At 39.8% G+C, this 72089-nt stretch overlaps 1 protein-coding gene and 1 non-coding gene across 3 annotated transcripts; one reads left to right on the top strand and one right to left on the bottom strand.

Annotated features, from left to right (window-relative positions):
• Positions 1–14980: 14980 nt before the first annotated feature.
• Positions 14981–45089, top strand: SINHCAF (SIN3-HDAC complex associated factor). Of its 2 annotated transcripts, none has more exons than XM_067008965.1 (6): positions 14981–15193; positions 29970–30117; positions 31415–31514; positions 33132–33258; positions 38985–39135; positions 42964–45089. In XM_067008965.1, the coding sequence occupies exons 2-6, from the start codon at positions 29990–29992 to the stop codon at positions 43121–43123; spliced, it is 666 nt and encodes a 221-aa protein (XP_066865066.1). In that variant the 5' UTR covers positions 14981–15193; positions 29970–29989; the 3' UTR covers positions 43124–45089. The 2 variants fall into 2 exon arrangements, with proteins under 2 accessions (XP_066865066.1, XP_066865067.1); XM_067008966.1 differs by lacking the exon at positions 14981–15193 and adding an exon at positions 17039–17066 and having other exon boundaries at positions 42964–45056.
• Positions 45090–46129: 1040 nt separating this feature from the next.
• Positions 46130–46264, bottom strand: LOC131767505 (small nucleolar RNA SNORA70). Its single transcript, XR_009338715.1, has one exon. It is a non-coding gene; the product is annotated as a small nucleolar RNA SNORA70 (small nucleolar RNA).
• Positions 46265–72089: the final 25825 nt, after the last annotated feature.

Below are 72089 nucleotides of genomic sequence, written 5' to 3'. Positions count from 1 at the left end.
TGCTGTGATACCTTTAAGTCCCCTTCCCCATCCCAGATAAATTCATCTTTTTCAAAGCACTGCCAGAATGATCTAGTCCTCTTTTTTTTTTGCGGTACGTGGGCCTCCCACTGCTGTGGCCTCTCGCGTTGCGGAGCACAGGCTCCGGACGCGCAGGCTCAGCGGCCATGGCTCACGGGCCCAGCCGCTCCGCGGCACGTGGGATCTTCCCGGACCGGGGCACAAACCCGTGTCCCCTGCATCGGCAGGAGGATTCTCAACCACTGCGCCACCAGGGAAGCCCCTGGTGCTCTTTTGCTTTCTTACAATTTCAAGGGAATTTGGGAGAGTCAAGGCAAACTTTTTTTCTGTAAAAATATTTATTATTTCCACTTGGCCCACTGCTTGGGAGGGCGCTCCAGGGTGGTTAAAAAGCTGCTTAGTGCATGTGAAAAGACTCTCAACGTTGCTAATCATTAGAGAAATGCAAATCAAAACTATAGTGAGGTACCACCTCACACAGGTCAGAATGGCCATCATTTTAAAATCTACAAATAACAGATGCTGAGAGGGTGTGGAGAAGAACCCTCCTACACTGTTGGTAGGAATGTAAATTGGTGCAGCCACTATGGAAAACAGTATGGAGGTTCCTCAAAAAATTAAAGAGTTGCCATGTGATCCAGCAATCCCACTCCTGGGCATATATCCAGACAAAACTATAACTCGAAGAGATACATGCACCCCAATATTCATAGCAGCACTATTTATAATAGCCAAGACATGGAGAGAACCTAGATGTCCATCAACAGATGAATGGATAAAGAAGATGTGGTACATATATACAATGGAATACTACTCAGCCATTAAAAAGAATGAAATAATGCCATTTGCAGCAACATGGATGGACCTAGAGATTATCATACTAAGTGAAGTAAGTCAGAAAGAGAAAGACAAATACCATATGATATCACATATGTAAAATCTAAAATATGACACAAATGAACTTATCTGTGAAAAAGAAACAGACTCACAGACATAGAGAGCAGACTTGTGTTTGCCAAGGGGGAGGGGAGGTGGGGGAGGGAGAGATTAGAAATTTGGAGGTAGCAGATGCAAACTATTATATGTAGAATGGGTAAACAACAAGATCCTACTTTTATAGCATAGGAAACTATATTCAGTATCCTGTGATAAATCATAATGGAAAAGAATATGAAAAAGAATGTACATATATGTATAACTGAGTCACTTTGCTGTACAGCAGAAATTAACACAACATTGTAAATCTGCTGTACTTCAATAAAATAAAATTTTTTTAAAAAGTTGCCTAGTGGTTGCAGAGAGAGTCTTCAGGCCAAAGGCGTGACACAAAGCAGATGCCAGAGGGGCTCCTCACAGGCCACCAGGCTCTGTTCTGGAGGCTCCTAGATGTGCTTGAGGGTAAGCCCTTTTGAAGAGATCCTCGCCCAGCCCAGTGTGGGGGCCTGCAGCCTGTGGAGCTTAGTTAGATGGTGGCCGTTTCTTGATGAGTTTCACCTTTTCGTCTAGGAAGTGGCTCTCCAGGAAGTCACAGAGATGGGGGTCTGCATGGGCAGACCGTAGGGCACGCAGATCCCAAAAGGCTGGTTCATGAGATGGTGGCTTTCCTAGTGTCCTGGGTTTCCCCACTCATCTTGGGAGTGCTTCTGCTTGTCTTGGAAGAGGGCTCAGCCGCCGTGTAGGTTTTGCATTCTCAAGAGGTACTTACACTTCTGATGAATCTGGGAGTTCATGGTTGATCAGCAGTAAGGAGCTAAGCTCCGTACTGTTGGCTGGTCCCAGAGGTTGAGGATAGCTGAGTGGTTGATTCTGAAGGTTGTGACTGGAAAAGAGGTTGGAGGGTGATAGGAGGCTAGAAGAAAGGGCATCCCTGGGCCTTTTCTGTCCAAATACTGTTGAAGCAAGAGACAGATACGTGGGACCAGGAGAGCAATGAAGGCAAACTCTGTATTCTTCCAATATAGCATAAGCATTTTTATGCAAGTGTGATCTGGATAAAATAAGGATACCTTTCAAAGAACATAGCCATCATAAAAGGGCAGCATGTAGGCTGAAGGAATGACCTAAGAAGCCTGTTCTCCTTATTCCTTATGGCTATTTCCTTGTTAATACTTAAGGTGTGTTTGAGCACACCTTTGTGCACCAATTGTTTTACCTCTTAACCTCATTGTCCACTACCTCCCTAGAGCTTATGCCACTTGATACAGTGTTTGTATCACCCAATCACTTGGACTTTTCTTCCTATAGAGGTATCTCTGATTCTACATTTGAATTTACAAAAATTATTAATGATTATGAGTAGCTTAACAAATATTCTTAGGCAACTGCTTTTCACAAGGCAGTATGGAAATTCACAGACAAATCATTATGTGACAAATCAAATGTGGATGATCCTAGCAGTCCTTGACCCTTGGTATGCATCAGAATGACCTATGAAGGTTTTTTTTTTTTTTTAATATGCAGGCATCGACTGCAGAAATTCTGATTCCATTGGTTTGTGGCCTAATACATTTTAAAAGTTAACACTTCTGTTGATACCAAAATCAGAAAAAGACACTGAATGAAAAGAAAACTGCAGACCAACATTCCTTATGAATGTGGATGCAAAAATTCTCAACAAAATTCTAGCAAAACAAATTCAGTAGCATATTAAAAGTACATACCATGACCAAGTGGGATTTATTCCTGGAATGCAAGAATGGTGCAACATACCCCCCCCCCAAAAAAAAAAACAACGAAAAAACCAAACCACTTATATGATTATCTCAATTGATGCAGAAAAAGCATTTGGTAAAATTCAACACTCTTGTATGATTAAAAACACTCAACAAACTAGGAGTAGGAGGAAACTGCCTCAACATAATAAAATCCATGTGTGAAAAAACCCACAGTGAACATCATACTCAATGATGAAAGATTGAAAGCCTTCTCTCTAAGATTAGGAACAACACAAAAATGAGCACTTATGCCACTTCCATTCAACATAGCACTGGAGGTTCTATCCAGATCAAATAGGCAAGAAAACTAAATAAAAGACATCCAAATTGGAAAGGAAGAAGTAAAATTATCTCTGTTTGCAGATGTAAGGAAGGAAAAGATTTTCCTGAACACTTATCCCTGGCTGCGTCTGAAAAGTAAATGGACAAAGACAGATTAACAGGAGAGAAGCATACAGATTTATTTGTTTTACATGACATGAGAGTTTTCATAAGGAAATAAAGACCTGAAGAAACAGTTAAAACCTAAATATTTTTATTCCAGATTTGATAAAGTGTAGACAGTTGTGAAAAAAAATGATAGGTTGCAATATGAGGGAAGGGTAGTAAACTGAGGGAAACTTATCAAGGCCTGTTTGATTGGACTTTCCTTGGTGACCCTTTATTTTTGGAGATAAGGATGCTCCTTTTCTCTGGGTAGACGCAGGGCATCTCTCACATGAGATGAAACTTGTTGATGAAACAACAGGACTTGCTTTAGAGGAGAAGGGTTGGGGGGTAGGTCAAAATGATTTTCCTGTTTCTGCCATTTTCTCAAACTTCTTTAGCTTAAAATATCCAACCAACATATTAAGGTGCCATATTATGGCGTAGCATGTCTTGAATATCATCACAGATGATATGATCTTATATGATGAAAACCCTAAAGATTTCACAGAAAGAACTGTTAGTACTAATAAATGAATTCACCAAAGTAGCAGGATACAAAATTAACCCACAAAAATCAGCTGCATTTCTATACACTAACAATAAACAATCTGAAAAGGAAATTATGAAAATGATTCCATTTACAATAGCATCAAAAAGAATAAAATACTTAGGAATTAACCAGTGAAGGAAAACTTGTACAATGAAAACTGCAAAACATTGTTGAAAGAAATTAAAGAAGATATAAATAAATTGAAATGTATCCCATGTTTATGGATTGGAAGACTTAATATTGTTAAGATGTCAATTCTACCCAAAGTGATCTACAAATTCAATGCAATCCCTATAAAAATCCCAATGATTTTTTTTCTAAAGTAGAAAAATCCATCCCCAAATTTATGCGAAATCATAAAGGATCCTGAATAGCCAAATAATCTTGAAAAAGAACAAAGCTGGAGGACTCATACTTCTTGATTTCAGAACTTACTACAAAATACAGTAGTCAAAACAGTGTGGTACTGGCATAAAGAGAGACATATAGACCAATGAAATAGAACTGAGAGCCCAGAAATAAACCCATGCATATATGGTTAAATGACTTTTGACGAGAGTGCCAAGACCATTCAATAGGGAAAGGACAATCTTTGCAACAAATGGTGCTGGGAAAACTGCACCCACAGTTTTCCACAAGCAAAAGAATGAAGTTGGAACTTACGTAACACCATATACAAAAATTAACTCAAAAGGGATCAAAGACTGTAATATCTAAAATGTAATACCTAAAACTATAAAACTCTTAGATGAGAGAATTCCCTGGTGGTCCAGTGGTTAGGAATCGGCACTTTCACTGCCGTGGCCTGGGTTCAATACCTCGCTGGGGAACTAAGATCCTGCAAGGTGCATGCATCCCCCTAAAGAAAAATGGCCACGAAAAAAAACCTCTTAGATGAAACATGGGGCAAAAGCTTCATGACACTGGATTTAGCAGTGAATTCTTGGATAGGACACCAAAAGCACAGGCAACAAAAGAAAAAATAGCTAAATTGCACTTCATAAAAATTAAAACATTTTCTGCATCAAAAGACAATATCAACAAAATAAAAAGGCAACCCAAAGAATGGGAGAAAATACTTGCATACCATATATAAGGGATTAATATTCAGTATATAAAAAGAACTACTACAACTCAACACAACAAAACAACCTGATTCAAAAATGGGCGAAGAACTTAAATAGACATTTTTCCAAAGAAGATATACAAATGGTGTTTCCCTGGTGGCACAGTGGTTAAGAATCCGCCTGCCAATGCAGGAGACATGGGCTAGAGCCCTGGTCCAGGAAGATCCCACATGCTGCGGAGCAAGTAAGCTCATGCGCCACAACTACTGAGCCTGTGATCTGGAGCCCACATGCCACAACTACTGAAGCCTGCACACCTAGAGCCCTTGCTCTGCAACAAGAGAAGCCCCCGCTCGCCACAACTAGAGAAAGCCCATGTGCAGCAATGAAGAACCAACGCAGCCAATAATAAATAAATAAAATAAATAAATTTTTTTTTTTAAAAAAGATATACAAATGGCCAATAATCATATGAAAAGATGCTCAGCATCACCAATCTTCAGGGAAATGCAAATCAAAACTACAATGAGATACCACCTCAGACATGTTAGGATAGCTACTATCAAAAAGGCAGAAAATGGGCTTCCCTGGTGGCGCAGTGGTTGGGAGTCCGCCTGCCGATGCAGGGGACGCGGGTTCGTGCCCCGGTCCGGGAGGATCCCACGTGCCGCGGAGCGGCTGGGCCCGTGAGCCGTGGCCGCTGCGCCTGCGCGTCCGGAGCCTGTGCTCCGCAACGGGAGAGGCCACAACGGTGAGAGGCCCGCGTATCGAAAAAAAGAAAAAGGCAGAAAATAACAATTGTTGGTGAAGATGTGGAGAACCCTTGTGCACTGTTGGTGGGGATGCAAAATGGTTTAACTCCTGTGGAAGACGGTGTGATGTTTTCTAAAAGAAATTAAAAATAGAATTACCATATGATTCAACAATTCTACTCCTGGATATACACCCAGAAGAATTGGAAAGAGGGTCTTGAAGAGATATTTGTATGTACATGTTCATGGCAGCATGATTCACAATTGCTAAAGCATGGAAGCAACCCAAGTGCCCACTGATGGATGAATGGATAAGCAACATGTGGTATACACATATAATGGAATGTCATTCAGCCTTAAAAAGAATATTCTGACACACGCTACAACGTGAATGAAACTTAAGCACGTTATGCTAAGTGAAATAAGCCAGTCACAAAAAGACAAATACTGAATGATTCCACTTATATGAGATACTTACAGTAGTCAAAATCATACACAGGAAGTATATAGAATGGTGGTTGCCAGGAGCTGTGGGGAAGGAAGAATGGAGAGTTACTGTTCAAGGGGTATAGTTTTACTATACTTTCAGTTTTACAAGATGAAAAGAGTTATGGAGATGGATGGTGGTGATGGTTGCACATTATGGATGTATTTAATACCACTGAACTGTATATTTAAAATGGTTAAGATAATAAATTTTGTTATGTGTATTTTAGCACATTAAAAAAAATTGAAAAAAAAGTTCATTGGTGATTTTCATGCCCTCCACAGGTTGAAACTATTAGATTTAGCTCTCGTTGTCATATAGAGACATCAGAGTAACTGAAATATAAAGCAGAAATTGATGTGTGCCTTAAGATATACTGACAAAGTGCTAGAAGAGTTTAGAGGAGGAAAATAGTACTTGCTGTTTGAGGAATCAGGGCCAAGTCCATGGAGGACCAAAGTGGAATGAATCCAGAATTTGGACCTAAGAGACGTGGTTTCCTCTTTCACTTCCACCTCTTACCATGACACATGAGGCACCGAATAAGCCTCATAACTGTGAGAAAGACTCACATCTATGTCACAGAATTATTGTGAAGACTTTAAACAATGAAGAGAGATAAAAACACATGGAAGCACAGAGGGTAATGCTAGATCTAGAGCTGACAATCAATAAATGATAATTATGTCTGAACCTGAGCTGGCATTTGAGTCAGGGCTTGAAGGATAGATAAGATTTAAACATTCAGAGATGAGAGGGAAAGTAATTCTAGGTAGAAGAAAGAAAGAAGAGCTTTTATGGGCTGCATGGTTTTATGGCTATTTATATACATGTACCATAGAAAACATTTTTGGAACCTTTGAAGCCAAACCAATTATGGATCTTTGGTTCAAGAAGCTAACAGTTACCTTAGTAATTCATTCATTAAACTAATACAGACACTTTTTCTTTTGTAATGTTGCTTGTATTCTTAATGGGCTTCATGTGTTTTAACAGGTGTCTTTCTACTTTAAAATATTTTAGAAGTAATTGATGTTCATAAAATCTTGAAGAGGAAAAAATTATATAAAATAAAAATTACTCCTCCCACTTTCTTTCTCAATTCTATCTTCCTCAGAGATAACTGTGATTAACACTGTGGTATGTCTACTTAAAATCACTTTTTATGCACATACAACCACATTATATATATATTCCTTTGTGCCCCTCAAATGAAATCATAATTTACCTACTGTTCAGGAAACTGCTTTTTATCCACTTTAGAGTGCTAATATCTTCTTATGTCAGTATATATAAAGCAACCCCATTCTTTGAAATAGCAGCATTAGATTCCATTTTATGTATGTTTCAGCATTTCTTCAATCAGTTACCTATTGATGAGCATTTGCATTATTTCCATTATGAATAATGCTGGAATGAGTATCTTTGGATGGACCTGTGTGTTCTGTATAAATATATCTTAGGGGAAATTCCCAGAGTGGAACCAAACAAAATTTTCACATTTCAATAGATGTTAAATTGGTATCTGTGCTCCGGACGCGCAGGCTCGGCGGCCATGGCTCACGGGCCTAGCCGCTCCGCGGCATGTGGGATCTTCCCGGACCAGGGCACGAACCCGTGTCTCCTGCATTGGCAGGCGGACTCTCAACCACTGCGCCACCAGGGAAGCCCTTGGTATCTTAATGGAATGAATAATTTATGCTCCCAATAAAAGAATATGAGAGTTTCTGTTTTCCTGCATGTTCATCAACCCTGAATATTATCAAACAAATTTATTTATAATCAAATCTAGATAAAAGTGGTTGATTGGGCTTCCCTGGTGGTGCAGTGGTTGAGAGTCCGCCCGCCGATGCAGGGGACACGGGTTTGGGCCCCGATTTGGGAAGATCCCACATGCCGCGGAGCGGCTGGGCCCGTGAGCCATGGCCGCTGAGCCTGCGCATCCAGAGCCTGTGCTCCGCAACGGGAGAGGCCGCAACAGTGAGAGGCCCGCGTACCGAAAAAAAAAAAAAAAAAAAAAAGTGGTTGATTTTCCTTACGTTAAAATTATTAATAAAGTTATAAAATTTACAAATAAAAATCTTATTATAAGTATGACTGAAGTTCGGCATCTTTCCACATTTATTTCCATTTATATATTTTTGGGTGAATTAACTTTTTTATATTCTTACTCTATTAAGAAATTATCTTTATTTTGCAAGATTTTTTCAGTTTGACTTTTTTTCATTGATACTATCATATTTTTACCCATGTACAAATTTTTAACTTTTATGTAGTTAAATTTATTAATCTTTCAAGTCTTTTGAGTTTCCTCACTACAGGATTAAAAAATTATTTGATATACGTTTTAAATTCCAACATTTAATTGCAACATTTAAAAAAATAATATTCATGATATGACAAAAATAGGGAAAAGTTTATAAATTTTCTTTTGATTATATTGCATCAATTATGGTAAAAGTTAACAGGAATATGTTTTGTTTATATTCAGTTTTCCAAATCAAGAATTTGGACAAAAATACCCAATTATTTAAAATACGGAGGCTTCCTTGGTGGCGCAGTGGTTAAGAATTCGCCTGCCAATGCAGGGGACACGGGTTTGAGCCCTAATCCGGGAAGATCCCACATGCCATGGAGCAACTAAGCCTGTGCGCCACAACTACTGAGCCTGCGCTCTAGAGCCCATGGGCCACAACTACTGCGCCTGCGTGCCACAACTACTGAAGCTCTCGCACCTACAGCCCATGCTCCGCAACAAGAGAAGTCACCGCAATGAGAAGCCCTTGCAATGTAACGAAGAGTAGCCCCCCGCTCGCCGCAACTAGAGAAAGCCTGTGCACAGCAACGAAGACCCAACGCAGCCAAAAATAAATAAATATAAATAAATAAATTTATTTTAAAAATATGAAATTTATTCTAGTGCTGCTGGCAACTGTTCTGCTTTGAAGAAGTGTCAGAGGTAAAATTTTAAAGAATGCATTTTTTCAGAAGTAGTTTCAAAGATCTGGGATTCCCTTCCACAAAGTCTTATTTTGTAAATTATTAATCTAAGTATAGATTACATTATTGGCATTACAGTAGTGTTTTAGTTGTCAACAACTGAGTACTAACACCCTTTCCTATTTTCAACAAGCCTGAGGATATGTTTTAATTCTATTCCTGTAAAGAAATTTAAATTATACTCATATACTAGACCTTGCCTGCTAGCAAAACAGTATGCAATGTTTTACTCTCCTCTGATACCATCTTTTCTAACCATTGCCACAGATGCAATATGGTACATTGATTACCTCTTTTTCAACTGCTCTGGCTTGTATTTACATTTCTGGAACACTAAAGCACTGCCACATTAACAATATATCTAGACAAACTATTAATGCTTATATCATCTGAAACCTTGAAACCAATCTCTCTTATTTGTTGACCTAAGCTATGAGATTGCATTCTATTTTTAAAATTCAAGTACAAAAATTCAAATTCTTCAAAACATATATTTAAAAAGTTTAAAAAATTAACTGTGAGAAAATATTAAATTTTTCTAGATTCCTAGATATTTTATTCCCAACGTTCTTAGAAATGGCAACCCAGCATGTTTCTTTTACTTTTCTGTATTGTGTCTGCTTCTTCACTTGTTTGTCGGTTGGTGATGTACTATGCTTGCCTTCAGTAATGATTTGAATAATTAGAACAAGGGTTCTTCCAGGAAGTGGATTCTATGGCTGGGGGATCAATTTCTTATTGACATCTAGAAAAATAAATCTTTGCAGAAGAAATATACATTGATTATACCACTGTAATCTAATCATAAGGGTTTGTCTCTAGAGTCTCTGCACTTCTGTGGTGCAACTACTTCCAACTCAGTGTAGGTACCAAATCCAGAGGGCTTACATTCTGATTTCTCCTAGATTCCAGTATCTGACATGATCTTTTCACTCGAACAAGATTCATGTGTGATTTTTATTCAAAGTCATGATGCGTCTAGTCACGTCTTTCCCCACCACCCCAAGTACCTGGCTGTCTCTAAGAACTTTGTTCCTGAAGTTGCCGTTGGTTCAACAGTCTTTTCATCCTCCAATCCTTCATCTAATCCCGCTGATAATTCAACTTCACCTCTTCAAAGATGCTTTCTCTTACCTCCAGATTACATCAGATCCCCTTGGTTAGGCTCACAGTACTTTTTCCCTTTTATTTCTCACAGTGTGTAATTATATTTGTTTGGTTATTTGGAATGCCTGCTTACTGCATTCCATGAGAAACTGTTTCTGCATTGCTCCTCATTTTATTGTTAGAGCCTGGCAATTAGTAGATACTCAATAAGTATTTGTTGAATGAATGAATGAATAAATTCATGTCCAAACTCAAATCTCATACTCTCCAAAACAACATTCCTAACCTCTCCAACCACAGTGATAGACAAATCCCTTTCCTGAACTTAAGGTTCCTATTGTTTTTTGTTTTTAATATTTATTTATTTATTTTGGCTGTGCCGGGTCTTAGTTGTGGCATGTGGGAACTTCGTTGCGGCATGCAGGATCTTTAGTCGCGGCATGTGGACTCTTAGTTGCGGCACGCATGCGGGATCTAGTTCCCCAACCAGGGATTCAACCTGGGCCCCCTGCATTGGGAGCTCGGAGTCTTATCTATGGACCACCAGGGAAATTTCCTTAAGGCTCCTATTGTTGATACCACTCATTTATCCCACGGAATCATACTGATAGATTCATAGAATTCAATAGGAGTTTACAGATAGCAAGGTCTCTATTGTAAATAATGTAACTCATTGAAATAAAAGTCTTGGTTTTATTTTTGTGAATAATATCATTAATGATAGGGAGTTGCCTTCTTAAGTATCTTGAACCATCCTTGGACTATTCATATGTTTAGAAATATTTCTGGTATTTAGCAAGACATTCTTGTGATTTTCAAGACTAATTTGGTTCCTAAGTGTAAAAAAATAAGCCCATTGACTTTTTCCTTTTTCTCTGGCTGCGCTGAGTCTTTGTTGCTGCTCGTGGGCTTTTTCTAATTTCGGTGAGTGGGGGCTACTCTTCGATACGTCTCATTGCGGTGGCTTGTCTTGTTGCGGAGCACCGGCTCTAGGCACGCGGGCTTCAGTATGCGCGGGCTTCAGTAGTTGTGGCACACCGTCTCACTAGTTGTGGCTCTCAGGCTCTAGAGCGCAGACTCAGTAGTTGTGCCGCACAGGCTTACTTGCTCTGCGGCATGTGGGATCCTCCCTAACCAGGGCTCGAACCCGTGTCGGCTGCATTGGCAGGCAGATTCTCAACCACTGTGCCACCAGGGAAGTCCCTGGCTTTTCTAATGATGGTCCTTCAGATAGTCAAAGATTGCTCTCTTGCTCAGTCAAAACATAGCCCTTCCTTCAATTATTGCATTTATGCTGTGGTTTCCAGACTCTTTCATCATCCTGATTTCCTCGCCTGTGAACTCATTCTAGTTTGTCAATGTCCTTCTTAAAATTACTTTTGTTACCGGTAATTTTAGTTTTTAAAGTATGCTATTCAAATGTCATTAAGACTTAAAATTTCTATAAATTCAGAGGTTGCTCTTTCTAAGAGCAAATTCGTGACAATTCTTTAAGTCTTTAAGTTCAGAAATTTGAAAAGTTAATTTTGATTAAGTAATAGATACCTTTTTCTGGCAGCTGTCAACAGTTGCTGGAGGATTGCTTAGATCACATAACCAATTCTATACTTATAGTTTAAAATTATCTGACTTGCTCTGACCACTTGCTAGTTGAATTTCAAAAGGATTTAAAGAAATAAGTAACAAAATACTGTGCTTGTTTAGGCCTGCAGAAAACGTTTAGTCTTATAGCTATTACCTGCTAAGGAACCAAACCCAATGTTTACTAATAATAATCAGCTCTTTCCTGGGCTCAACAAAAATGTTTTGATGTGGTTTGTACCAGTCTCTGATGAGGGTATCAGCCTTCATTTAAAAAACAAGCATTAGTTTGAGCTGTCATTACAAACCTTACTAAATCGCTGATAATATCCTTCATTACCAAGCACGAATTGTCCTTTTCAGTCCTGCATATATAATTTTTCCTCCGTTCCAAGATTATAATAAATTGTAAAATTGCTGACAATAGTTAATCCTCAAAATAAGACAACAAAAGCTACAGAAGAAAAAGTAGCAAGTAAAATAAAATTATATAGAAATAAATTAGATGAGGTAAGAGGGGCTTGAGCCTCCCTACTTCTGAAATGGTTTTACTATCTGGCAGTGGTGATCATTAAATGTTTGCTAAATGAATGCAAACATTTGAGCAATAGGCATAATTCTACAGCGGGGACAACAAATTATAAGCAAGGTAGTTGGCTTAACCAGAGTATCTGGTAACTTATTTTCAATTTCAATTTTTACTACATTTTCAATTTCAATATTTTTGATAACTCAGTATGACTTCAAAATAGCACTATAATCATTAAAAATACTCTAATATTTTCCTAACACGGTGTAATTCAATCTCCTATAATCCAAATTTACATATTATAAATTCCTTCCTCCCTCCCTCCCTTCCTTCCTTATGAAAAAGTCACTTAGGCTATTCAGGAAAGAGTATTTTAAAGTAGCTCATAAATGAAGCTATTGGCCCTGGATAGAGCCAGATATAACAACACGCTCAAGCAATGAAATGAACAAAAGAACCTGTGGAATGCACCTGGTTGTTCAAAAATAGCAGGTACTTTTTTTTTTTTTTTTTTTAGACTCTAAGGAACTCAAATTTCTCTTTAATGATTTTGTTGCTACCTTTCCTACAAAAATTACCCAGATTGCTTCTTGACCCGTACTTTGAGAGTAGAGGAAGTCTTACTGTATGGTATTAGCTCAGTAGCATAGTATATCCAAAATATTGTAATTCCTGCATTCTTTGCACATTTGGACCTATTGCATCCCTGGATTACAATATATATTCTTTTTTTTGTGTATTGAGGTAAAGTTGATTTACAATATATTAATGTCAGGTGTGTAAGACAGTGATTCAATATTTTTATATTATATACTCTGTTTAAAGTTATTATAAAACAATGGCTTACAATATATATTCTTTACATAAACTTTCAAGAGAAAAGGCATTCAAGGTGCATATTTATATTTTATATAAATATATATTTTATATTTATATTAAATCCTATAAGCAATAATTGAAGTTTGAAAAATATTACTATACTTGCAATTTCCATACTTTCAGAAGCATATACTAATGTGAAATTATTTTTGGAGTACCTGTCATAAACCATACAAGTACTTGAGACAACTGGGGCCAAACTTAAAAAATCCTCTTCAAAAAGAAGAAGGTAGAAGTTTATGCTTAGAGTCCATTTTGCCACCAAAGCCCAGAAATGGTTATTAAGCCTATTCTGCTTTACTTTTAAGGACACGCCTTATATCAATCAAGGTGATCACTGTAACTTCCAAACTCATTTTAGGTTGAACACAAAAATTCTAAACTAAAACTGTTTTTATGTGAGATAAGTCTATAATAAAGTTGAAAATGTCCACTGATTTATTACTTACAAGCAACTAGTCAGAGTTTATTATGTACTGTGCACTGTTTTAGGCACTAGAGTACAAAAATGAATACAACATTAAATTCTTGCCCTTAGGGAGCTCACATATTAGTGAGAGGTGTCAGTATTTTTCTCCTTTGCAGGTATTTAATATATCGTTTTCATATACAGTTACAGAAATAGTATGCTACAGAGCTTAAAGAAAAAAAGAAGCATTACTTGAATTCAGAAGTGGATTTGTCTTGTATGTACTAGGAATTGGCTGTCCTATTAAATTAGCATTTCAGAAGTATCTATTTAAATCCATATTGTTGACACTACAGTGAAAGCAGTGAAACTTGTCAGCAGATGATTAAGTTTTATGGTTGATGTCCACACTTTTGCATCCTGGGACCAATATCAAGTTTCTGGGAAAAACATCCTTCCTTTCTCCCCATGTCCCTCTATCATTAAGTCAGGGTCTCAGCCTGTTGGTGTGAGATGTGTTCTGGGAATAAAGGTGTATCACAGTCATTTTTCATTTACCAATTTGAGAAGATTTATTTCAGTTTTTCAGTTTTTTTCCCCTCCTGAGGCAAGAAGCATGGCTACTTTTTCAATTCCCAAGACCACCAGTTGGTAGTATTATTTCTGGGTGAGTGGAACACACTTTACCAGCTGCTGGAGATGGTATGCACGTCCCTAGATTACTGGCTTTCCACTAACTAGTCTTTGAGGAAAGCGACACTGTTCCCACGGAAATGAACAACCGTTCAACTCAGGCTTGAAATCTTAAGGCCGAAGTGGAGAAGAAAATTGGATTGTTATGGGTTGGGTTACTGTTTGAGGAGGGCAGACAGGAGTTAGTGAATGGATAGAGTGTCAAAATGGGACTTTACTAAAAGACTCATTAAAACTGCAAGAAAGACAAACCTCTTCTGGCCCCAGAAAATTAAAAAAGAAAAAAGATTCAAAAACCCATTTTCAAACAAAATTTAGCAAATGTGGGAAACGTATAAACTCAGTGTGGATGCTTGCAAGACCACCTCCCCTGTCACTTCAGGCCAGAAACCGGGCACAGGTGTGAGCATTTTGCAAAAACAGCTTTCAAAACTATTTTTCAACGCGAAACGGTGCGCCTGAAGAGCTTCACAGTGGAAGGCACTTCACGCAGTCAAGTCTTCTCCCTGCGTTGCTAACCTTTCCGCCTTTCCCATCCCGCCACTCCCCCTTGGCCGCAGCCTCCAGCCAGGGGGCGTTTGTTTACGTGACGTCAGCTGTAGTAAGCAGTCCCCGCCCCCGTCTCTCTCTGGCCGCCGCGTTTCCCGCGCCGCGGCGCTTCTCCCCTTAAAAGGACAATAGAGGCCTCGGGAGCGCGCGCGCCCGCCGGGCCTTCTCCCCTCCCAGCCATCGACGCGCGCGCGCCCGTATGCAAATAAGTTCGATTCAGGAGAATTTTGTACCAGGAGCCGCGCGTGCGCAGAGGGAAAGCGGAATCTACACCTTCCGCGCCAGCGGTAGCAACTGCAGAACTGCAGGAGACAATCTTTCTAGACAAGGCAGTTGAGGAGGAGGGAGCGATTGGGAGGTGGGCTTGGCTTGGCGTGCACTCCGCACCTCGGGAACGTTATTGCGCGTGGAACGTCTGCTTGGCAGGTGAGTGACTCGAACCATTACTGTGGTGCAAAACTGTCTCACGAGGCATTGATTTGAGAGTGGCTTTTTTTCTCTTTTCACCTCACCTCACCACCTCCCCCTTCCTTACACAGACACACACGCACACATTTATATACACACAGGAAGTTTTGTCTTGGAGATGGCATTGCTGGGAGGGCTGTTTTCGTGATCTTCAGACTTCAGATTCTTTTGTATCTGCATGTTTATTTAGTGTGTCTTTTTCAATTGGGGAGGGTATCTGAGGCAAAGCGAAAGTCTTGAGGTGGGGGAAGTGAGTGGAGCCTGGAAAGGAGTGAGGAGTCGCCGGAGGTGAGGGATCCACGTTGAAGGTGACAATGACTTTTCTCAGCCGCAGTGTTCGCTGGCGACAAGGAGTTCGGTGGCTGAAAGGCCCGAGCGAAAAGGAGTTGCTGGCGATTGCGGAGGGGCCCCGGGTCGGTGCACCCGCGTGGGCGCGCGCCCGGGAGTGGCCGGCCGCCGTTGTTGGACCTCGTGCTTTAGTTTCTTGCGGCCCCTGCGCGTGTTGTGATGAGGGTGGACAATGAATGCCCCTCGCTCGAAAACTAAGTTCCGCCTACTTGCGGGCTGGCGGGCGGAGGGCGTTTAAATCGGCCTTTCGGGTCGGTGCCGGCGTGGCCCGAGTGCACGCGGGTGGCGTTGTCCGCCCAACTCCGGAGGGATGCGGATGCGACAATGAGCAACACGCGGCTGCTCGGAAGCGGCCCCGGCTAGCAGACGCCTCTCCCCGGGCCGCGCCCAGTCAGCGCTGGCGTCCGGGGTGTCTGTGGAGCCTCAACTTTGGTTCTCAATGTATTCACCTGTAGCGTAGATGTGGGCGCCGCGGCGCTCTCTAGGGCGACCGTGCGCGGCTTAAGATGGCCAGTCGGAGCCGAGTTGACTCCGGGATGGAGGCAGCGGCGTTGACTGAGCCGGAGGAGTGCGGGAACTCCGGAGGGCACTGCTTTTTGTGCCGAGAGTGACAGACCACGTGCTGGGGCTGCGACCCGGGTTTGGTTGGGGGTCCGGCTGAGCGTCCGGCTCGCGGTCAGCCGGGAGATGCGGGCGCTGTCGGGGCCGGCCGGCAGGACAATGTGACTTGCTGATGATGGCGTCTTGCCAGTTTAAAAAGCAGAGTGAAAGTCGCCAACTCTCGGCCGGTGCGGGGCGGGGAATCCGGGCGTTTCTTATCAAGGACATTGCAAAACTTCGATTAAATGGGCCTGCTGCTAGGGGAGGACGGCGGGACTAGCCACGGAGTCCCGGGGCGCGGGGTCCGGACCCTTCCCCTGGGCGGTCAAGTGTCTCCCCCTGAGAAACAATCCCACGTCCCTGAGGCTGCACGTAGGCAGCGCCCGGCTGGACAGAAAACAAAGAGCTGCATGTGCCGGTGCGGGCCCGGCCGGCGCTCAGGGCGGCCGCCGGGCGGGCTGGGCCCCCCCGAAGTTCGGACGAGTTTCGGGAGGGGCTTTTTGTCCCTCGGGCCCTTGCGGGGAAACTTTGGCGGCGCTACTTGTGCGCGGTGCGGTGCCGGTGCGCGGGGGAGGCGGCGGGCGGCCGAGGGGCGGCAGTCGGGGCCCGGCGCTGGAACCCCGGCGCCGGGTGCCGCGACGGCCGATGGCCCGGGAGAGCGCGGCCGCGAAGGCTCGGCCCGCTCCCCGGGGCCGAAGCCTGCGTCTGGGAGGTCTGTGGATCCGCCTTTGAAGTCGAACTGTTGCCATGTTTGAATTACGTCAGGGCAAAGCCATGAGGAGGAACAAGCCCCGGCAGCGCCGCGTGCGGGAGGCGCGGCCTGCGGGAGGCGCCGGGCCGGCCGGGTGGGCGGGCGGGCGCGGGGCCCGTTGTTCCGGCGCAGGTGAGGGAGGCGGCTGCGAGAGACGCGCTTCTCTCCCGCCGCCGCCGCCGCCGCCACCCCCGCCCTGCCCCGCCCCGGCGGGCAGCTCTCTGCGGGAACTTTCCTTCCGACCCCAGTTGCTGTGTTTACCCACCGACCCGCCGGGGAGCGGTTCTCTTTGCTGCCTGGGTGCTTCTGTCTCGGCCGTCGCCGCGTGCCCCGGGGGGTGGGGAAGCGCAGCCTGGGGCGACCGCGGAGAACCGGGGCGGGACGGGGAGGCATTTTGCTGCTTTCGGGGAAACCGGCGAGCGCGGCGAGCACCCCTCCCCCACAGCCGAGCCGCGGCCCGCAAGTGCAGGGGGCCCAGCCCCGACGACACCCGAAAAACCACCGCGGGGAAGTTCGGGGCTCCGGTTGTCCTACAAAGGGAAGTGAGGACTGTGGGTGAATCGTGCGTGCAGCTCTCGTCTTTGTGTGTTTACGTGTGGGAGGGGGGCCGGCTGGGGCGAGGGCTGGTTTGGCTCGGGGGGGTGACTTCTTGGGGGTGGTAGGGCGGTGCAGAGTTTGTTCTCGTAACTCTGACCCTGCTAGGTTTCTTTGTTTTTGTTTTCTCGTTCTAACGTTCGATTACTCCAGGCACCCGGAAGACCAGGAATTACTGTTTAGTCAAACATCAACCCGGGGCGAGACAGTTTCTCCCCAGCCGTCCTTCCCCCCGCACTCCTCTCTCACGTTGTCCTAAGGAAGCTTAAGAAAACTACACCAACCCCTTTCCTCCTAATAATTAAAAAAATGAATTTGACGTTGTTATTAAAAGTACTCTGAAAGCACCTGTTTTTGAACTGGAGTTTGCCGGACTTGAAAAACCCTTTAATAATTTATGTTGAAAAACCGAACACATTTATTAGTTGCTGAATCTAAATTAAATTCTGGGAGTTTATTTCTGGTGGACTTAGAGAAAAGCCCGATGGCATTTAAAGTATTTATATAATGGTTTGGGGAAGGGGGAATCTTCCTTGGCCCTAAAGGTATGCTTGGCTCAATGTTCCGGGCTTTATCTTTGGACGACCTTGAAGAAGCTAGCACGTAGGAGTTAGGCCTTTCTTGGAGATTTTCTATGGGGGCTGGGGAGGAAGCTGCTCAGGGGTTGACCCAAGGTAATGACTAGCGATCCCCCCTAGCTGCTTCATAGTTCCTGTGAACTGGGGTTGACCTTCTGGTTACCCCTCTTAGATTTTCTTTCCAAGCTAACTTTTTTTTTTTTTTTGGTATGTGGCCCCAGGCATAGCTCAGAAATTATGCTGGTTTGACACATGGATGCTTCTTTGGTATTTGGGGTTTGCCTGCAGTCTAGACATCCGATAAGCAGCACCACGTCTCTTGCTTCTTTCCTGATTTCTCCTTCATTTTGACCATGTTTAAGGGCTAGAATCTAAAAGTGGTCATTACCGAAAAATAATAATATCCTGAGATGCCATGCCCACACAAACCAAAACATCCATACAAATTGAAATCAGTTTTGTGCTGTCATTGTTTTGTTATTAAATAAACGTTTTCCCCAGGTTTTGGTTGACCAAATTACAAATACTTAAAGGCTACCAGTATTAGTAACAGTACATTTCTTAAGTGAATAGAAAGATCTTGTCGAGAGAATGAGAAACTTTGGATTTAATAATTTTGGCTTTGGACAGTTGTTTCTCTGGGTCAGGCATTTAAAATGCATATGAGGCAAGGCACACTTAAAGCAAGTTTTACTTTTGGTTGTATTTTCTTTGTATATTATAAACATTTATTTAACTCGTTGCAGTTTGAAGTAAAAATATTTCCAATATGTATGCTCAACAATAATCATTAAAATGTTTGCAGCATAAAAAAAATAAAATAAAATGCATATGAAGAGCTTTACAAATACACTGTGAAATTCTTTGATTTGTTTTTCTTAATTAGTATTTTATAGCCGAGTTACAGCTAGAATTTCAATATCCTGGGAAATTTCAAATAAAATCTTAAGGGTTTTTGTTTTAAATATCAGATGAAATGTGCAGCAGAGATTTGGTTTATAAAGGTAAATGAGTTGAGAGTGGGAAAGACACAGACAAGGTCTCTGCTGCCTTCCCTTTTTGCATTACTTTTGCAAGAGATTGGAGTTGAAAAGTTCAATACATAGTATATTCTAGAACCTTTGTGGGCCTCAACGCTGCTGTTGCACAGTACTGTTAATTCTGTATATCTGGAACCTGGATGATCAATTTTTTCCCAGAGTTGTAATCAGGCCCTGGGAAAACCTGGCTCATGAGGCTCAAACTCAGGCAGATTTATGTCAAAAAAGCAACTTGAGAATGATTTTCCATGTAAAATAAGTTTTTCACTGGGGAAAGCTTAAGCTTATTTGAAATCTAAACCAACTTCATAAGCTGTTGTAAGGACAAATTAATTTACTGTGCCAGGCACATAGTAGGTTGCTTTAAAAGTATGATGTTTTCTTTTTTTCCCTAAGCAGTGCTGGGAATATAATTGGCTAAGAAGGAGGGGAACACATTTGTTGAGACACGAGGTTAGTTGTTCAGTAGTCTCTGGGGTTGAAATGCCTAGGTTCCAAAGACTTGATCATCTTAAGTAAGTCATTTTGTAGTCAAATTTTGTCACCTGCAGAATAGCAATAATAATAATAATACCTGGTTCTTGGGGATATAAATAAGCAAATCATGTGCTTGGTAAATACTGACTAGTGTCTTGACAACTTTGGGTAGTAGACATTTTACAGAAGACAAAACTGAGGCCTGGATCGGTTTCCTTGCTGGAGGAAGTAATTCAGTAAATGATGAGTGGAAAGAATGAATGTCTTTGGCCTCTCCCCCACCTTCAGGAACTGGTTCTGGGAGTACACTGCCTTCAACTCCCGGTAGCCAATCCAATTCTGATTCAGCCACTTTACATCAAAAAGTCCTGTGGAAATCTAGAATATGCTATTTTCTTTCTTCCTGATTTCTCTTGTCCACAAGAGTGTCCTGTTATAAAGTGAAAATCTTTTGTTGTCTTTTGGTTCTCCAGTTTCTTTCTCTTTCCCTTTTTTTTCAGTTTCTCTTTTAATTGAATCTGCAACTAAGGTTTTCTGTATTATGGAAATGATCTGGAAATGCAGCTAATGCAAAAGAAGGGAGTGTATTTTCAAGGAAGCGGAAGTTTTCTTTTTGTACTAGAAATATGGAAGTCAGGGACATTTGCTATTATATATTCAAGTACAAAAGTTGCAGTTGAACTAAAATATAATTCATTTCTAGCTTCATATTTAGTTGTTTTCACGTACTGTAAGTTTGTTTGGATTAATGTTTTTAAAATTTGGTTGGTGTTAATGTATGCTGAGTTTAAATAGCTCTCATTTTGCGATTCATTTCTTCCCACAGTATTCTCCTAATCTTCCCTTCCTCTCCACATGCCTGCTTGAAATCAGCAAGAAATATTTTTTCTACCAGTTGTTATGAAAGCATTGACTTGTTTACTGTTAAGCTTTTCTAATTAAAGTAATTAATTTGGTTTACATTTCCTGGCTTTAGAGCTCACAATTTTTTTCTACAAAAGTCTACAGAATAAATGTTAAAGAAAAATGACACCATTTAAAACATCAGTTTTTTAATACATGTTTTTACTATGGACACCATTCCTATTTCATGCCCTTAAAAACACTGTTCAACTCTATTTTGGCTACCCCACTCTTCTTAGCAAGTTCCACCCAGTCTTGAATACTTTGTACATTCAGCACCTGGTTGTAATATAAGACTTAGTTTCTGCCCTGTAACAGTTTATCATAAGAGTAGAGGAAATAACACACACATTAAACAAGTTCCGATGTATTTGTTAGCTATGGAAAGGTTTTTAAAAAGATATAATCCTTAAAGAATTTCTCAGGTTAAGGGGATGGAGGAGAAACAATCTTGGACAAAAATAGGAGCCTAAATTGAGATGCGGCTTGTTATTAAAGTTGGTTTGACACTCCTGGAATATCAGAATTCTAAGTTGGGAGCAGCTGGTAGTCAGGACTAGATCCTGAAAAGCTTTGAATTTCTTGCCAAGGAGTTTGGATAATATCCTGAAGCCAGTGTTGGTACCTTGGAAGGGATATTAACATTTGAACATTAGGAAGATACCACCTGTTTGAAGGGTGCAGGGAAGTCGGTTATGAGGCTCTGACAGGTGTTCGAACACCATAATGAGGGACAAACAGGCAATGGGGATGGAAGGGACATGAACCAGAGACGTGAAGGAAGAAGCAGATTTTCTAAGGATTTCACTGTGGACATGGTGTGGACCATGCAGAAGATGAGAAGAGAGAGCCTAGTTGACTTGCAGATTTTTTGTGTGACTGGATGGATGATAACCAAAATACGTGAACACAGGAAGAGTGTGCTTGGAAGAGAAGACTGTATAGTCAATTTAGGGCATTTAAAGGTTAGGACTGCCAGTTCTTGTATTGGTGTTTCAGAGAGCTTAAGGAACTTTCCTGAGGTTTGGGTTAGACCAGGTGTGTGCGTTCTTCACATTTTTGTCAAACTTGAAAATGGGAGAACAAGCTTCATTGAAAGGAATATGGTCTAGTTTCATGAACTTAAAAGTCTCTCTGAAAATGCTAAGTTTCTCTTTTCCCACAAACCTGGTCTTAAAAGAAAACCTTCAGAATTCAAGATTCTACCTTAATTTTAATTTGTTGTGCGTGTCTTGGGACAGATAGAGTTTATGTTTCTATAATGTGTAAGTCTTATAAGTTTAAGGAAATAAATGGTGTACATACACTGATATTTTCATACTCTTGCTTCACAGCGTCCCTGGAAAGTAGAAGTGATATTTCACCCTAATATTACAAAGGGAGAAGTAAAATTCTAAGTGACTTGGTATTTACTTGTAAAGACAAAAGCAGAAATAGACTCCAACTTGACTCATGCCTTCTTCACCACACTCACAATAGTTACATTCTTACTGATAATCATCTCTTAAAAGCAAATAAATACTGTGTTCCCAACCTTTCACTTTCCCATCTGCTGGAATCTCTCTTAATCTGGTATTGGGATACCCAGGTTTTTTTATAACACTGTCAAAATGGGATATTTTTATACTATCTAAAACTCAGACCTGGATTTGTGATTTTTATTTTTAACCTGTGCTACTTCAGTTGAACACTTATTTCTGAGTTTGACCCCTTTCCTGTAGGAGGAGTTCTAGATTCTGCTAATGTCGATTCCATAGGCACCACTGTATAAATATTTTACCATATAATTTCTCAGGCTGGGTACATGTTTGGAGAAGCTATTGGCGAACAAGTGGGGATCCATCACCTCTTTTTCAGTTTTCCTCCAGGCAGGTTTACATTGTTAAATTTCACTTTAAAAAGTGAATCAGGGGCTTCCCTGGTGGCGCAGTGGTTGAGAGTCCGCCTGCCGATGCAGAGGACATTGGTTCGTGCCCCGGTCCGGAAGGATCCCACATGCCGCGCAGTGGCTGGGCCCGTGAGCCATGGCCGCTGGGCCTGCGCGTCCGGAGCCTGTGCTCCGCAACGGGCGAGGCCACAGCAGTGAGAGGCCCGCGTACCACACACACACAAAAAAAAAGTGAATCAGTAAAGTAAATTCAGAACCTTTGGTGTTGGGATGTGGGTTGGTATCTACTAGAAGCAGGTGAGAGGAAATAGTAGTGTTTAATTGCTCAATGGCTTTCCTTAAGCCCTGCAGAAACATGTCTCCTTGTAGGGGAATACTGCATCCAAGTGGCCTAGCAGTAGGAGAACACAAAAACACTCAATCCTATTTGACCCTTTGTGAAGACTGTTGCTCCAGTTACACTGTTAGTGTTTACTGGATCCTGTACTTCTATGTGATTAAAGATAGCGTACTGTTGACTAAAATGGTGTCAAGGGTAGCATTACTAGTTCCAAGAACTCAAGGTTGCCCATAACTTTTGATCATGAATGTTTTTTCGTATTTCTCTTCATTTCCCATCATCCTGCCATTTAAAGTTCAGGTCTAAAGAATACGTCTCCTTCACTTCAAAGTTGTCTTTGGTTGCTTGGTTCCTTTTGTCTTTGTTCACCACTGCTTCCTTCCCACTTTACAAATCTTTTGCTTGTCTCTTCTGCAGTTTCCTTCCCATTCTGTTCTGTCTGTTCTGATTTTACTAGTCTATTCTGTACTCTCTCCTGTGGAATATATTTCCTAATGTGTGTCTCTTTGGCTGTATGTCTTTGAGGAAGTTTATTTAAACAATCTGGGATTTTCCAGATTCCTCTTAAGTCAAGATATGTGATGATAACTAAGGTTTTGGAGTGTGGTGCTCTTGATTAAAAAAAAATATCAGTATAGAAGGGAGTAAAGTGAAAGTAAGCCTCCTTCATTCTTGCACCCTTCAGAGGCAACTGCTGTTTACTAGTTTTTAAAAATCTATTTAAAAAGCCAGTTTGTGTATTTAAGTTCTCATTAAAGACATACTATGGGATTATACTGTATAACAAGATACATTGGATAAAAAGTTCCCGTAGAACTACTGCCATCTTTTTAAGGGCTAAAAGGGTATCCTGTAGTATGAAGACACCATATGTAAACCGGTCTGAGAATCCATGGACATTTAGGTTGCTTCCAATATCTTATGTATTTTTTTTTTTTTAAAGGTCTAGGTCATTTGGATTTTAGAGAGAAAAAGTGATGATTAGAAGCTATAGGGTTGGGCTTCCCTGGTGGCGCAGTGGTTGAGAGTCCGCCTGCTGATGCAGGGGACGCGGGTTCGTGCCCCGGTCTGGGAAGATCCCACATGCAGATCCCACATGCCGCGGAGCGGCTGGGTCCGTGAGCCATGGCCGCTGAGCCTGCGCGTCCGGAGCCTGTGCTCCGCAATGGGAGAGGCCACAGCAGTGAGAGGCCCGTGTACCGCAAAAAGAAGCTATAGGGTTTTGGTCTGTTGAAAAACTAAGATCACTTTAATTTAGGAATGCTTTAATTTGGGAGGTTGCACCCGTAATTTGTGCATCAGAATTTCACTTCTCAAGACGGCATGGACAAGTTGTGAAGTTAACTGTAAAGCTGATTTATCATCCTTGGCATACTTACTTCTGTCTGTTTTCTTCTATCTAGTCCATCCAGTGGCATTTTGAGTTTTGAAAGGTATTTTTGAATATAAGAAAAGACTTTACTACCCAGAAGGAGTCTAGAAAGTAAAATTGGGGAAGTTATTACATTGGAGGAACTATTGGTGTCCTTCAAAGCATACATACCAGCTAAGGTGAGCCTAATACATGTTACATTTATCATAATTAGAACCCTCTCTATTTTCCTAAATGTTAAAATCACACCCTTATAAGACTTGAAAGACAAGAAAATATTCTGCAGAATTAAGTTCTTCACTGTCTCCTAATTCCATACTAAAAAGGGTGCTAGAAGCTCTAAAATTTGCATTTCATGATTCTTCATACTGTTTCTTAGTTGGAACTTAAAATCAGATATTTGATATTATTAAAAATTGTAAGACATCGCCTTTAAGCTATTTATCAGAAAACTTCTTAAATAGCATCCCTTCACTATTGGCTGTGAAGATTTCTTTCCCATTTATATTGTACTGTACTCAGTAAACTTACCTTATGTGTGCCGAATTAAGTGTAGTAAGACATCCCTGCTCTTTGGCTTCATAATCTCATTAGATCAGATTAGAATTGGCTCTTTTGTATCTTGATAAACAGTGGCTACTTCAGCCTTTCCTTGTCCAACATTAAGGTTGCATTTCCCATCCTTTAATTAAGTTGATGATTGAATTCTTTTTAAAGGTAAATTTATTTATTTATTTTATTTTTGGCTGCGTTGGGTCTTTGTTACTGCACGTGGGCTTTCTCTAGTTGCCGCGAGCAGGGTCTACTCTTTGTTGTGGTGCGTGGACTTCTCATTGTGGAGGTTTCTCTTGTCGAGCACGGGCTCTAGGTGCATGGGCTTCAGTAGTTGTGGCACTTGGGCTTCAGTAGTTGTGGCACGTGGGCTTCAGTAGTTGTAGCACGCAGGCTCAGTAGTTGTGGCTCACGGGCTCTAGAGCGCAGGCTCAGTAGCTGTGGTGCACTGGCTTAGTTGCTCTGCGGCATGTGGGATCTTCCTGGACCAGGGCTCGAACCCATGTCCCCTGCATTGGCAGGTGGATTCTTAACCACTGCGCCACCAGGGAAGCCCGATCACTGAATTTTTTTTTTTGCGGTACGCGGGCCTCTCACTGATGTGGCCTCTCCCGTTGCGGAGCACAGGCTCCGGACGCGCAGGCTCAGCGGCCATGGCTCACGGGCCTAGCCACTCCGCGGCATGTGGGATCTTCCTGGACGGGTGCGCGAACCCGCGTCCCTTGCATCGGCAGGCGGACTCTCAACCACTGCGCCACCAGGGAAGCCCCCGATCACTGAATTTTTATGATCAACTTTTTGGAAGTTTTAAAGTGGAAGAAACCCCAGTAAATCAATCGAAACAAATGTTTAGAATTGATTGTTGCATTTTAAAAATTCACATTGTTGTCTGTGTATGCTATTTGTTCATATAATTACAGTTATTTCTCTTAATGGCTTTTGCTGACTTAGCTATTAACTTTAATCTTTTTAATTTGGGGAGATTGAATTAAATGAATTAAATTGGACAGAACAGTAATTTCAGCATGGTTGATTTGTCTTTAACTGTTACAGTATTGAAAAAAATTTGTGGCTTTTTGGCTGACAGTAGATAAAGAACTAATGTCAATGAAAGTGCGTTATAAAACATGAAATGCTATACAAATGACAGCTTTTTAAAAATTTAATCAACACATTTATTGAGTACATACCACATGATTGGCACTCTTCTAGGTGCTGAGGTTACAAAGATGAATAAAGACAAGAGAATTCCCAACTCAGTCTATTTTTATTTTTAAAAACAAGCTTATTGAGGTTTAATTTATGTACCATAAAATTCGCTCTTTAAAGTGTACAATTCAGTGACTTTTAGTGTATTTAGAGTTTTGCAGCTATCACTACTATCTAATTTTAGAAGGCAAATGACGGTTTTTAATCAGCATTTTACTTCTTTCTGATTTTTGCCTTTATCTCAAAGATAAAGTTTCTTCTGCCTTCTGCAAATACATGCTTAAGGGTGAGATTGTACAGGGTACACTCTCATCTGTAAGTAAGTGTTCATCAATCAGGAAGCAGATGGTATTAGCTTCCATCTATTAAAACACTGCTGAGTGATGTGACACCTATAAGAATAGATGCAAAAATCACAAATAATTTGAACAGATAAAATAGATTGTTCTGGAGGGAGCATTTATTATTGCACAAATGTGGGATTAGGAAAGAAATATTCTTTTTTAAAAATTGAAGTGGATTCACAATATTATGTTAGTTTCAGGTATAGAACATAGTAATTCAGTATTTTTATAGGAAAGAAGTATTCTAAAGAACCACCCGGTTTGTTGAGATAACAGAAATTCTAAGTTTAAAGTCAAATTGTGCCATGCTCACCCACTACCTTCTCAACTATATAAAGTAACTTGGTTTCAGAGTCAGTTTGTGTCCTTAGTTTTTTCCAGAGATTAGGTAAGGTTTTTTGTTTTTTAAAACATTAGTGGGTCTGTAGATTTTGTGAAAATATTTTCAGTTAATCTCCGAGTTCCCCAAATCTCAAAATGGCTAAACACCAACCACTGCTTAACTGGGTTGCTGTAAACAGAGCCCAAAATGAAACCCCTGTGTATTTGCTGCAGATTCCCAGGTACCTCTCAAGTGCAGGAATAAGCTCAGAAAAGGTTTAGTAGGTTTATTAAGTCCGTTAAAAGGCTCATGCGCTACTTGTGTGGTGCATTAGGACAAGTGCCTGCCTCCTTACTGCATTTAGCACTGCTTGGAAGAGGGTGAACCCTAGGATTTAGACCCCCCTCAGATGTTCAGGCAGAAGAATTTTGTCAGGAAAAAAAGGTTGCGGAACTACATAAAAGATTATCAATCAGAAGACATCAGGCTATTATATTTTTTCTGAAGAATGGATTGTTTCACTGGTACTATTGGGGAAGTTTTGTGGAGACCCCCAACAACAACAAAAATCATACTGAAGATGAACAATTGATTCACAGTAGTAGCTGCCGATGAAAAGGAAAGCCAGCCTTAGTATCTAGCGGTAGCCCTAGTATTTCTTAGCAGCTTGCCAGCATGATAACTGGCACAAACTCTGGCTTCTTGGTCAAATCCAGCCTCAGTGAAGGTAGTTAGTTCATATCTTGGAGATGATCCTATTTTTGTATAGTTTTGATGGAATGTTTATTTGTGGAGAGAAGGGGATTGTGAGGGTAGAGATAGGAGTCTGTCTGTTGTAATAGGATTTGGTCTGTGTGTTAATGGAATGAACTGGCCTTTCTTGCTGTACTTCCTTTGTCCTTGCTGAGAAGGGAGGTTGAAGTTTCCTAGAGCTATTGATGAAGCTGGTGACTGCAAGAGGAGCTCTGGACTTTTGACCTTGATGGTAATGGAAGGTGTTGGAGTTTGGAGAGCCCACAGGTTGGTGTAAGGACTAGAAAGAGTTATGTTACATTTTTGCCTCAAAAATAGAAATACACCAATTAAAGCAATGTCTTCTACTTTCTGAGTACTTCTTTTAAAGTGTCTATAAACCTGTGTCATTTGACGTTGTTTTTTCCAAAGCAGCACATGGCCATTTTCTTCAGGAGGCAATTTTCTTTTCATTTATCATATGGGTTTGTTAGATGGAAAAAAATCTACCTCATTTCACAGGTCTGTGCCTTTTCCTACTATATACAGAGCACCTTCCTCATTTTTCTCCTTTCAAAAAATCTCATTTAATGAAAATAACTTAATCAAGTAGGAGTATTTTATTTTCTTGTTTTAACAGTTCTTAAATCAAAGTAACTGTTAGTTTAGGCTTAATTATTGAAATGCATCAGTGGCCTTCTGCCCCATTGCACCTCCCTTTTTGCTTGCCTCCCTCACCAACAAAAACATCAAAGAACACTTAATGAACAGTGGCCCCTGTTTAAAAGGAAGACTTAAGTCTTTAGTTATTTGCTGATAAAATATTTTCTTAAAAACAAGTTATAAATCCTTTGTCTATATTTCAGAATCCCTGCATCTCAAACACACACACACACACACACACACACACACACACACACACACACACACACACACACACACACACACACACACACACGATCCCGGATATTTGGTTATTTTTCTGAATCACTTCCATATACTTGCTCTGGTATGGCTAACCAGAAATGGAATGGAATGAGGTTAGGCAAGAGGTCATCCAAAGACAAACACCAAATTTTTTTTGTTTTACTTGTATATTTGAGTGTGTTTCTAAAAGAACTTTTAAAAGGGTGGTGTTCTGTGGTTATAACTCCTAAAACTGTGGGCACAAATCTAGTTAGTATTAATAATTTTCCTGATGCTTTATATGATGGTTTTGTGATAATTTGTATTTGGACCTTTATACACACACACACAGACACACACACACACACACACACTCTGCTCTGGATTTGTCCCTTGGGGTTTAGTTTCTGTCATTACCTTTTCATCACCTCTCTCTTAGTCCAGATGTTCTGGTGAAGTTGGTCCTTGGTTTGGATATTCTACATTACTTACATGTTTACTGCCAGCTGCATTTTTGTTGCATCCAGCCCTGGATCTGAATCTGCCTTCCTTGCTTGATGTTGAGATGTTTTTGATCATGGGAATCACAGTTTACATTTTTGAACTTAGGCCTCTCACTGTTACTGCTCTAAGGCACAGCACTGCATCGAAGAGCTTCAAAACCCTCTGTAACAGCTGTGAGGGGCAGACCACTGGTCAGGCAACATGAGCTCATTCTTAATTTATCTTAATGATTTATAAAATTATAATTATAAAATTATTATTCTTAAATTATAACCCTGGATTTTTGTGTATTTTACATCCTCCTTTCAGTAGTTTCAATTCAGGGACAACTTGCCTTAGAACTTCCCATTTATCACAGAAGAAATCCCCTCTGATTTCCCATAGGGCAAAGTAGTGTAGGTTGATGCATATTGAGCTACTTGTGTGCTTAGTATAATAGTGGTCCTGTAATAAATGCTCAAAACTTTCCAAGAGGGGGGAATCACATTAATGCACACATGCAAAATAAAAGGGGTGCCTTAGCTTAAATTTTAGCACGTGTCCTCCATTGTGTATGATTCCATTATTTCACAGGATAGTGGGGAGAGTTTGTTGTATTCTCTACTTAAAATCTTGAATTTTAGAAAATGCCCCCTTCCTGCAATTTTATTTTATTTATTTTAAAAAATAAATTTATTTATTTATTTATCCATTTTTGTCTGCGTTGGGTCTTGTCTGCTGCGTGCAGGCTTTCTCCAGTTGCGGCGAGTGGGGGCTACTCCTCTTTGTGACGTGTGGGCTTCTCATTGCAGTGGCGCCTGCCTCCGTGGAGCACAGGCTCCAGGCATGTGGGCTTCGGTAGTTGTGGCTCGCGGGCTCTAGAGCGCAGGCTCAGTAGTTGTGGCGCACGGGCCTAGCCGCCCCGCAGCATGTGGGATCCTCTCCGACCAGGGATCGAACCGGTGTCCCCCGCATTGGCAGGTGGACCCTTACCACTGCACCACCAGGGAACTACCCTTCCTGCAATTTTAGAATGAGTGTTTGCCAGGAGGGGAGAAGGAGGTAGTAGAAGCCTTGTTAAATACCTGAGCTACTTTTTGTGTTTTAGACAGTTGCTATGCTCGTGTGCCTAGAATTGAGGTGGATCCAAGAGGTTTTCACCAGAGCCCTCCTGTCTCGCTTGGTCATGTAATACCGCATTGCTGGGGGGTAGGGTGGAGCAGAGAGTTCGCTTTTAATGGTTTCTTGTTATAGCCCTCAACAAAGCTGTGTCATCAATTCCCTTGGCTTTACAGACTATTGCCCAGAAGAAAAGATGTTTGGTTTTCACAAGCCAAAGATGTACCGAAGTATAGAGGGCTGCTGTATTTGCAGAGCTAAATCCTCCAGTTCTCGATTCACTGACAGTAAACGCTATGAAAAGGACTTCCAGAGCTGTTTTGGGTAAGATCATGTGATGTTTGTACCATTTTTGGAGTGAAAAAGATCACAGTATACAGAAGTATTTCTAAGCAAAGGGATTGGAACAGTGTGCTAATTATTAAAATCACTCATATTCTAATCTAGGTTATTTCAAGGCAGTTGCTCTTAAAACAAATCAAACAATACTGACAGCCTTCCTTTTCCCAGATTATGAGGAACTACCAAATTAATTGTGAAGCCCTTTAGAAGTTATAATCAAACAAACCCTTTTGTTTACTTGAGGATGTACAAAGAGTTTTTTTTTTCAATTACCCTTATTCTCTCTTACAGTAATTGTCCTCCACTAGTTTTCTGTCCTTTGTATTGTTTTTCTAAATTATAGAAATATATTTTAACCCAATCTGCTGAGGCTACTAATAGGACTTAATGTTCTGTCCTGAAACCTGTCAGTCTATGTTAGCTTTTATTTTATAATTACTTTCTTTATTTATCTTTTGACAATAAACCTCTGCTTAATAAAATGGAAATTACTTTCTAACAAATACTTGGATGAAATAAAATACTTAATGTTGAGCCATTTCCTATGTTAGAAATTAATTTCACCACTGTTCTTTCTTATCAAAACATTTTGTGGATTATTTATTGTTAATCCTAGACTTTGTACTTATTTTGAAGGTTGTCAGAGTCTCCACTAACCAACCTTGCCTTTTGAAATTACATTTTTCTCCTGATGTCTTTATTTCCAGTTGTATATATAATAAATGTTATTAGTATTTTTCTGTGTATTTATAATACAGGAAAAGTGTGGTAAATGAAAAATTCCTCAGAGAGACAATTAAAAAATAGCTTGGTAACTATAGATTTCTTTCCCCTTATGCAGATATATTCATTAAAAAAAACTTACAGTGCCTCTCTGGTTTTGTTTGTTGTGAAACTAGAATATCACGGCACATTATTTTACTTAAAGGGTTGTGTTTTATTGCTTATGAAGTATCTACACATTTCAAGAAAGATTAATTGGACAGCATTGTTTAAAACCATGGTGACCAGGATCTTCTCTAGGTCTTAAATTTTGCTATTGTTTCAAAAAACATTCTTTATTTTAAAATGACCAAATAGTAGCACATGGAATTAATTCATTGGATCTAGAAGTTAATTATATTTCTGAAATATTCTACAGAAACAATGGAACTGGATCACTCCAGACAATTAGAAATAGCATCTATAAACTATAAATAGTGTTTTTCTAAAAGAATGGACTTGCATGAGTTCTTTAATGTAAAGGAGACCAATAAAGGTTTGATTGTTTTCTTATCAGGTTACATGAGACTCGTTCAGGAGACATCTGTAATGCCTGTGTCCTGCTTGTGAAAAGATGGAAGAAATTGCCAGCAGGATCAAAAAAAAACTGGAATCATGTGAGTTCATCTTTCGTCTTTCTCAATTATACCTCTGTTATAATTTAAAGTAACGTTAATTTTTCCCCCTAATCTAGGAAATAATATGTTCCTAGGGTAGAAAAGTCTGAAAAGAATAAAGAAGAGCACTAGTTGCTGCTCAGATATAATCACTCAACATTTTGGCATTTTGGGGAGCAAAATAGCTTGGTATGGCATTTCTCTAAGGTTGTATCAAATATACCCATTTTTGGAGATCCACAGTATACGTTTCACATATTTTTAGGTTTAACCCAGAAATTCCTAGAGTTAATTAGACATGGATCCTCTTTTCATCTCCTAGGATTATGTGTGTCCTAATTCATGTTGGTACTAATGAGCACATTGGTTTATAATCAGAGCTGGATTTAAAGCCTGCCTTTACCACTTACTAGTTGTGAACTTTGGGCAAGTGACATTTATTTATAAAGTGCAAAGATAATAGCTATCTCACAGAACTGTTGTAAGAACTGAATGAGATGATGTATATAAAGTATAACACATAGTAATCACTCAGGTAGAAGCTATTGTTATTCTCTTTATTAAATCTAGTTGAGATCAAACTGGAATGTAAATGTCTTCTATTTGCATTTCACTTTATAACGTCACTAGAATTCTTTAGAAAATATTTTCAATGACTAGAATGACACTGTTAGGTCTTATTTAGTTTTTCGTATGCTAGCTTTCAGAAGATTTATGACATTTATACAAAATGTTTGTTTTTAAGCGGGCAAAAAATATTTGTTTTTTACCTTTTTTCTTACACTAGCCTTACACTGTCCTTTGGTGACAATGTTTCATTGTTATAATAGGTTTCTGTGGGTATGTTAAACCTATAAAAATGTGAGTTTTTCTTTAATTAATAGCTTACCTGGAGAAGATCCAAATTATGATTTTGAAGGTGATGTCAACCTTTTTACATAAGGGTAGAATTCTGCAAATAGCCGATGTGAGTGAAGGCATGAGAAATGAGACCACATGGGGCTAGACCAGTGGCCGCCATGCTAGGCTGTGGGAGAACATGCCATTGCCCTCACGTGGCTGACCTCAGGGATTAAGGGTGTGTAGTAAAAAGAGCATAAAGCATAGGTCTGAAAACCCTGAGTTGTGTCTGGGCCCCTTCCCCACCCACCCTTGCCCATTTACTACTTTAGTGAAATAAGGCAAAATACATAGTTGAATATCTCTTGTTTTTCTTTACCCTAAAACTGGAGTAACAAATTACTGCTTACTGCTTTGTGGTGAAGTTAAAATCAAAAGTATATGAAAACTTTTTGTAAACTGCAGAACATCATCCTATAGAAATGTTAATTGTTGTCAGGTTTGGTTTTTCTTAACCTACTTGGGTCATTTTCACTGTATATAAAATCTATGTAAATTTTTTGTCCAGCAGACTCCTGCTATTACTTACTTCAAAGGAAAAAAACCACTAGATAAATTATTCTTTAATACCATGTGATGATTAAAAGTACACATGAGCTCTCAAACACTGAGTAGAAAATTCAAATTTGGCTCCTTCAAATAAGCATTCGTCTGAACCAAGGGAATACAGAGGTGTCATTTTTAAAATGGTATTAAATATTCAGTATTTTCTTCCAGGTGGTAGATGCAAGGGCAGGACCCAGTCTAAAGACTACCCTGAAACCAAAGAAAGTGAAAACTCTATCTGGAAACAGGATAAAAAGCAACCAGATCAGTAAACTGCAGAAGGAATTTAAACGTCACAGTAAGTTTGATATTGAAACATGAGGATTTAAGAATAGTTGTTTTGTTTTTATTTTTGTCTGGGGTGGCACATGGCATGTATGGACCATTTTTTCTTTTATTGCTTTTAAAAAAAAGAGTGGGAGGCATTGTTGACTTGGGAGAGATATTTTATTTCTATGAAATCTTCTAACTTTATCTTTGATTTTGGTGTCTTAAAAGTACTTTCACCAGCCGCTTCTTCGGATTGTGCTAAGAACACTCAGACCATTCTGATCTCTTTATTGACATTGAAGATGAATTTTTCAAATTTGTTTACTTGATTTTTATTCTTAAGGAGTTTGAGGCCTGGAGATATGCAGAAAGGTATATAAATAATTAGTGGACAATCTGAGACTAAAGCCCAGGTTCTCTGGAGAGTAATTTTGGAAATCATAACTCAGATATTGCAGTAAAAGGCCAGCCTCAAGACGTTTAGGTTTAAGGGGGCTTGGTGTGTTGTGTGGGGTGAGAGGATGGGAAAGGAATGATAAATTAATATTAAGCTCGTCTACTTTTATTGGAAGTCATTGGGGGCAGGGGACCTTTTATGGTACTTCTGTATTTAGGAATTAAGATTTCAGATTTTAAAAAGAAAATCCACTGCATATAATGTTATAATATTATTTATTACACCCAGGGGGGTCTGAGGCAGCACTGTTGAATCAAACACATTAGTGTTTCTGTGGGAAAAATGTAGGCCTATTCATATAGGTGGAATAAACGAACTGTAAATAAGCTAGTCAGGTTTGCTTACCTAATTATAGTCCAGGCCAGGCCAGATTTTGTGACCAAATGGGTTAGGAATAAACTTTTGTTTTGAGAACCTTTTCAGAATTGTAGGTGGACCTGTGTTGGAGTTTTCAGGATTAAAAAAAAAAAATCTGGGGAATTCCCTGGCGGTCCAGTGGTTAGGACTCTGAGGTTCCACCGCAGGGGGCACGAGTTCCATCCCTGGTTGGGGAACTAAGATGCTGCATCCCGTGCAGTGCGGCTAAAAAAAAAAATCTGTAGGACCTTGTTAGACAAAGTTTTATCAATCAGTGCTTATTTTAGAAAAATGGAAAAAGACAAGTTACTGATCAGATAGAATGAGAGGAAGGAAGGAGAACTATCATCTCTTGAGCATTTTGGTATATGTACCAAGCACTTTACATACATAATTATCCCAATGATTTCTGTTTTAGAGATTGGGATAGGAAGTACAAAGTAGTGATTTCACCTTGACCCGAGGTCACTTAGTAAGTGGTAGAGATGACTTTGACCTGGGGTTTGTCTAATTTCAAAGCCCTGTGCTGTTTCTATAATATCATTCTGCTCTCTGGGATAGTGTAACTCATGCCCCAGGACTCCAAAGTCTTTCCAGATCTGCTACTAACTCTGCTCTCAGGTAAGTTGGTGTTACCAGTCCATAGTTATTCTGATAATATATTTAACCTTGGGCTAAAACAGTTTAATACATTCATAGTAAAATATTTAGGCAACATCAAATATGTGTATATTTTAATTATACATGTTTCTTTCTTAACCAGCTATCACCGAGGGGGGAAGAAAGACTGACTCTACCCTTTATTCTCGTTAAATGTTTTAGTGAACATTTAGAAAATAGTAATTTTCTTCTATAACTTGGGGGGGGGGTAGAGAAATTGATATTCGTTGTATATTCTTAGCGTCTCCCTTTAATTATAGGGAAAGTGACATCTGACTAACTTTTGCCTTACCTAAGGGAATATGTCCAGTGTAATTTTAGATTTTCGTGATAAAGCTGTGCTGTGGAGGGGTTGGAAACTGAAAATAACTGGGTTTTGGAGACTCAGAGTGAAACATGATTTTCCCAGGTGCATTGTGAATTGCTAGCAGCTGTGTGCACCATAATAGTTTTGAGATATTTGAATTTTTATACATCGCCAACTAAATGGTTTCCCTGCCTCTGGTTATATATTTGCTTCCATGCATCTTGCATGTACCTGCCCTGTATTCCTCTTCCTGGGACACTCTTTCCTTTTTGGTGTACTGGAAAGGCATTGGACCTAGGGCTTGAAGATCTGGATTTGAGTTACAGTTCTTGAACAAATATGTGACCCTGGTGTTGCTTAACATTTAACCACAATTTCCTAATCAGAGAAGTGAGGATAATCAAGTAAAAGGGGTTTTGTAAAACAAAACAAAGCGAAATAAATTCCCATATAAATGTTAGCCATTCTTTTTGTCATTCTTCTTCCTAAAACCCACAGTGATTCTGGTTGCTGTAGAATAAAATGGAAAACCCCTAGCAAGTCTTTGGATGGACCATTTTAGGGAAAGGGTCCGTTCCCTTCGTGTGCATAGTGTATTCTGCTTCCACAATTTTACTCATCATCCCCACCTACCCCATGCTATCTAACTAGTCTTTTGTGCCTTTCCAAATCCTACCTACCTAATGTTTAAGACTTCAAAAATTTCAGTTCTTTGAAGAATTTCCAGATTTACATTCTAGAAGAGAGGTTTTTTTTTTTTTCCCTAACTGTGATTCTATATATAATTGTATCCTAGTGTCCCAGGTATTAGATTGAACCATATAAAATTGCCATTTTTATAGGTAGACATGGTCAAATAACTGCGATTTCAAATGGTTCATAGGTATTAAACACTTCCTAGAACAGTGATGACTATCACTAGAGCAGCATAGAGATGACTGCTATGGCTGTTAATTATTAGGGAAGTCTTTTCTTTTTTTTTTTTTCCCCCTAAACACACACCCTAGCAGTGTATGTGCTGTTTATTTATTTAGTTAGTTAGTTTGCACGGGGTCTTAGTTGCGATGTGTGGGATCTTTAGTTGCAGCGTGCAGACTTCTTAGTTGCGGCGTGTGGACTTCTTCTTAGTTGCAGCACGCGGACTCTTATTTGTGGCATGCGGGCTTCTCAGTTGTGGTATGTGGACTTCTTAGTTGTGGCACGCATGCAGGAGGATCTAGTTCCCCAACCAGGGATTGAACCTGCGCCCCTTGTGTTGGGAGTGCGGAGTCTTACTCACTGGACCACCAGGGAAGTCCCAGGGAAGTCTCTTAAATATTCCTGTAGACTTATTCCTTTAAGGCCTGCTACTCCTTTTTATTTATTTATTTATTTATTTATTTATTTTACATTCTTTTTTTAATATTCTTTCCCACTATGGTTTATCATAGGATACTGAATATAGTCCTCTGTGCTATACAGTAGGACCTTGTTGTTTATCCATTCTATACGTAAAAGCCTACAGCTGCTCACCGCACCCTCCTACTTCCTCTCTCCCTCAGCCCCCTCCCTCTTGGCAACAACCAGTCTGTGCTCTATGCCTGTGATTCTGTTTCTGTTTCATAGATAGGTTCATTTGTGTCATATTTTAGATTCCACATGTAAGTGATTTCGTATGGTATTTGTCTTTCTCTTTCTGACTTACTTCACTTAGTGTGATGATCTCTAGTTGCATCCATCTTGCTGCACATGGCATTGTTTCATTCTTTTTTATGTAAAGCCTGCTACTCTTGAGAATTTTGTTTGGTTGTTTTTTCATGAAGTCAAGCTATTCATATATCGGAAGTAAATGAACATATTAAAAACACCAATGGTGCTTTCTTTGTTTTAGATACTTAGTTTTATGCTATTTTATATAAACTTTTATTAATAGAAAATGCTTGTGATCGCTATTCAAAAAAGTTTTCTGTAGTCTGTTTCTTCCTATGTAGGATATGACACAGGGTTTGATGTCTAGTGGATACTTAATAAATATTTGATTAGTTCTATGAATTGGAGGATTATTCTATCCACCTATCCTGGGGGGTGGGTGGCAATGAGTCTTTAGCCAAAGGTAAGATATGTGGTAGGCTCAACCCCTGTCTGATATTGCTGTTGCTGAGAATAGCAGTATGATAGCTTTATAGCTCAGTGACTATCAACCAAAAGATTTATTTTCTGGCTTGTAAATTTATATGAAGTCTTCTGAGAGCAAAAACACTAAATCATGTTTAGCTTGTATCTGATGAATTGCCTTTACTCCTTATTAAGTCAGGATCTATGGTTTTCCCTTTATGGGTAAGGTATCAGTTTTCTTTGGATGCTTTCAAGATTTTTTTTTTCTTTCTTTGGTGTTCAGAAGTTTAATTATAATGTGTCTTGGCATTGATTTCTTTGGGTACATCCTGCTTGGGGTTTGCTCAGCTTCTTGAATCTATAGGTTTATGTCTCTTGCCAAGTTTGGTGCGTTTTCAACCGTTATATTTGAGTATTTTTTTCACCTCAGCCCTCTTTCTCCTCTTCTTCCAGGACTGCAGTCACATGAATGTATGTTTTTTGTTGTAGTTCCACAGGTCTCTAAGGCTCTTTCATTTGTTTTCTTTGTGTTGTACAGGTTGGGTAATTTCTGTTGTTCTTTCTTCCAGTTCACTGATTGTTTCCTCTGTCCCCTCCATTCTGCTGTTGAGCCTGTCTACTGAGCTTTTTATTTCATTTATTGTATTTCTTCGGTTTGGATTTCAGTTCCTTGGTTCTTTATAGCTGCTTTTCTTTTTTAACTGAGGCCTACTTGCTGAGGCTATGTTTTCATTTATTTCAAGCTTGTTCATAATGGCTTATTGAAGCATTTTTGTCATAGCTGCTTTAAAATCTTTGTCAGATCATTCTAACGTCTCTGTCATCTTGGTGTTTAATAGATGCTTGACTTTTCATTCAATTTGAAACCTTCCTGGTTCTGGATATGGTAACAATTTTTTTATTGAAACCTAGACATTTTAAAATTGTGTTGTGAGACTCTGAGTTTTATTACTTCTGTTTTAACTGGCTTTTTTTTTTCCAGAAGGGGAAATGGGGGGGGGGGGCCCACCTTGTTACTGCCAAGTGGTGTTAAATGTCAGGTTCTCCCTCAGCCTCCATTGGTATCTGAGGTAGGAGGAGCTCCTGACTATGGCTGGTGGGGGGGGGGGGGGCTGGGAATTAAGGCTCCCATGTGGTGAGGGTGCTCCTGTTCCTGGTGGGCCGCGGTGAAGGCCCTGACTCTTCAGAGGGCTTCCTCACCCTGGTGGAGGTGTTGGGGGGCCTCCTAACAGTCTTGGGAGGATGGAAACCTAGGCTCCCCACTTGGCCTTTGCTCCTGTGGGTGGGGGTGGGGAGCCTTTTTTTTCTGTGGTGTTTGGCTGGATTAAAGGGGTTATTGTCTCCGAAAGGATTCCACTCTCGCTAAGCTGCCCCCTTTCCTAGTCCTTTGGCTAGAGAGGGCAGGCTTCTGTTGGCTCTGTGTGTGTGTGTGTGTGTGTGTGTGTGTGTGTGTGTTATCTGCACCCACTGGCATTTCTGAGTTGTTGGCTTCTTCAGCTGCAAGATTGGGATTTAGGAGGCAAAAAGAAAACCATAAAAGCTAGGGAGCTCACCCCCACTTCCTTCCTTAAGTCTCGAGCTCACTAGCTGTTGCTGACTTTCAGAGTGTTTAGTTTTGTTTTATATGTTGTGTCCGTATCTATTTTTAGTTGTACTTATTAGCAGGAGAATAGAGAAAAGTATGTCAGCTCTTCATCTTATTGGAAGGTCATTTTCTTTTAGATACCCTTTAGTACAAATATCTTCAAATGTCAGTAGTGCATAGAAAATAAATTTTTTCTTTTTTCTTTTTTTTACTATCTCATTCACTGTGTTTTATGCTGAGGCTTAGTTGCAGCTACATATAGTGTAATTATAATTTGTTTTCACTTTATTTCAGATTCTGATGCTCACAGTACCACCTCAAGTGCCTCTCCAGCTCAATCTCCTTGTTATAGTAACCAGTCAGATGATGGCTCAGATACAGAGATGGCTTCTGGCTCTAACAGAACGCCAGTGTTTTCCTTTTTAGATCTCACATACTGGAAAAGGTAAAAGCAACAGAAAATATCTCTTTAACCAGCAAACTTCTTAATTAAAGGCAACGGTTTCCCACTTCCTTAGCAATTAAATGGCATTTGGCACACAGCTGGTAGCATATGTGTTTGGAGGTGGATTAGGCAAGAATGGAGCTGAGAGTGTCGATTTTGTGTGTTTTTTCTATTAAAATTGATTTAAAGTAGAAATCATGTTAAGAAACTAAATTTCCTATGATGGAGTGTACTAGGTATTCATTCTGACCAACTCTCCCACTGAAAAAAAGTAAAAGGGCTAGAAGTATATATATTTTTATGTCTTTAAAAATGGCATTACAAGTAGACAAGTTAATAAGGAATAATCAGAGGCCAAATGTTGAGTGAATGAGGGACCCCAAAGTCAAAGAAGAGATAATAGACTAGGAAAGAGAGAATATTTAAAGAGAAAGTGGTTAAGGATTTTCTAGTTCACAGATTTGGGAAGACTAACAAGTTAAAAGCAAGATACTAAGCAATTATCTTATGGGTGAAGAAGATTCACCCATAGATACATCATAGGGAAACTATGGAACATGGGAGGCAAAACAGATTTTAAGTAGTGAGAAAATACACACTTTATTTTCAAAGGAACAGCAAACCTACAAGCTGAATTCTCAGCATGAACAACGGAAGCCATAAAACAATAGATTAATACCTTCAATGGCCCAAGAGATAATAGCTCTCAACTTAAAATTATATATATGTAGCAAAAATATCTTTCGTAAATGAGGGCATAGGACTTTTTGACTAGAAAAAGAAAATTGAGAATTTGCTGCCAAACTGACTCAATAACGAAAATTCTATAGGCAGAAAAAAGAGATCCAAGATTAAAATTCTGAGAAGGATAAATAAATATTTGTTGCCTATAGGTAAATTTAAATAAACACTGAAGGCTTAAAATGATAATAGATGGGAATTTAAAAAAGAATTAAATGACAACAGTAATGTATAAGTCAAAGTAATAGAAGTGATGGGAGTTAAAATGTCCTAATATCTTTGTATTGTTGAGAATAAATGTATTGAATAACTTTAGAGTTTGGTTAATTAACTGTATAACCACTAAAAGAATAAAAATAAGAATGTAAAACCTCCAGAGAAGAAGAGAAGGATGGAGAGTTTTAAAATATACCTAGCAGGACTTCCCTGGTGGCGCAGTGGTTAAGAATCCGCCTGCCAATGCAGGGGACATGGGTTCGATCCCTGGTCCAGGAAGATCCCAAGTAACCCTGTGCACCACAACTACTGAGCCCGCAAGCCACAACTACTGAAGCCCGCGCACCTAGAGCCTGTGCTCCGCAGCAAGAGAAGCCATCGCAATGAGAAGCCTGCGTGCCTCAACGAAGAGCAGCCCCTGGTCGCTGCAACTAGAGAAAGCCTGCGTGCAGCAACGAGGACCCAACGCATCAATCAATCAATCAATCTAGCAAAATAAAATGATGAAAGCCTCCATATATTTGTAAATTAAGAAACCATGGGTTCAAGAAGAAAGTATAAGTTAGAAAATCCTTATAACTAAAAAATAACTGAAAAATACCACAAATCAAAACGTGTGGTATGAAGTTAAAGAGGTAGATAGAAGAAAAGTTGCCTTTAATGCTTCTTACAAAAGAAAGATTTAAAATAAATGAAGTTACATGTATCCAATTTAAAGATTAATGAAGCTCAATATAAAGAAAAATAAAAGCAAGGAAATCCTAAAGATAGGAGTAGAAATAAATGGAGTAGAACATCAATATGAATGGATAGTATCAGTAAAGCTAAGAGTTGGTTCTTGAAAAAGATAACCAAAAAAGTTACTAGAGATAAAGCAGGTCAAGAAAAAGAGGTGGGGGCTTCCCTGGTGGCGCAGTGGTTGAGAGTCCGCCTGCCGATGCAGAGGACCACGGGTTCGTGCCCCGGTCCGGGAGGATCCCACATGCTGCGGAGCGGCTGGGCCCGTGAGCCATGGCCGCTGAGCCTGCGCGTCCAGAGCCTCATCCGCAACGGGAGAGGCCACAACAGTGAGAGGCCCACGTACTGCAAAAAAAAAAAAAGAAAAAGAGATGGTACCCATAAGCATGTTGGATAAGAAAAGGGAGATTCAGCTATAGAAAAAGCAGAAGTTTAGAAGACAATAGGATATTAGAAACAGCTTCATGACAGTAAATTTGAACATATAGGTGAAGTGGATACATTAGTAGAAAAAGACAGTTCACCAAAACTGTCTCAAGAAAAAGTAGAAAACCTGAATTGTCTCATAATAAAGGAATGGATTCAGTGGTCAGAAGTCTTCCCTCAAAATATCCCAGGCCTAGGGTACCAAACGTTCCAGAAACAAATGATTCTAATCTTGCACTGGCTTTTCTAGATTATGGATAAAAGAGGGCATAGGCTCCAAACATTCTATGAGGCTAACATAACTTTGATATGTTGTAAACAATACATCATAATTAGATTAGATTTATTCTAGAGATGTGAGATTGTTTGAAGCATTAGAAAGCCAACTAATATAATTTGACAGTTTCCTAAAGGAGGGAGAAAATGCCTATTGTATTAGTGGTATATTGAAGATGTTTGATAAATTTGAACTTTGTTTCAAGGTTTAAAATAAAACCTTTAGCACAATAGGAATAGAAGGGAACCACATTGATAAATAATTTGCATTTTCGAGTAAAGTTGAACACGTTCCCATTCCTATAGCCCAGCACAACGTAACCTAGGAAAAAACCTTCAGACCTATGCACCAGTATGTACACCATGTCTGTAATAGCAAAAATTGTCCCATCAGAAGGAGAGTGGGTAAATTGTGATATATTCACATGGTAGAATACCGTACATAAGTTAAAATGAAATAAAGCTCTAACAATATGTATGAACCTCAGTCACTGTTGAGCAAATAAATTGCAGCATACAGTGTGATTCCATATATATGCATTTCTATATATATTTTTATTTTATATATTATATATATGAGATAACAAGCAATATGTTTAGAGATGCAAACATTGTATATAAAGAAAAAATGGAGTGATAAACCTAAAATTAAGGAGGAGAGAATGAGATTGGGTGGAGTGGGATTGGAGAGGGGCATACGGGAGACTTCATAGGAAATAATAGTTTTTTTTAGAGTGTGTGATCCATGGATGATTTGTTGTGTTGTCATTTTTGTATGCCTTTATGTATATTTGATAATATGTGTATATATTTTTTGTCTACTCAATATTAAAATAAAACCACTAGCTGTATCCGCCTGTTTATGGTGGCTGTTTTCTTTAAGATTTGGTGATTTTTGGAGGAAACCGTTTATAACTTTAGGAGCAGCCTCTGAAACTGACTGCTGTCTCTCAGATTGCCTTCTTCTCCCTTAATATTTGATAAGATTCCAGTGTGGAATTTAAGGCGCCTGGGTAATTCCCATTACCTAGCAAATTGGGGTCACTCTAGGAGTCCATTCATTAGGAATGTATTGAGATTGTGGAAGTAGAACCTTTGATCATGCTGTACTAGTTATAATGATGAGTAGATTTTTCCTTTTTTTGTATTCCTATTTTTCTGCCCTTTTTTTTTTTTTTTTTTTTTTTTTGCGGTACGCAGGCCTCTCACTGCTGGGGCCCCTCCCGTTGCGGAGCACCGGCTCCGGACGCGCAGGCTCAGCGGCCATGGCTCACGGGACGAGCCGCTCCGCGGCACGTGGGATCTTCCCAGACCAGGGCACGAACCCGTGTCTTCTGCATCGGCAGGCGGACTCTCAACCACTGCGCCACCAGGGAAGCCCTTTCTGCCTTATTTAATATATTTTGTTCTCTCTCCATTTGTTTCTTTTAGACAGAAAATATGCTGTGGCATTATCTATAAAGGCCGTTTTGGGGAAGTCCTCATCGACACACATCTATTCAAGCCTTGCTGCAGCAATAAGAAAGCAGCTGCTGAGAAGCCGGAGGAGCAGGGGCCAGAGCCTTTGCCCATCTCCACTCAAGAGTGGTGACTGAGGTTTATGTAGAAGGGGAACAAAAAATGATTTAAATTTTGGAAAACACCAACAAAATGACCCTCCTATTTTTAACTTGGATACCTGTTATTCTGCCAAAAGATGATTTCTAGAATAGTTTTGAGTGGGTTATTTTCCTTCCCGTTCCACAAAGTCTGAAGCCAGTATCTAGCTTACTGAAAGAAAAAAATGAAGTGTACATAATATTTAAGATGCTGAGTATTTCATAGGAAAGCTGAATGCTGCTGTAAAGTGCTCTTTAAGGCTTTTTAAAAAAAATCCCCTTCTAATGAATGAAATTAGGGGAATTTCAGGGGACAGAGATGGGATTTGTTGTATGATAAACGTATGTAGTTTTAGTCTTTCTATATTGAGAAGCAGTGGTTGGGGCATTTTTTAAGATGGCTGGCTACACTTGTTTTCCTTCGTTATAATAAATTTGTCATAACTCAGTAAACACAGACTTGCCCCTAGAGGTAGTTGTTAATAACTTTGAAATATTAAGGTGTTGCCAAGGTTCTGATGATTCAAACCTGTACTACTGAATATTAAGCAGGACGGACTAAGCTCTCTAGTGCGAATATCTTGAAGGAGTAATTTCTAAATATACAGAGGTAACTTGACTGTATATGTTGCATCCTGTGTCACCTCCCTCCATATTGATATTTGATAAAGTTTTTAATTTATATGAAACTTCTAAAGCAGAATCAAAGTTCCTCTTGGGGAAATGTCAAATCTTTAGGATAGGCAATCCTATATGAATAACCAAAGCATTACCCCTTGGTAGAGAATGCACTCTATTAAAAATGTTAAATTATCTGAAAAATAAAATGTGCAAGTCTTCAGGATGGCACATGAAAAAAACAAAGGTTAATGCTTCTTGGGGCACATTTCTTAGAGGGCTTGCAAGTGTGTAAATAATTTGTTTATGTTACATGACTGGTGACTTCACTGAAAATCTGCACAATTCAGTTTTAGCTCTGGATTACTTCGGTTGACCTTTGTGAAGGTTTTATCTGTGTAGAATGGTTGTTTGACTTGTTTTAACCTATTAGGGTTTTGGGTTTTGGGTTTTTGTTTTTTGTTTTTCATTCTATATTAAAGTAAAATTCTACTAAAAGAAAAGAGGTGTGTGTTAATGTTGAGTGGGCTGGTTTTGGTTTGGTTTCTTTTAGTCAGGCTTTCTGAACATTGAGGTGTTAGATGATACATCCTAAACGTGGAGCTCTTCAATTGCAAAACCTTCATTAAAAGCCTTTTACTTGAACCCAAACCAAAGTACTATCTATAGCCTCTTTTCTAAAAGTTCAGGAAGAATATATCACCAGTTCAGACTTTTCTTAATGCCGGAGGATCATTTGCCTACCTTGTAATAACATGACAGTGCTTATTTTTAAAACTGGATTTTAAAGATTGGATAGTATAAATAACAAGAAGGAGTGAGCCAATTTTTATGGGTACCCTATAGTTTTATAGTTCTTAATCTAAACTTAAAATTTTATATTTCTTCCTTTGGAAAAAACTACAAGGCACCATATGCACAGACTACATAGTGAGTTGGGTCAGCTCTCCCACAGACTTTGAGGTGTATTACAAGAATTCCAGCCATTATCATCTTCCTCCTGAGTTATTTTGAAAAGGTTTTTTTTTTTTCTCTTTTTTTTTGTACATTTTGGCTGCAGTATTGGTGGTAGAATATACTATAATATGGATCATCTCTACTTCTGTATTTATTTATTTATTACTAGACCTCAACCACAGTCTTCTTTTTCCCCTTCCACCTCTCTTTGCCTGTAGGATGTACTGTATGTAGTCATGCACTTTGTATTAATATATTAGAAATCTACAGATCTGTTTTGTACTTTTTATACTGTTGGATACTTATAATCAAAACTTTTACTAGGGTATTGAATAAATTTAGTCTTACTAGAAAATAAAAGAAGCTGTTTTGTGGCTTTGTCTGAAAGGTGTTCTTAAGTAAGAGTAACTAATGTTTTTGACCCTCACAGATACTCAGTGTAAGCACTTAATATTATAACAAGCCGTGAAGGAAAGAAGTCCTCTTTACTGAGAAATACAGACTTTAAAATACAGATCTTCCTCCACTTGCTATGGGGTTACGTCCCAATAAACCCAAAGTAAGTTGAAAGTATTGTAAGTCAAAAACGCATTTAATACGACATAGCCTAGTCTACCTTAAACATGCTCAGAACATTTACATTAGCTTACAGTTGGCAAAATCATCTAACACAAAACCTATTTTTCATTAGTGTTGACTATCTCATGTAATTCATTGAATACTGTACTGAAGGTGAAAGCCAGAATGGCTAAAGGTACTGGTAGTTTACCCTCCTGATCGTGTGGCTGACTGGGGTCTGTGGCTCACTGTGGCTCCCTGCTGCCGCTGTATCACAAGAGTGTCATATACTGCATATTGCTAGCCTGGGAAAAGATCACAACTGAAGTCTGATTTCTACTGAATGCATATCGCTTTTGCACGATCGTTAAGTCAAAAAATCCTAAGTTGAACCATCATTAAGTCGGAGACTGACTGTAAAAGACATTTTGCTGTTGTTGTTGACAGGAACAAGAAAGTAGGGTTTATTGGTGGGCATGGGTAGGGAGGGGGCAGCGCCAAGGCTCTTACGAGTGCAGGGCCCGCCATTTGTCCAGGGGGCCACGATTAGGGATGTACTTGACCCCACAGCCATCTGGGATGAGCCGCTTTTCTGCCACCATGTTTTCAAATTCATCTGCATTAAACTTAGTAAATCCCCACTTCTTGGAGATGTGGATCTTCTGGCGGCCAGGGAACTTGAACTTGGCCCTGCAGAGGGCCTCAATTACATGCTCCTTGCTCTGCAGCTTGGTGCAGATGGACATTATGACCTGGCCAGTGTGGACCCTGGCCACTGTGCCCTGGGGCTTCCTAAAGGCACCACGCACACCTGTCTGGAGCCTAGACTGGGGACAGCACGCCAGTCATTAATGTCCAGTGGAAAGGGCTGTCTCCAAGGTCCCTTAGGGCAACCCATACAGGCAACAGGCTGCATAGGCTACCGAGGAGGCTGTTGTTGGCAGCTATTGCGCACCAGGCCCCCGTGGGGGAAAGAGCACAGTCGGCTTAACTGGCTGCAAACGTGACAGACATTTTAACTGATGTGCACAATAATTAACCTAGTGGATAAGATGATGTTAACAGTGAAGGACGAAAGGTCTCCAGTGTTTCAATGTCTGTAATACGGTTTTATTAGTACTGTCTACGGACATAGTGGGAAGCATCATGGAGACTTTAGAGAAACTGTAACAGGTGGTTATGGAGAAAGGTAGAGTTTTGGGATTGGGATCAGACCTGGGTTCTCTGATTCCTGGCTCTACCCCCTTATTAGCCATTTGAGTCACTTGACCTTCGTGAGTCTCCAAACTTCTGTTACTTCACAGAATTGTTTACTGTACAGATTTATGATGAATCCAGAGAGGTATAATTCATGCCAAAGGGTTTTTTTTCTGTGTCGTGCGGCTTTCAGGATCTCAGTTCCCCAACCAAGGATTGAACCTGGGCCACAGCAGTGAAAGCCTGGAATCCTAACCACTAGGCCACCAGGGAACTCCCATATATCAAAGTTTTAAAAACAGTTTATTACCTGGGAAAGGTAGATCCTGTGCGTCAAACTTCTTATACTACAATTAAATTAGCTTTGGGATAGTCCAGGTAATTTTGCCAGCACCTAATCTAGTCACTGTGAAGCTACTAAGTTAACCTAAGTAGTGGAAAGATGATCTATTGCTGTTTGATAAAATTACCAGAAATGTAGTGGCTTAAGAGAAATTGATCTCAATTTCCATCTAGGTGCAGTGTGGCTGGGTCCTTTGCTCAGGGTCTCACAAGGCTGCAACAGGTGTCAACTTGGTAGCATTCTCATGAGGTGACTTGGGAATAATTCACCCCAGATTCGCTTGGGTTGTTGGCAGGATTCATTCCCTGTGGCTGTAGGACAGAGGAGAGCCCAGGCTACTGGCCGAGGGCCTCCTTAGTTCCTTACCGCTTGGGGTCTCCCAACATGGCACTCACTGTACCCAGCCAGCAGGTCTCCAGAGCCAGTCACCTAACAAGACAGTCGTCTTGCCCACCTTCAAGTTACACAGTGAACACAAGAGGTGGTGTGTGAGGACCATAGGGTTTTGTCCGCCGTGGCGCCTCTTCTTTTTATTACGTGAACCACTTGAAACTGGGCCTCTTTGTCCTGAAATACAAGCATTTGGGTGTAGCAAGTAAAAATAAAAATAGTTCCCCTATCATGAAATACCTACCGTGGTGGGCTTGGTACCTGTAAACTGTTCAGACAACCTTGCAAGGTGGAAAAACAAACTGTTTACAGGTAGTCAGTGAAGGGGTGCAAGGGGGGCCACATAACTTAAATAAAATCAGCTTTCCTGATTTCAAAGCCTGTGCTCTTCAGACTGGACCCTGTCCCTGCTATTGCAATGGCGCCTTCTTAACCTGCATTTTGGGTGGTCACCTGGGTCTCTTCCGAAGGATGAAAACGAGGGGCAAGTTTTACCCTTGTGAAGAGGTTGACCTTTGTCTAAATCAGTTAATCAAATTTTGTTCATTTTGATGTTGAAGGTACCTATTACATACTGTCTTTTTTTTGTGGAGAAAATAGTCTCCAGGAGGTTTAGTTGAAACAATGGAATCTTCTAAAAAATAAATGAAGGTAGCCAGAACGAACTGCTTGCTCTGTAGTAAAGAATGGAAGATACCGAGGAGCCTCTTGATTGACTGTCCCTAGAGCAGTTTCCCAGTCGCCCAGATTTAGCATATGCTGCCCTGGCAGTCATTTTTGTGTGATGTTCAGTGAACTGGGAAGGGAGGAGAAAGCCAAATTGGATCAAAGTTAGATAATTTCACAGGCTCATGTTCTCAAAGAAAGGGATCTGAGGGTTCTAACAATTTCTCGGGCTATGGAGTTTGGTTACTTATTGTGGTCATGAGAATGCTTTAGGTTTCAAATATCTTGCACCCTGGTTAGAAACTGCTTGTTATTGTATGTCGAGTAGGGGCTTCTTAGACATGCTTAGTTGCAGGCTTCGGTGTAAAAGAGCTTAATATTTCAGTTTAGAGAGACCAAAAAGATCTTTGGCAAAGCCTGCCCTTTGTCTCAGTGTCTGAAAGTGGGGGAAATAATTTACTCTGTTTTAGAACTTCAATTCGATACACTTCTGTAGCTTACATTAGCTTTAACATTGTCCAGCTATTGTTTTTTTGTAACTGCAAGGAGAGTGGTTGTTTTATGTTTATACTTACCTCTCAGGAATTAAGACAGAAGTCTCAAGATTCTTCAGCAAGTCACTGGTAGAGTTAAAATAGGAACCTGAACAGTTATGGGGTTTTTTTTTGAAGGTAACAGGTGTGTTCTTTGCTTCCAATCACCTTTACAGTCCACTCCAGCGTTGATTTTGCCCCCAACACTCCAAGGGTCACAGATGGCTTTCTCACGGGGAATTCCAAAGCCCTCCTTTTACTCATCCAGCCTCTCAATAGCGCTTGATACAATTGATAGTTTCTTTCTTTGAAGGATTCTCGGCTGATTACACTGCTGTTCCCAGGTTTCCTACTTCAGATGCTCATTGGCCCAGGGTTCATCTTCAACCCTCTTCCCAGACCATCTCCGTTCCCACGGTCCCAAATACTATCTAAAATATGCAGACATCTCCCAAGTCTCTCTCCAGAACTTTTTATTAATTGGGGTGCCAGTAGGAAATAGATGGCTTACTGACATTGGATAGTTTGAGGAAAGTTTAATAAAGGAACTTTACAAAGCTATGCATATGGTGTAGGGAAACTCCAAGGGAAAGTGCAGTTCTCAGGACTGGTAACATTGGGGCTAGTAATGTTAGGGTGCTGTTACTACCCCTAGGTCTGAAGGGTTGGGGGTCGGGAGTGGTCAATGGAACCAGGAGACAGGCTATGTAAAAAAGGGTGGGGGGCTGGGGGAAGCCATAGGAATAAATATTCCTGTTGCTCTCCAGATTGACCAGCTCCAACATTAGTACCTTTACACATACTGTTTGTTCCCTCCGACCCATTTCCCCACTATCCTATAGCTAGGCAACACCTACTTATCAGGTTTCAGCTTAGGCACCACTTGGGGAAGGCTTCCAGAACAACCACTACCCTCCCCAACACATACACACACACACACACACACACACACACACACATGCACAGAATTGTATGCTAAGTAGGTTCCATGAAAGCAGGAACCATGTCTATTTTTTACTACAATAGTTCCCAGAGTCTAGTGCAGTGATTATTAGTGTATAAGTAGGAGCACAATAAATATTAACTGACTGATTACAACTTTGTATTTTCACGTCATGATCATAGAAGAGTTGCATTTATGCTAACGGTCTTGATGAATTTCAAGGATTTAAGAAATATTTTGACTTTGAACATTTTTAAATATGCAGAAAAGTTGAAGGGATAGAACAATAGTATAACCTCTCCCTAGATCCACCAACTGTTAAATTTTACCGCAAGTACTTTATCTGCTTTGCTGAATCATTTGAAAGGGAGTTATGGCGATACGACACTTCATCGCTGAATACGTAAGCATTCATCTCCTAGGAATAAGGATATTCTACATTCTTAGGTGTGCCGTTGCCACACCTGAGACGAATAGCTCCGTAATATCTAATATGATAGATCTGTATGGAACAATTGCCCCTGTTGTCCCAATATGTCTTTTAAAACTTTTTTCCTCATCCAGGATCTAGTCACAATTTATATACACATTTGGTTAATGTCTCTCCTCTTTTAATTTAATCAGGAATAGTCCTCTCTGCCTTTTTTTTTTTTTTCATGACGTTGAACTTTTTCAAGTATCAGAATCGGTTGTATAATGTCCTAAATCTTGGATTTTTTCTTAGTAGATTTAGATTACACTTTCCGGTTGTGTGGGGCATCTCTTAGTGCAACAACGGAGATGCACAATGTCAAGTTGCCTCACTGTTACTGATGTTAAGATGATCACTTGGTTAAGATGGTGACTCTGCCAGATCTTTCCATTTTAAAGCACATTTTTTCCTTTTGTCAATGAATAATCTGGGCTGATACTGTGAAACTTTTTTTTTTTTTGCGATACGCGGGCCCCTCCTTGTGGCCTCTCCCGCTGCGGAGCACAGGCTCCGGACGCGCAGGCGCAGCGGCCATGGCTCACGGGCCCAGCCGCTCCGCGGCATGTGGGATCTTCCTGGACCGGGGCACGAACCCGCGTCCCCTGCATCGGCAGGCGGACTCACTCTCAACCACTGTGCCACCAGGGAAGCCCCTGTGAAACTTTTTAAACACCCTTTCATTCAAGTGTTCATTGAGCACCTATGTCCAAGACCCTACTAAGTGTTCTAAATAGTCCTTCGATGCTTGAGAAATCTTGTAATCCTTAAGTCCTTTGAGAATCCTAGCTCACTAAGGTTCTTTTGCTTATTCTTGCCATTTACTTGCATTTGATTTTATTTTCTTGATTTCCTTGTGGTTCCCATTCAGAAGTAAAGGTGTGCTGGATGGGAGTAGGGTTTATGTTTGGCATGTGAGCTTATTAGTTAATATCACCGGGGCATAGATGAATAAACAATGGAATTAAAGTTAGAAGACTTGAATTCAAATCTTGGTTTTGGTATTTAATGGCTTTACCATCTCTGATAAATTTTCTCTGAGCTCTTTTCCTTCTCTGTAAAGTGGAGGAAATAATAGCAACCCGAGTTGTAGTAATAATAAAATGAATAGGTGCACAGTGGAGGTTTGTGCCATCATTTGTTCTTTTTAGCACTGGGGTCTAAGTACGGGATACAGGAGGAATGAAAACTTTTTAATTATCTGTAGTTATGGTGAACACAGCAAAGGTCGTCAACAGTTCCCATCAAGACACCTACCCCCTCCAAAAACAAAAACCCTAAAGCTTTCTTAAGTTTCAGTGCTTAAAGGAGAAAATGTATTCACTACAAGATGATTACGCTTTGGCAGCACATGAATCCCAGGATTGGGAAATTGTATAGAGGGCATGAAGCGATGCCAAATATAATTACGCTGTACAAAAGTGTGCTGAAGGGCTTCCCTGGTGGCGCATCCCTGGTGGCGCAGTGGTTGAGAGTCCGCCTGCCGATGCAGGGGACGCGGGTTCGTGCCCCGGTCCTGGAAGATCCCACGTGCCGCGGAACGGCTGGGCCCGTGAGCCATGGCCGGTGCGCCTGCGCGTCCGGAGCCTGTGCTCCGCAACGGGAGAGGCCACGACAGTGAGAGGCCCGCGTACCACACACACACACAAAAAAAATTTAGGGGCTTCCCTGGTGGCGCAGTGGTTGAGAGTCCGCCTGCCGATGCAGGGGACCCCCGGTCCGGGAGGATCCCACGTGCCGCGGAGCTGCTGGGCCCGTGAGCCATGGTCGTTGCGCCTGCGCGTCCGGAGCCTGTGCTCCGCAACGGGAGAGGCCACAACAGTGAGAGGCCCGCGTACCGCAAAAAAAAAAAAAAAAAAAGGTAAGTTTAGGGGCTTCCCTGGTGGCACAGTGGTTGAGAGTCCGCCTGCCAATGCAGGGAGCACGGGTTCGTGCCCCGGTCCGGGAGGATCCCGCGTGCCGCCGAGCGCCTTGGCCCGTGAACCATGGCCGCTGAGCCTGCGCGTCCGGAGCCTGTGCTCCGCAGCGGGAGAGGCCACAACAGTGAGAGGCCCGCGTACCGCAAAAAAAAAAAAAAGTGCTGAGATCCAGGGAGTGGCCAAGATAGGCTCTCAGGATGATTTTTGAAGGGCAAAGTTTGGCTGAGCTGTGACAGGTGGAACCAATTCATAAAACATGCTGAAATAGTACAACGTACCTCTTAGCCGTCAAGGCCTAAATCTCCAGTTAGTTTAAGCCAGGCCAGTTGCCTGCTTCGGCCAGCCTAGCCTCCTGGAACAACTCCAAGGGCGCACCATTCACATCCAACAGAAATGCTGCCCACCCCCCTCCCCGGCCTGCCCCCACTCCCGCGTTATGCTAGCACCGAAGATAACGGCAGTGGAGTGCACGATTTCGGGGATGCTTTTGGCTCTAGCAGCTTGAGATTCTGCTTCCTAAACTGCATGAGACAGAGTGCAGGTCTCTTTGTAATGTTTTCCTTCTTTCTCAAATAAACCAGTGATGAGGGATGCAGTAGGGATATCTTTGGCCGTTTCTAGAGCATCCTGGTGATATCAGTCTGTCAATTGTTAAAATAAGGAATCTGTCATAATTAAAAATTCTAATTTTCATTTTCTTCTGAAGAACTTAAACCATTTCATTACTGAGGAGGCTGACATCTAGAACTATCAGGAAAAACTAAGCCCTTTGCTACTATTTTAACCAGCAGCTTTTTGATCTTGGCTGCGAAGCTTCCCTTATCATATGGTACTATATGAATGTCCACAAGGTGGCGTTAGACACACACCATACTCTGAGAATGTATTAGGCTCTTGCAGTTTAGCGCGCTCATTTACAGATGGAGAAACTTACCTAATGTTCACCTAGCTCATTAGTTGCAGAGCTAAAACTGGAGCTAATCCATTGTTGAATCCACAGTCCGCCAAACAGTTATTTTAGCTTAAATGTAAGTCTTAGAAACATATTTAAAATGTCTGGAGAATCTATTTCTATTTCCTTCTGACAAAGATAACTTTAATCTTTGTTAAGAACTAAAAGCCAACCTTTACTGCTTTCTGCAGTTAATTTTAAATTATCATAAAGGAGAAAGAAAGCAAAGAAAGAAAGAAAGAAAGACTGCCATTGTGATATACACATGCTACTGAGGAGTCAATTCTTGAATATCGCAGATACTGTGGCCATAGTCCTAAAGGATTAGGACAGCCTGGATGTCTGTCCAGTGTACATTTGGAGATTAAGCTGTTGCCAGACAACTGAGGCCAGGAGTTACCAAGCCCTCCCTAGGGCCTCTGATGGATCTGGTTGTTACGGCAGCGTGCTCCCACGGTACAGGTGTGGTTTCCAAGTAGTGTGCAAGGCTGGTCCTTTGGGGCATACAAAATAATTTCTGTTTATTTTTTCTCATTCTTTTTGTCTCCTGTTTTTTTTAATTGAAGTATAGTTGACGTATAACATTGTATTAGTTTCAGGTGTGCAACCATGATTTGTTATGTGTATACATTGTGAAATGATCACAATAAGTCTATAGTTAACATCCATCACTGACATGTTACAGATTTTTTTTCTTGTGATAACTTTCAAGATCTAGTTTTCTTCTATGTTTTTATGTTTTTTAAGGTACATAATGTTAGCACAGTGCTACATGTGCATATATATATGTATAGAAGAAACGTATTAGGAGTATGTACTCATTTTATTTTTTTACTAATTGGAGAGAGATCAAAAAGGTTTGGAGAGAGTTGCTTACTTCTCTGTATGTGTATTACATGTCAATAAGAAGTTTACTTTTAAAATATTTGAAGTTCATTGCTCTAGTTACCACATAGTGATAGAGGGTTAGGAGTAGGAAGTGTTTATTTTCAAGTCCAAGAGATCATTTTGGTGAAATATTTGAGAAAGTGGCTTATGGACCTTTCCTAAATTTGATGGGGAAGGAAGAATGACAGTTGCCAGAGCTGGTTTATATTACATGCTTATCAAACGGCTTCCTCTCCCGCGGTGTAATATTTCCTCTCCCCTGCCTTTATCACCGAGAGTGGAGTGTTTTTCAGAACGGCATATCCTCCCTCGGGAGTAAAATTATTACGTGTACCTTGTCATTGGTGGAAAGAAAAAAAAAAGCCTGCCTTTACCTGGGGATTTCTAGTTTCTTCCTTTGCCTCCCATTAAGTGGATACCCACAATTCCTAGCCACCAATTATTTTTTCTTAATCATATTGAAACTCCATAGAAAATAGAAATGACCGCACTGACTTATTTGTCAAGGATAAGTCTCTACTTTTGCCAAACAATTGAAGGCACTGAAATGGGCCAGGAGAGATAAAATTTTGTGCAAGCCTTTTTAAGGGAGGTTGAGAGTGGAGGGTAGAAACTCAGTGATTTAGATTTAGCAGTTGTAAAATGAAGCTCCACAGCTACCCAACATGACAGGTAATGAAGAATATGAGGAAGCAGTAGAAAGAGGTTCTTTTGGAAGAGAATCAAGTCAGAACATTTTGAGAGAAATTATTAGTGGATGGTAGAAACTAAGAAAACTTGTTTCAGGGAAAACGAATGTGATTCCATAATTTAGCAATAAAATAATAGATGTTGCAAAGTGTCAGAAATTTATTTATTCAATCATCTATTTAGTTAATTTTGAGTTCTTATTCCACACCAGCTGCTGAATGAGGCACTGAGAAAATTATAATAGACTACACACTACCCCTGCTCTCAAGTGTCTCATAGTCTTGGAAAATAGTAAGAAATGCTTAGACAGGGGTAAGCACAGGTGCCACGTTAGTGCACGGAACAGCCCCACTGGTTTAGGGGAAGGTATTAAGTGACGATTTATTGAGCATTTTGTGCCAGGCACTGTGCTAACAAACACTTTAAAAATCACATTGGCTTTTAACAGCTACTCTACTTTTCAAACTAGAGTTTTTAATAAGCTCTACAGTTGTCTTCATTTTACAGATGAGAAAATAGAGGCTCAGAAAGACCAATAGTATGAAAATATTGTGATGCCAATACCAAAAATTCTGTAAGTTAAGTAGAAATATGAGAAAGTAAAAATAATTTGAAAAGTATTAAAGATAAAAGAAACAATTCAGCCACTAAAATTTAAGCTTCCCTGGGTACATTTATTTTCAAACTTTTCATTGAAGTGTAACACAGAAGGGGAGGGCACCATGGTAAATGTACATGGGTGAATTTTAGTAACTGAGCACACCTATGTAACTTGCCTCCAATGTAAGAAACACAACATTACCGGTTTTCTAGAAGACCCTCCTATCCCTACCTCTCATGCCCCTTCCTAGTCACGACTTTCCCCTGACTTCTAACAATATAGATTAATTTTACCTGTTTTTGTACTTTATGTAAATGTAATTATATAGCATGTACTCTTTTCTGTCTGGCTTTTTTATTTTTTTACTAGCTCTGTGAGATTCAGCTATATTTTTGCACATAGTTTTAGATCATTCATTTTCCTTACTATATAATATTTCATCATGTGAATGTACCATACATTTTCATAGATATTTGGGTAGCTTCAGTGAACATTTTAGTCCATGTCGTGAACATATAGATGCATTTCTATTGGTTATATACTAGGAGATGTGTATGTTCAGTTTTAGGAGATGTTGGCAAATGATTTTTTAAGCGTTTTTACCATTTTGTACTCCACCACCTGTGTATGAGAGTTCCAGTTGTTCCATAGCCTTTCCAACACTTGGTGTTTTGCCTCTTTTCACTTCAGCCATTTGGTCGCATTTTAGTTTTAATCCACATATCCCTGATGATGGATCGTTCAGTTGAATACCTTTTCACATGTTTATCAGATGTACCATTTCATATCCTCTTATGAAATGTCTGCAGTGTCTTGTCTTTTTCTGTTGGGTTGTCTTTTTTTCTTTTTGATTTGTAAGAGTTTTATATATATTCGGGATACGAGTCCTTGGAGGGATATGTGTGTCTGTGAGTGTGTGTGTGTGTGTGTATACATATATATATATTGCAAATATCTTCTCCCACTCTGCAAGTTGCCTTTTAGGTCTCTTAGTGGTGTCTTTTGAACACATGTTCTTAATTTTTATTTTGGGTGGTGTGTAGGGAGGTATGTCTGGCTTGGCCAACTTTTAAGGAACTGGGACCTGAGAACTATTGAGTTTTGTAGTAGTTTCGAAAACTTTCATATCTGTAACTGGGGAGGAAATTGTTGGTTTTTTTCCAGCTTTACTGGGTATAATTGTAAAATATTTAAACTGTACAACGTGATGATTTGATATACATATGTATATGTATTGTGAAAGGATACCCCGGCTGAATTAACACAGATGTCCTTAATTTTAATGCAGACTAACTTATCACCTTTTTCCTTTATGGTTAATGTTTTTACATCCTCTTTAAGAAATCTTTGCTGCAAGGTATCCTTTTAAATGGATTTTAAATGTAATGGAAAAGGAGGCTTGCCACTGATAGGAAGTAGCAGAAAAATAATATCATGTGGAATGATTTTTTTTTTCAACCAAAAGAGCTCAGAAAAGCAGCATTGCTTGGGACTTATAGAATATAAAGTGAAACTGCAAAGTATGCTCTCTACAGAAAATACTGCCCACTTGACTCTTACTGTAGTGCATACTCCCAGAATCAGCTGTGCCAGGCAGCTTGGAGAAAACCAAGCTGCTTAATTTTTAACTCATCTGAGGGAGAGAGATTTCAGACCTCAAATATCTTCAAACCCCACGTTTTAGTTATTTATTTCTTTCACATTGTGGGAGAACTCAGTTACTACTTGGTTAGATACAGGTTTCTTCTTTTATTGATTAAAATTTTATACATATTAGATGAATAAGTTCACACGATTTTCCTTGACAGTGGCTATTATCCCCACGTTATGCAATGGGCGCATTAACCATGACCTTCTTTACACGAGAACAAATAACCATAGGTAAGAAGCCAAAATTTCTGGTCCTCTGCTACAAAAGCAGTTTTCTAAGTCTGTAGATGGTGGAAGACTCAAGGAGGTTTTTTCTCTACAGCTTTATCAGCACTGATACTGGCAGGGAGAAGAGATGGGCGCTTCAACTCTTTCTGTTTTGTAGCTCTAAGGAAAGAAAGTTTAGGGAAAGAGGGGTAATTCACATTTGGAAGATTAGAGGATAAAAGGAAGTCTATTTTCTTAGGTGAACAAGGGTTGATAGTCATAAATGGTTTCTGCAGGTTCTCATGTTTGTGAAGAGCCTTGTGTATCCACTCACTCCTCCATGCCATCTCCTCATGTACAGTCTTTAAAAAGAGATGAAACTTGCCCACAGTGATCTAGAAGTTAAGGTCCCAAATGAATTCTCACAGTGATGGTTCTGACAAGCACCAAACAAAAGTAGTTAAGATAGTAGAGGTAGCAGACAAATAGCCGTAGAAAATGAGTTAGGCAGTGATCCAATAATTTCTTGTTGTTGATTTTAGTCCTTTGCTCATAAAGAAAATTAACATAATGTTTTATTCGAGAGTGCACTCTTGCTTCTTTTATCTTCATTGACGATGGAACTGTCACTGGAATTAGAAATCCAAATTCTGTGTTCAAAACTAAAGCATTGTATATCTAGGAATCTATCCAATGTAAGTGACTAAAACTGTATGTAAGATTTAGCTACACAAAAGAATGAATTTCAACCCTTACCTCATACCATATAAAAAAATTAACTCAAAATGGATCAAAGACCTAAATGTAAGAGCTAAAACTGTAAAACTCATAGAAGGAAACATAGGTATAAATCCTCATGGCCTTGGATTTGGCAACAGTTTCTTAAATATGACACCAAAAGCACAAGCAACTGAAGAAAATAATAGATAAACTGGACTACATCAAAATTAAAAACGTTTGTGCATTAAATGACACAATCAAGAAAGTGAAAAGACAACTCATGGAATGGGAGAAAGTATTTGTAAGTAACAAATCTGATAAGGGCATAGTATCCAGAATATATAAAGAACCCTTACAACCAACAATAAAAAGACAAATAACCCAATTTAAAAATGGGCAAAGGATTTGAATAGACCTTCAAAGAAGATATATAAACAACCAGTAAGCACATGAAAAATGTTCAACTTCAGTAGTCATTAGGGAAATGTAAATCAAAACCACAATTAAATACCATTGCATACCTACTAAGATAATGATATTACTAATTTTTAAAAAGGAGCATAACTATTGGGAAGGATATGGAGAAATTAGAACCTTTATACACTGGCTGGTGGGGATGTAAAATGGCACAACCACTGTGGAAAACAGTTTGGTGGTTCCTCAAAAAGTTAAACATAGAGTTACCACCTAACCCAGCAATTCACTTCTAGGTATAAACCCAAGAGAACTGAAAACATGCAAAAACTTGTGCAAAAATATTCATGGCATCACTATTCGTAATATGTCAAAAGGTAGAAACAACCTAAATGTCCATCATCTGATAAATGGATAAATAAAATGTGGTGTATTCATATGATTGAACATTATTCAGTCATAAAAAGGAATGAAGGGACTTCCCTGGTGGCACAGTGGTTGAGAATCCGCCTGCCAATGCAGGGGACATGGGTTCGAACCCTGATCTGGGAAGATCCCACATGCCGCGGAACAACTAAGCCTGTGCGCCACAAATACTGAGCCTGCACTCTAGAACCCGCGAGCCACAACTACTGAGCCCGCGTGCTGCAATACTGAAGCCTGCATGCCTAGAGCCCATGCTCCACAACGGGAGAGGCCACCGCAATGAGAAGCCCGTGCACCGCAATGAAGAGTAGCCCCCGCTCTCCGCAACTAGAGAAAGCCCGTGCGCAGCGATGAAGACCCAACACAGCCAAAAATAAATAAATAAATTTGAAAAAACAGGAATGAAGTATTGATACATGCTACAACATGGATGAATCTTGAAAACATTTTGCTAAGTGAGAGAAGCCAGACCCAAAAAGCCACACATTGTATAATTCCATTTATATAAAATGTCCAGGATAGGTAAACACATAGCGACAGAAAGTAGATTAGTAGTTGCCAGGGGGTTGGGGGCGGCAACTGGGAATGATTGTTAAGAGCATGGGGTTTCTTTTTGGGGTGATGGAAATGTTTTAGAATTAGATACTTGCACAACCTTGTGACTGTACTAAAAACTTCTGAATTGTACACTTTACAGTAGTTAAAATGGTAAATTTTGTTTTGTGAATTTTATCTCAAAAAATTATAAAAAAATTTGGCTGCAAGGGTATTCACTAAATTCCTAGCTTTTATATAAAGAAAAAGAAGGAAAAGAAAAATGTTAAATGTTCAACTATGGGGTGTTCTTTGAATGAGTTGGACTAGAGCCATAAATTTGTAGAAATTAATTTATTAATGTGAAAAGATGTTATAAAGTTATAAAGTTATAAAATAATATTTAAGGAATGATTCCATATTTTGAAAGAACAACAAAAAGAAGAGCAAAATACCCTAGAGAGAGAGAGACTGGAAGGGTATACACTACCATGTTAGAGAGCTCTGTGTGAGAGTTTTCTTCCTCTCTCTGCCTCCTGGTGTTTTCTGGTTTTTCCACAATCCCCTTCGTTCCCATAACAGATTATGGTCAAAGAATTGGCTAAGATGTAGGAATTCTGAGGACTTGGGCCACCTTGACTCTCTGGCTTGCCCAAAAGCTGGGTTTTCCTCAGAGTCTGAAAAACATGAAAATTGAAGGGGGAGGAGAAAGTTCTCTAGGTAATAAATCATTTTAGAAAACGTCATTAGGCAAATGGTACCTATAACTGCTAGACTGCCTGCTGCTTGATAGTTTCCCCCCCGGCCTTCATATCCCCCTCCTGAAGGAGGTAAAAAAGACCAGTGTGTTGGCAATAAAATTGTTATGGCAGCACCAGGGAGTGCTACTGTAATTATGGGGCTCCGAGCACTTTCCTGCAATTCCAGTTTTCAGATGTTTAAAACTATGTTGTAAACTCTTCATCCACAATGAAACTCAGCACCTTTGACTACTGCTGCCCAGAGATTTAATTGTTCAAAACAACAACACCTTTTGACTGGGGAGAAAAGAAAAATAAGACTAAATATTTCTGGAACTTGGAATGTATTCGTTCACATCATTTTGCCTTTTAAAACGAAAACTTTTACATTATAGTCTTTTTGTATACTTAGCAGGTTTAAAAACAATGTAAAACACTTAATATTTTTAAAAAGCCTTTTAAGATGCATTGACGAAAGTTGAACATTTCGAAAAACTCCAATAAATTATAAAAAAATGTTTACTTAACGGCCACAAGGAAAATAGGGGACATTTACTAGCTCTTTACTAGTTGTGTAACTTTGGGAAATTTATGTAACCTCTGTGCTTCGTTTTCCTTTCTAAAAAACGGGAATCATGATAAAACCCACCTCTTCGTGACAGCCATGAGGTACAGCGATCAGATCTGCCTTCAAGAAAGGACTTGCTCTTGAGCTCTAAGGAGTGTTAGCACCTGCAGGATCTAGCTCAGATTCTGGGGTAGATCATGATCTGGGGCAGCCCCCGGCCAGCGGTTGAGCTCAGTGGGGTACGGGCGTGGTCACTGCAGCCCAAGATGATGCTCCTCTAAAGGGAAACATTGCTCCAGAGTTCCTGATGGCCACGACTTTGTCAGAATGCAGCGCGGTCTGAGGCTCACCCGCCCCAGCCTGCTGACTCTTTAACGTGTCAGATCTGCAGTGTGGTCGGAGACCCCCTGCCAATCCTGATTTTCCCGCCTTTTATCTTCCACAGGCATCGTCCCCCAATAAACCTTTTCCATTCCTAACTCCATCTTCTTCCCAGAAAACCCAACTGACACGCTCAGGTTTGTTATAAGACTTAAGTGTGATAGTACATGATAAATCCTAGTCAATGCCTAGCATGTAGTAAGCCCTCGATAAATGTTTAATATTACTAGCATTACGTAATTGATTTTAAAATTAGTCTTTATTTTTGGTCACCACTATTTTCTCATTTATTCTTGACTTGGTTTCCACCTTCCTTTTCTATTGACATATAAATATAAGATTGCATATACACTGATTAATTTTTTTAAATAGAAGTTTTATCATTGGTGTCCTGTGAAGAGAAAAATTTAAACAAATATTGACTAGTATTTGGCAAAAACTTAAATTAAAGAGAAGATAAGATGTGCATGATGTGAAGATAATAGATTATGAGGACAGATATTTTTATTTACTATTTAAACAATGTTATATGGCATATTCTTTTAACCACTCATCTGTTCCACCCCTGCCTCATAAGAATTCTTTGTCAGCATTTCAAAGTTCTGTCTTTAAGAAGATTCTTTTAAAAAAAATTTTATATTGGAGTATAGTTGATTAACAATGTTGTGTTAGTTTCAAGTGTACAGGAGTGATTCAGTTATATATATATATGTACCAGATTCTTTTCCCATTTAGATTATTGCAGAGTATTGAGCAGGGTTCCCTGTGCTATATAGTAGGTCCTCGTTGGTTATCTATTTTAAATATAGCAGTGTGTACATGTCGATCCCAAACTCCCAATCTATCCGTCCCCCCACCCTTCCCCCCAGTAACCATAAGTTCATTCTCTAAGTTTGTCAGCCTGTTTCGTAAATAAGTTCATTTGTATCTTTTGTGTGTGTGTGTGCGGTACGCGGGCCTCTCACTGTTGCGGCCTCTCCCGTTGCGGAGCACAGGCTCCGGACGCGCAGGCTCAGCGGCCATGGCTCACGGGCCCAGCCGCTCCGCGGCACGTGGGATCCTCCCGGACCGGGGCACGAACCCGCGTCCCCTGCATCGGTAGCTCTATTTTTAGTTTCTTATGGAACTTCCATACCGTTCTCCATAGTGACTGTATCAATTTACATTCCCACCAGCAGTGTAGGAAGGTTCCCCTTTTCTCCACACCCTCTCCAGTATTTATTGTTTGTAGACTTTTTGATGTTGGCCATTCTGACTGGTGTGAGGTGATATTTCATTGTAGTCTTTTTTTTTTTTTTTTTTTTCGGTACGTGGGCCTCTCACTGCTGCGGCCTCTCCTGTCGCGGAGCACAGGCTCCGGATGCGCAGGCTCAGCGGCCATGGCTCACGGGCCCAGCCGCTCCGCGGCATGTGGGATCCTCCCAGACCGGGGCACGAACCCATGTCCCCTGCATCGACAGGCGGACTCTCAACCACTGCGCCACCAGGGAAGCCCTCATTGTAGTCTTGATTTGCATTTCCCTAATAATTAGCAATGTTGAGCATCTTTTCATGTGCCTCTTGGTCATCAGTATGTCTTCTTTGGAGAAATGTCTATTTAGATCTTCTGTCCATTTTTTGATTGGGTTGTTTGTTTTTTTGATATTGAGCTGCATGAGCTGTTTGTAAATTTTGGAGACTAATCCCTTGTTGATAATATTGTTTGCAAATATTTTCTCCCATTCTGTGGGTTGTCTTTGTTTTGTTTATAGTTTCCTTGGCTAAAAGTTTTTGGGTTTAATTAGTTCTCACTTGTTTATTTTTGTTTTTATTTCCACTAGGAGATGGATCAAACAAGACTTTGCTGCAATTTATGTCAGAGAATGTTCTACCTATATTTTCCTTTAAGAGTTTCAGAGTATCCAGTCTTACATTTAGGTCTTTAATCCATTTTGAGTTTAGTTTTGTGTATGGTGTTAAAGAATGTTCTAATTTCATTTTTTTACATGTAGCTGTCCAGTTTTCCTAGCACCATTTATTGAAGAGACTGTCTTTTCTCCATTGTATATTCTCGCCTCATTTGTCATAGATTAATTGACCATAGGTGCTTGGGTTTATTTCTGGGCTTTCTATCCTGTTCCATTGATCTATATTTCTGTTTTTGTGCCAGTACCATACTGTTTGGATGACTATAGCTTTGTAGTAGAGTGAAATCAGGCAACCTGATTCCTCCAGCTCCTTTTTTCTTTCTCAAGATTGCTTTGGCTATTCAGGATTTTTTGTGTCTCCATACAAATTTTAAGATTTTTTGTTCTATTTCTGTGAAAAATGCTATTGGTAATTTGATAGGGATTGCATTGTATCTGTAGATTGCCTTGGGTAGTATAGTCATTTTGACAATATTAATTCTTCCAATCCAAGAACCTTGTGTATCTTTCCATCTGTTTGTGTCATCTTTGATTTCTTTCATCAGCATCTTATAGTTTTCAGAGTACAGGTCTTTTGTCTCCTTAGGTAGGTTTATTCTTAGGTATTCTATGCTTTTTTTTTGTGTGTGTGTGTTTTTTTTTTTTTTTTTTTTTTTTTTTTTTTTTGTGGTACGCGGGCCTCTCACTGTTGTGGCCTCTCCCATTGCGGAGCACAGGCTCCGGACGCGCAGGCTCAGCGGCCATGGCTCACGGGCCCAGCAGCTCCGCGGCACGTGGGATCTTCCCGGACTGTGGCACGAACCCGCGTCCCCTGCATCGGCAGGCGGATTCTCAACCACTGCGCCACCAGGGAAGCCCTATTCTATGCTTTTTTGATGCAATGGTAAATGGGATTGTTTCTTGAATTTCTCTTTCTGAACTTTTGTTGTTAGTGTATAGAAGTGCAGCAGATTTCTCTGTATTAATTTTGTATCTTCAACTTTACCAAATTCTTTGATGAGCTCTAGTAGTTTTCTGGTAGCATCTTTAGTATTTTCTATGTATAGTACCATGTCATCTGCAAACAGTGACAGTTTTGCTTCTTTTCCAGTTTGGATTCCCTTTATTTCTCTTTCTTCTCTGATTGCCATGGCTAGGACTTCCAAAACTATGTTGAATAAAAGTGGCGAGATTGGACATCCTTGTCTTGTTCCTGATCTTAGAGGAAATGTTTTCAGCTTTTCACCATTGAGTATGATGTTAGCTGTAGGTTTATCATATATGGCCTTTATTATGTTGAGGTATGTTCCCTCTATGCCCACTTTCTGGAGAGTTTTTTTAAAATCATAAATGGGTGTTGAATTCTGTTAAAAGCTTTTTCTGCATCTATCTCCATATGGTTTTTATTCTTCAACTTGTTGATGTGGTGTATCACTGATTGATTTGCAGATCTTGAAAAATCTTTGCATCTCTGGGATAAATCCCACTTGATCATGGTGTATTGATCCTTTTAAAGTATTGTTGGATTTGGTTTGCTAGTAATATGTTGAGGATTGTTTTAAGAAGATTCTTAAGTCTGTAGCTTAAATTTGATTTTTGCTAGGCTAGGCATTATTTTTTAATTCCCCAGAAGATTTTCCAGAACTACTATCTTCATTAGTTTGTCCAGTTAAAATTTGGGCTTCCTCAACTTTTATATTTTTATAAGAGATTAGATTGGCTAGATTTTTCTATGTCATTCCCAAACTCATTGACCATTTATTTGAAGACTTTTAAAAATTGAATTATAGTTGATTTACAATATTGTGTTAGTTTCAGGTGATTCAGATATATATATATATCTCAGATTATTTTCCATGATAGGTTATTAAAAAACATTGAATAGTGTTCCCTGTGCTATACCGTAAATCCTTGTTGCATACCTATTTTATATAGAGTAGTTTCTTTTTTTTTTTTTCTCCCCCCCCACTTTGGCCATGCTGCATGGCTTGTGGGATCTTAGTTCCCTGACCAGGGACTGAACCCAGGCCATGGCAGTGAAAGTGCCAAGTCCTAACCACTGGATTGCCAGGGAATTCCCTATGTATAGTAGTTTGTATCTGTTAATCCCAAACTCCTAATTTATCCCTCCCCTACTTCCCCTTTGGTAACCATAAGTTTGTTTTCTATGTCTGTGCATCTGTTTCTGTTTTGTATATGGATTCATTTGTATTGTTTTAAAAATTCCACATATAAGTGATATCATATAATATTTGTCTTTCTCTGTCTGACTTACTTCATGTAGTATGATATTCCTAGGTTTATCCATGATGTTGCAAATGGCAATATTATATATATATATATATATATAATCTTCTAAAGCCAATTCTCTGTTGATGGGCACTTGAATTGTTTCTGTGCCTTGGCTATTATAAATAGTTCTGTTATGAACATAGGGGTACATGTATCTTTTCAAATTAGTTTTCATCTTTTCCAGATATAAGCCCAGGAGTGGGATTGCTGGATCATATGGTAGCTCTAGTTTTAGTTATTTAAGGAACCTCCATACTGTTTTCCATAGTGGCACCAATTTGCATTCTCACTAACAGTGTAGGAGGGTTCCCTTTTCTCCACACCCCCTCCAGCATTTATTATTTGTAGACATTTTGATGATAGCCATTCTGACCAGTGTGAGGTGATATGTCATTGTGGTTTTGATTTGCATTTCTCTAATAATTAGCAATGTTGAGCATCTTTGCATGTGCCTATTAGCCATCTCTGTGTCTTCTTTGAAGAAATGTCTACTTAGGTCTTCTGCCTATTTTTTGATTGGGTTTTTTTGATATTGAGTTGTATGAGCTGTTTGTATATTTTGGATATTAACCCCTGTTGGTCACATCATTTGCAAATATTTTCTCCCATTCTGAGGGTTGTCTTTTTGTTTTGTTTATGGTTTCCTTTGCTTGCACAAGCTTTTAAGCTTAATTAGGTTCCATTTATTTATTTTTGCTTTTATTTATTTTGCTTTGGGAGACTGATCTAAGAAAATATTGCTACAATTTATGTTGGAGAATGTTTTGACTATACTATCTTCTAGGAGTTTTATGATGTCATGTCTTATATTTAGTCCTTTAAACCGTTTTGAGTTTGTTTTTGTATATGGTGTGAGTGAGTTTTCTTATATCACTGATTTACATGTAGCTGTCCAGCTTTCCCAACACCACTGGCTAAAGAAACTGTCTTTTCTCCATTGTATATTCTTTCCTCCTTTGTTGTAGATCGACTGTGTGTGTGTAGGTTTATTTCTGGGCGCTCTATTCTGTTCCATTGATCTATATGTCTGCTTTTGTGCAAATACCATGCTGTTTTGATTACTGTAGCTTTGTAGCATGGTTAGAAGTCTGGAAGGTTTATACCTCCAGCTTTGTTCTTTTTCCTCAGGATTGTTTTGGAAATTCTGGGTCTTTTGTGTTTCGATATAAATTTTAGGATTATTTGTTCTAGTTTGTGAAAAATATCATGGGTAATTTGATAGGAATCTATTAAATTAAATCTTAAAACTTAGATTAAATCTGTAGATTGCTTTTAGTGGTATGGCTATTTTAATGATCCTAATTCTTCCAATTGAAGAGCATGGTATATCTTTCCATTTATTTGAATCATCTTCAATTTCCTTTACCAATGTTTTATCATTTTCAGTGAATAGGTCTTTCACTTCCTTGGTTAAGTTTATTCCTAGGTATTTTTTTAAATGCAATTTTAAATGAGTTTTTTTTTTTTTACTTTCTCTTTCTGATATTTCATTGTTAGTGTAAAGAAATGCAACAGATTTCTGTGTATTGATCTTGTATCCTGCTACCTTGCTGAATTCATTTATTAGTTCTACGGTTTTTGTGTGCAGTACATAGATTAAAAAACAATTTAAAATTTTGTAAAAGGGATTATAACTACAATTAACAGCAAAAGGATGAAAATGAAGATGTAAAGTAGGACATCAAAATCACAAAATGTGGGGGAGAGGAGTAAAAAAATGTAGATCTTTAGAATGTGGACTTATATGACTATCAGTCTAAAGCAAGTACATGTAGTTACAGGTTAACATACTTGAAAACCAGGGTAATGACATATCAAAAACATACAGTAGATTCACAAAAACCCAAAAGAAAGTAACTCAAACATAATACAAAAGAAAACCAGTAAAGCATGAAAGGAAAAACAAAGAGAAGAAATGAACAAAGAAGAACTATAAAATCACCTGGAAAACAAGATTTAAAATGGCAGTAAGTACATACTTATCAGTAATTACATTAAATGTCAATGGACTAAATGCTCTGATCTAAAGACACAGAGTGGCAGATTGGATAAAAAATCCAAGAACCTACAACATGTTGCCTACAGGAGACTCACTTTAGAGCAAAAAACACACATAGACTGAAAGTGAGGGGATGGAAAAAGATATTTCATGCAAATGGAAAGGACAAGAAGACGGGTGTAGCAATACTCATACTAAACAAAATAGACTCTACAACAAAGTCCATAAAGAAAGACAAAGAAGGGGACCAATTATATATAATTATATAATAATAAGGGGACCAATACAAGAATGGGATATTACACTCATTAACATGTATTCATGAGACTTCCCTGGTGGCTCAGTGGTTAAGAATCTGCCTGGCAATGCAGGGGAAATGGGTTCAATCCCTGGTCCGGGAAGATCCCACATGCTGTGGAGCAACTAAGCTTGTGTGCCACAACTATTGAGCCTGCTCTCTAGAGCCCGTGAGCCACAACTACTGAGCCTGCATGCCACAACTACGGAAGCCCACATGCCTAGAGCCCATGCTCCGCAATGAGAGAAGCCACCACAATGAGAAGCCTGCACACCACAACGAAGAGTAGCCCCTCCTTGCTGCAACTAAAGAAAGCCCATGCACAGCAATGAACATCCAATGCAGCCAAAAAAATAAATAAACAAATCCTATTAAAAAAACATGTATTCACCCAATATAGGAGTACCTAAATATGTAAAACAAATACTAACATACATAAAGGGAGAAATTGACAGGAATATAATAATAGTAGGAGAATTTGACACCCCACTAACATCAATGGACAGATCTTTCAGACAGAAAATCAATAAGGCAACAGAGATCCTAAATGACACAATAGACCAGATGAACTTAATTGATATCTACAGGACATTACATCCAAAAAAACACAGAATACACATTCTTTTAAGCCCACATGGACAATTCTGTAGGATAGACCACATTCTAAGTCACAAAACAAGCCTCAATAAATATAAGAAGATAGAAATTATTTCAAGCATCTTTTCTGACCACAACAGTATGAAACTAGAAATTAACCACAGGAAGAAAAAGGAGAAAATAACAAACAGATGGAGACTAAACAACATTGTACTAAAAGAACAGTGGGGGGCTTCCCTGGTGGCGCAGTGGTTGAGAGTCCGCCTGCCGATGCAAGGGACATGGGTTCGTGCCCCGGTCCGGGAAGATCCCACATGCTGCGGAGCGGCTAGGCCCGTGAGCCATGGCCGCTGAGCCTGCGCGTCCGGAGCCTGTGCTCCACAACAGGAGAGGCCACAACAGTGAGAGGCCTGTGTACCGCAAAAAAACCCCCCAAAAAACAAAAAACTCCCTGCAAACCAAAGTCCAGGACCAGATGGCTTCACTGCCAAACATACAAAGAAGAACTTATACCTATCCTTCTCAAATGATTCCAAAATTTTGAAGAGGAGGGAATACTTAACAAATTCATTCTATGAAGTCACCATCACCATGATACCAAAACCAGACAAAGACAGTACCCCTCCAAAATTACAGACCAATATATTTGAAGTCATTTAAAAAATATTTTCTGTGTCATGATTCCCATCTTTACCCAGACTGGAAGCACCTACTGGATGCTGATGGATGGAGCAGCTACCAGAGATTTTAGAAATCTTTTGCACTTTTTGGTAAATCCAACACAAGAGGAGCAATGCAAAGTCCAGTGCTTGACTGCCATGAATGTAGGCATTAAAGTCTGTTCCTTTGTGATGGTGGAACACACTTTACAAGTAAGATTCACCAGAGAACTTGGTCAGGCAGGTTTTTGCCCTGAACATCCTTGGTAATTAGTTGGAATGTAAGAAAATGCAACTTTGTCAAAAATATCTTTCCAAAAATATAACCCTGAAGACTGTCAGGTACAGTTCTGGCTCCTTGAGTCTTTGTGACTAATATTAATCGTGGCTGGCATTTTCCCATCGTGTCAATCTAAACGGAGTGTCATCTGTTTTATTCTTGCTTCTTTTTGGTTTGAATGTTTTTTCTATAAGGTGCTAGTTCTTCCTTGCCATGGTGGTTACTGATCAGAGAAGCAAAGTCAGTTTATTTCTTAGTCAAAGAGCAATGGGTGGGGACTTCCTGGGTGGCTCAGTGGTTAAGAATCCACATGCCAATGCAGGGGACACGGGTTCCAGCCCTGGTCTGGGAAGATCCCACATGCCAGGGAGCAACTAAGCCCGTGCAGCACAACTACCGAGCCTGCGCTCTAGACACCCCCTGAGCCCGTGCTCCGCAACAAGAGAAGCCACAGCAATGAGAAGCCTGCACACCGAACAGAAGAGTAGCCCCTGGTCGCTGCAACTAGAGAAAGCTCTCCTGCAGCAACGAAGACCCAACGCAGCCAAAAATAAATAAATTTATCAAAAAAAAAAAAAAAAAAGAGCGATGGGCGAGTAAAATTTATCATGAGTCTACAGAAAAGACACAGCACTCTAAGCTTCTTAAGGGCAGTTATTGTTGTATATCATATTGTATTTTCTACAATTCCTAGCATTATTGTTGTGCACATTATAGTTTCTGAAAATAAATTTAGGGAGTGTGTTAAAATATATGTGTATGTATAAATTGTGGAGTGAGCCATAGAAGTTTATTAATTTTTATGTGGTTATTATAAGGTTAAATGAAATATATACACACACAAAACTGGGTTTGATTATTTTTAACATGGTACCCTCCTGGCTCTTTCAGTATTATCTGATTTATAACTCCTAGGGAATCTTCAGCTTTGTTAACCAAAGGTATTTAGAAGGTTGGTGAAATGTTGCCTTTAGCTACTAGCACTGTCAGAGATGCAGTTTGCTTTGCAGAGAGGTGAGCATCTGTTCTCTGGGGGAACTAGAGGCTGGTCAGGGACAGGACAGTAGGAACTGATGGCCTCTCAATAAACTCTGTAATAAGGAACACATTCCCTATCCCTTGAAGCATTCAAGCCAAAACTAATTGACCACTTATTAGAATCCTGAAGAGGTGATTTGTATGAAAACAGGACAGGAGGAGAAGACTGCTAAGACTCCTTCTGTATGAAGAACTGTCTTTGAGAATTAGATTCATAAAATTAGTAATGTTTAATGCTTCATCAATGTCATTCTTAAGTAAAACTGACTTATTATTCTTTTTTTTTGTGAGTACCTGGCAGAGAAGAGAACAATGGCTATTAGTACAGGTTAGTGTCACTGTCTTGACTTGGGTTAAGGTGCCAGCAGGTTTCCCCACCATTGTTTTTTCCACCATCAGTGCAAATGTCAACAGAGTGAAAAAGTCTTACTTTCATTATGAAAACAGAATCATTTAAAAATCCAGTCTGACAACCATTCTCTTTTAGTCTGTTTACATTTAATGTAATTACTATATATTTGGATTTAAATCTTTCATCTTACCATTTGTTTTCTGTTTTATACTGTGTATGCTATGTTGCTTATTCCCTCTTTTCTCTGCTTTCTTTTGGAGTAGTTTTTACTATTGCATTGCTGCCCCTACTCCCTCCACCTCTAGCATTAGCTTGTTAGTTACTACTACTCTTTCAGTGATTACTCAAGAGATTAAACATGAATCCTTAACTATTAAAATTATATAAATAAGTACTTTTATTATTCCCAGACGATATGAGGACTTTGAACATTTTTACTCCATTTACCTTCCTCCAGCCTTTAAAAATTGTTTTGATTTTGAAAAACATTTTCAAAAAGTTGAAAATTTTTCAAAAAGTTGCAATAATAGTGTAACAAAATTCTATATACACAGATATATATATTCATATAGATTCAGCAGTTGTTGACCTCTTGCTCTCTCTCTCTCTCTCTCTCTTAGTTTTTTTTTGTTTTTAATATAAATTTATTTATTTATTTATTTTTGGCTGTGTTGGGTCTCTGTTTCTGCACATGGGCTTTCTCTAGCTGCAGCAACCGGGGGCTACTCTTTGTTGCAGTACACGGGCTTCTCATTGGGGTGGCTTTTCTTTGCTGCAGAGCACAGGCTCTAGGCACATGGGCTTCAGTAGTTGTGGCTCGTGGGCTCTAGAGCGCAGGCTCATAGTTGTGGCACATGGGCTTAGTTGCTCTGTGGCATGTGGGCTATTTCTGGACCAGGGATGGAACCTGTGTCCCCTGTATTGGCAGGCAGATTCTTAGCCATTGCACCACCAGGGAAGTCCCTCTCTCTCTTAGTTTTACTCTTAAGGCCTTTTTACTGATGAGGCCTGCACAGATTATCAAGGATAATCTCCGTTACTTATAGTCAACTAATTGTAAATGTTAACCATATCTAAAAAACACCTTCACTTAGATTAGTGTTTAATTGAATAAATGGGTACAATGGCTTAGCCAATTTGACTCATAAAATGAACCGTCACAAGGCACATCAAGTTACTTTGCTGTTCCAAGTCAGAGAATATAACAGCCATTTACACTTCCCATTTGTTCATTCATGCCTCCATTCATTCATTTATTCAAGAACTATTTCTTGAGCACCAGCCATGTGCCAAACACTGTGATAGACACATGGATATATATTCTAAGATCCAGACAACTGACTTATAAATAACTGCTACACTGCAACCTATTTTGTTAAGTTAGGACCCTATTGTGTATTTTTAAGGCTATTGCCTTATTAATTTTCCTGCAGGACGTAGACAGGAATGTATTCATTTTCATGACTTTCATAAATCTCCTTGCATAGTTTCTTGTCAAGTAAATATAAATATCTCCTTTCAAAAACAACATTTTAATTAAACCCATAGTTTCACCAGAAAGGTTGAGCTCAGTGGTTATTGAAATGGAGGGGAAACCTCAGCCCCATTTAGTAGCTTATTTCCCAAGGTAACAATAGAGGACCAGCCCCAGTGCATAATTGCTTTTCAAGCTTCTGCTTGCAGCTCATTTGTTTGCGTCCCATGGTCAAAAGCAAGTCAAGGGCTTCCCTGGTGGCGCAGTGGTTGAGAATCCGCCTGCCGATGCAGGGGTCACGGGTTCGTGCCCTGGTCCGGGAAGATCCCACATGCCGCGGAGCAACTAAGCCCGTGAGCCATGGCCGCTAGGCCTGCGCGTCCGGAGCCTGTGCTCCGCAACGGGAGAGGCCACGGCAGTGAGAGGCCCGCATACCACAAAAAAAAAAAAAAAAAAAAAAAAAAAGCAAGTCAAAAGGCCAGTCCATGTTCAGGATGTGGGGGAATAGATTCTACATTTTGATGGAAGTTGCTGCAAAGAATTCATGGCCATTTTTTCCCCCCATGTACTATAATGGTTTGAAGGTAAGATGATGCACATGACAGTTTTTTTTGCAGCTAGTCAGAGGATCACACCAATGGAGCCCAACTGGACATATTCTGGGGTATATGAGGCTTTCCCTGCCATACTATCATACCTGGTCACCTTTTAAAATTGAAG

This window comes from Kogia breviceps, chromosome 12 (assembly GCF_026419965.1).
Source record: "Kogia breviceps isolate mKogBre1 chromosome 12, mKogBre1 haplotype 1, whole genome shotgun sequence".
Lineage (NCBI taxonomy): Eukaryota > Metazoa > Chordata > Mammalia > Artiodactyla > Physeteridae > Kogia > Kogia breviceps.
This window is presented reverse-complemented; position numbering and strand designations above follow the sequence as displayed.

What these genes read in the sequence shown, in the direction of transcription:
- SINHCAF (XM_067008965.1), top strand. Translation starts at nt 29,990, where the DNA reads ATGTTTGGTTTTCACAAGCCAAAGATGTACCGAAGTATAGAGGGCTGC. An exon ending in CAAAAAAAAACTGGAATCAT is followed by an intron (nt 31,515 to 33,131) that starts GTGAGTTCATCT and finishes ATTTTCTTCCAG; the next exon opens with GTGGTAGATGCAAGGGCAGG. An exon ending in GATCTCACATACTGGAAAAG is followed by an intron (nt 39,136 to 42,963) that starts GTAAAAGCAACA and finishes TGTTTCTTTTAG; the next exon opens with ACAGAAAATATGCTGTGGCA.